The sequence below is a fragment of the Elgaria multicarinata genome, chromosome 11, assembly GCF_023053635.1.
Source record: "Elgaria multicarinata webbii isolate HBS135686 ecotype San Diego chromosome 11, rElgMul1.1.pri, whole genome shotgun sequence".
NCBI lineage: Eukaryota > Metazoa > Chordata > Lepidosauria > Squamata > Anguidae > Elgaria > Elgaria multicarinata.
The window spans coordinates 29715847-29777283 of NC_086181.1; the positions used below are offsets into that span (position 1 = coordinate 29715847).

At 45.5% G+C, this 61437-nt stretch overlaps 2 protein-coding genes across 2 annotated transcripts; both read right to left on the reverse strand.

Moving 5' to 3' along the window:
* Positions 1-1752: 1752 nt before the first annotated feature.
* Positions 1753-15656, reverse strand: DNAAF3 (dynein axonemal assembly factor 3). Its single transcript, XM_063138732.1, is given in 11 exon segments — positions 1753-1990; positions 3107-3181; positions 3764-3863; positions 5279-5456; positions 6710-6832; positions 8349-8471; positions 8610-8786; positions 9041-9198; positions 9338-9431; positions 13306-13448; positions 15575-15656. Coding segments are annotated over 11 exon segments (1449 nt in total). The 3' UTR covers positions 1753-1794.
* A 12188-nt stretch (positions 15657-27844) lies between these two features.
* SYT5 (synaptotagmin 5) lies at positions 27845-51396 on the reverse strand (the record flags this gene model as incomplete). The annotated part of the gene is made up of 9 exons (XM_063137286.1): positions 27845-28153; positions 30215-30348; positions 31676-31793; positions 32971-33138; positions 34943-35110; positions 36393-36512; positions 43156-43337; positions 49634-49792; positions 51372-51396. Coding segments are annotated over 9 exons (1284 nt in total), but the record flags the coding sequence as incomplete, so codon positions are not given.
* Positions 51397-61437: the final 10041 nt, after the last annotated feature.

Genomic DNA, 61437 nt, shown 5'->3' on the forward strand with positions numbered 1-61437 from the left:
AAAGGCTGGACATTTTGGGAGTCTGCCGAGTATTTCTGCCGAGTATTTCCTGTTCAGCGTGAGAGTCTGCATTACAGTATTGCTACTGGGCAGTTGTTCTTAAGATTGCTACCCACCCTGCATATTTTGGATAAGGTGGGATAAAGATCTAAATAAACAAAATTCCAACAAGACACTGATAGCAGTGTTTTCCCAACGCTTTCTACATTCAAGGAATCCTTCCTAAATTGCTTTACTTGCCCGAACGATGCCCACATGTTGCAAAGTATTTTGGAGAGTGTTTTATACAGGCTCATGCTTCGTTCACAAAGGCCCGTTGAGCCTCATTGTTACTCCATGGGAAGGCACTCTCGAACACATCCAACACCACCCTGTAGCAGTGCACTGCAATGGAAGACCGGAAGGGGCAGCAGGCAAGCGATCTTCTAGGGAAGCAAATCCATTATCGTCACTACTGCTCTTCTCTGTGAGGAACACTTAAGAGGCTTCCGTGTTAAAAACCTCTGCTTTGGAGGAATCCGAGTGAGCTGGTGATCCAGGAAGACATCACCCTCTTCCTGGATTGCCAGCTGGCTGCGTTTCCTCTCTAGGTACTGAGAAACAGGAGTCTTTTCTTCAATGCACAGAGAGGGATCCCCATGGAACAGGCTTCCCATCCCCCTCACCCTTTCCCAAGGTGAGGGAAGCCTTTGGGAACCGCTGCTTCAAAGTGCTCCAGGTGCCTTCAGCCAGTGGCTCACAACTGAACTAGCTTCCCTCTCCCGTTGCTGTTCTCTGAAGGGGCACTTCAGGGAGGCTGGGTGGGCCACATTTATCCCTTGGACCAGAGGTTCCTTGCTGTTGATATACCGTATTTCTTCGATTCTAAGACACACTTTTTTCCCTAAATAAACAGCTCTAAAAATGGAGTGCGTCTTAGAATCGATGGTGTCTTAGAATCGAAGCAATATGGTAAGAGAAAAAGAGGAAGCTCCTGCAGCAGCCTCGAGCCATGCGAGGGAGGAGGAGCTGGGAGGGTAAGCGCCTGGTTTTTTGTTAGTCAAATTTATTCGTAAGTCCCATCGATTTCCATAGGACTTACTCGCGTGTCGTCGTCCCCTGGTGCACAGACAAGTAAAGACCGGGACTGGAGAGTTAAGCGTTTTAGCTCCTTAATTGTGTCTTCTCCTCTCTCTCCCCACCCGAAAATATTGTTTACTCTTTGTTTCAATGCCCCCCCTTCTTCCCGCGCAAACAGCGGTTTCTTCTCTCACAGAGGGAAAAAAGAAAAGGACACAACCATTAGAAGAAAGCGCGGGGGGGGGGGAGGAGGTTGGCTGGGCGGTGAGGGAAGTATTTCTTCAATTCTAAGATGTCCTTTTCCCCCAAATAAACATCTCTAAAAATGGGGTGCGTCTTAGAGTCGATGGCGTCTTAGAATTGAAGAAATACGGTAATATGTAAGCAGAAAGAGAAAGCAAAGGCATTGTTGCCCTCCCCTGGATACCGACAAGAGTATCACTTCTCTGCAGGTACATGGGAACGGTCCAACACACACACCCCAACCTTAGCTTTACCCATAGGCATAGAGGGTGCTGGACTGTCCCATGTAACAGACAGACACTCTGGTTCTGTGGCAGTTAAAATAATCCCCAGAAGCACGGGGTTCCCTTCCGCCATGTTTTGATGGCTGCTGCACAGACTGACAAGCATCTTGGGTTGTTTGGATTTTTTTTTTTAACAGCAAAAGCATTTTTTTTTAATTAAACAACAATGGTTAAAAAACACACGGGACCAGTGTATAAAGGAATAACTTCAGGGGCCAGGTGCTGTCATCTCAGGTGGAGGTATCTTGCTGCAAATCTCTCCAGCCTCCTGGTTCCCAAGCTGGAACAAGGAAAAGTTTTTTTTGTCTGAGGTTTGGACCGGCACAAATCCCGCCTCTGCTGCCAGGTTCTTTACTTGGGAGGAGAACTCAGACACTTGTTCCTCGCGGAGATCAGGCAGGAAGCTGTGAGAAGAGCAGGTGGACAGATGGGTAAGGAGAGGTGGTGGTGGGAAATCCAGGAGTTCTGGTTCTCACTAAGTGCCCTGGCTAACTTTGCAAAAATGCAGGTCAAGTTGATCTGCCAGACAACCAAAGTGGTGTGTGTGTGTGTCTGTATCTAACCTGCACAAAAGGTCTAATGCACTGAAACAGTTTTAGGGTGACCATATGAAAAGGAGGACAGGGCTCCTGTATCCTTTTAAAAGTTGCATAAAAAAGGGAATTACAGCAGGTGTCATTTGTATGCATGTTGCACCTGGTGAAATTCCCTCTTCATCACAGCAGTTAAAGCTGCAGGAGCTATACTAGAGTGACCAGATTTAAAAGAGGGCAGGGCACCTGCAGCTTTAACTGCTGTGATGAAGAGGGCATTTCACCAGGTTCCCCCTATATACAAATGACACCTGCTGAAATTCCCTTTTCAATCCAACTGTTAAAGATACAGGAGCCCTGTCCTCCTTTTCATATGGTCACCCTATTGAAACAGCCATTCTAACAATTTTAATACATTCAGTTGTTCTCATCAGCTAGCCACACCCAACTTCTTTCCATCTTCCCAAGAACAGATTTGATTTCTGATTTCTGATTTCTCCAACTGCTAAATCCACCGGATTCCAATTGCCAGTACTGCTTGCCTGCTCTTTTCTTAAAAGCACACAAAACAGCCTTATGCTGAGTCAGACCATTATTCCACTCAGCTCCATATGTCTGTTCCGACAAGCTATAGCTCTCTGCTGTCTCAGGGCAGAGAAAGGTCTTTCCCAGTCTGCATCTTTTTTGCTCTGGAGGCAAGGTGCATGCAGTTCTCTTGGGTATTATTTAGCAAAAAAGCAGGACATGCAACTTCCTTAGATTCTTTTGTTAACTGAACTAATGTTTCTGTTCCAGATACACCATTAAAATCGGAGCCGCCTAAATGTGAACCTAGCCAGGTGACAAGAGAAGCCTGAATAAAATCAATCAGGCAAATGAGCAATACAACCCCAGCAAGGAAGGCTAGGCCATAACCCAGGTCTGGAGGTGAATGAGAGGGGTTGACCTCTCTATGCCGAGAGAGAGAGGAAAGAAAGTAATACTTACTTTGTCAGCTCAACAATAAGAGTGGCTTTCGAGGCAGACACCAGATTCAAATTGGGTTTCAGGAAGTGCACCATGCTGTAAAAAGCAAGCAAGCAAGGAGGAGGAGGTAAGCAGAGATAAGAGCACCTCATAATTCTACTATGATGGTGCTGCCCACATGCACAATATTGAGTTTCCCCCACCCCAGGGAATTGAAGTTCCCAGCACCACACGTGATGGAGTCTGGTATTTGTTTATTTTCCTCTGCTCTCTCTGTCCTTTGTCCTCCTTTCCCCTTTCGTTCATTAGATTGCAAGACATTAAACCACAAAATCGCCCTGAGCATTGGCAGAAAATGGCATAGGTGGTAAAAGAGCAAACATACAGTATGCACCTGGGGAAAAGGCAGGGTTTTAAAGGTGGACAGGGGGTGGTGGTGCAGAAACATTTGAGAGAGAGAGAGTTCTTCTCAGTAGAGAAGAAACTCACCCAACACAAGGCTGCTTCAATCGGGTGGTCTAGTCACTTCAGTTCTCAAAAGCCAACATTACTAGCCTAGGCAGGTCCATCTCCTCAATTTCTAGAGACCTAGCCCAATCAGCTGCTTCCCATTTTCTCAACAGGAAGTCCGAGAAGCCTAGCTCATGCATCTTCCCCACAGCTCCAGCCCATTCCTACCTGCAAGAGAAGAAGCTGAGGTTGAAGAGGTGTTGATATTTGCCTTTGTGATGGAGCTCAGAGAGGCAGTTGAGAGGCAAGAAATAGACACGGACGTCTTCTGCGGAGGCATCGGAAAGACACAAAAAGCCCAAAGGAGGAGAGCATCCATGTCAGGACAGAAAAAAGGGGAGAAAGAGGTTCTCAGGATGCAAAAAAATTCTTTATTTCAAAGCCCGACGCATTTCAGCCTGCGTTCACCATCAATTATCCTAGGAGACGATCACCTTGCTAGGAGTATCTCTCTCTGCAAACATCTCTTATCAACCCCTTGAAGAAGGCCTCGGAAAGAATGCAGGCTGAAATGCGTCGGGCTTTGAAATAAAAAAAGAAAAGAAAATTGAGACCAACTTTCCCTAACCTGGTGCCCTTCAGATGTGTGGGGAATGATGGGAGTTGCAGTCCAACATATCCAGAAGGCACCAAGTTGGGTAAAGTTGACATGGCCACATAGTTAGCTGCTGTTTGCTATTTTGTTATTGGTCCACCCAGCTCAGTACTGTCTATTCAGATTGGCAGTGGTTCTCCAAGGACTCAGGTGTACAGGCCTTTCCCAGCTCTGCTATTGGAGATCCTTTCCATTGGAGGTTTATTTATTTAAAACATTTGTACCCTGCCCTATATCATTAAGATCTCAGGGTGGCGTACAGATAAAAGCATACAGTATAAAACAATAAATATACACAGCTAAAAACAAATTCAACCATGAACCAAGTTAAAACAATATATAATTTAAAAGCAGTAAAAACAATTAAAACAGTTAAAACAATGTGCCATCTTAGTGAATTTCCAATTTCTACAAAGCAAAGCGCATGCTCAGCCACTGAAACCTGTCCACCTCATCACAAAACACAAGGAGTTTTGGAGGTCAGTGGTTTAAGGCGAAATCCTATGCATGTTTAGACAGAAACAAGGCCTACAGCTCCCAACATGGCTGCCTGGGGCATGCTGGGAGTTGTAGGTCTTTTTTCTGTATAAACGTGCATAGGATTCTGCCCTTGGAGCAATGCATTATGAATCGGAAGAGATAAGTTCTAAGCCAACGGTAGGTAGACGTTGGGTCTCCAACCCCAGCAGGCAGGAAGACTGGTACAGAAGAGGCCAGGAAAGAATCCCTTTCAATCACCTATATTATTTAAACATGTTTTCTTTCATTTGCTCACTATCTTTTGTCCAATGTGTCCATTTACCTGAAGGCGTTTGACCGTAAGGCTTTTACCGGGCAGGGGATCATATAAACATTTTGGAACCAGTTCTGAATTCTTGGGGCAGACTTTGCCAAGCTGCTGTCCTCCGGATGTACTGGACTGCAATTCCCAGCGACGCCCACGCCAGCTGGGAATGATGGGATTTGCAAGCCAACACACCTGGAGTACGATCTAGTCAAACCAGCAAGCAAAGACTCATTGGCTTATTGGGGAAGCTTCTACCCCGGGAGAGTAATGAAAAAGACCTTTGGGAATCCTCTTAAACCACGAGTGCTCACCCACTACTCACCCTTAGTAGCATCCAGCTTGGCACAGTCCCGACCACCACCCTGTAGGTTGTCACCACTGCCCCCCTCATTAGAGGATGCCAATGGGTCATAGCGGGTGCGATGAATGAGTTCAAAGAGCAGGGCAGTGACATTGTGCAAGGAGATTTCCTGGGCGCTCTGTGACGGGAAAGAAGATCAACGTCTCTATTTTATTTAAAACGTTTATATCCCGCTCTATATCACAAGGATCTCATGGCAGCGTACAGATAAAATCATACATATAAAATAGAACAATAAATATACAATTCTAAAACAAATGAAACCACAAATACATTAAAAACCAATATGACATTTTAAAATAGTAAAATCCAATTAAAACAAGATGGTGTACAGGCTGGTGGATTTAGCCATCAAAAGCTTTGTTAAAAAGCCATGTCTTAACCTGGTGCTGAAATGAAGCCAGTGCCGGCGCCAGTCGGGCCTCCAGGGGGAAGGCATTCCACAGCTGGGGTGCCACAACAGAGAAAGCCCTCTCCCATGTCCCACCGTAGTGTATATATCGCATTGGTGGGGCACAGAGAAGGGCTCCTCCGACAGATCTCAGGTCTCAGGCAGGCAGATATAGGGAGAGGGGCTCCCTCAAGTATCGAGGTCCCAAGCTCCTGCCCTCTCCAGGACCCTAGACTTTCATTCCATTTGGCAACTCAGTTGCTTTGCAGCTTCCTTCTGCCATACATGTCAAGGGCCCTGCATTCTTCAGGCACGGAGGGCAAACTGAAGCGGCATAAGTTGAACAGTGAGCCAACGGAGGAAGAGCACGCACTGCATGTTGGGCAGAGCTACGACAACCTTCTCTCCTCAACTGAGCTCAGGGGAAACTGGGTTTTCAACAGAAGCTGGATCAGCCCAGTGCCGTTTGGCCAGCTTTTGTGTCAATCACAAGGCTACCGCCTCCATCTTCTTGGGACAGTTTAAAATACAACAACAACATAATAAAAACAAAACAAATCAGTAAAGCACTAAACAAACATTTCAGCAGATAAACACACAAGATGCCTGTTTACAAAAGTGGGCGGGGTGGGGGGAGGGGGACAAAAATGGACAGCGTCCTTATTCCCTTGCGGGGCAATGGACAACGAAAGAAGAGCTCTACCTGCAGCCGAAAGACCTGCACCTGCTCCCTTTTCAGGTATGTCCGAACGCAGCCACAGTCTTCTCAAGTAAAGAATCAACCCTAACCCTATCCATAAAACCAAAACTGAATTTCCTGATGCCAGGGGAAATTTTAAATTTTGTATATTTGTTTTTATCTCATTTTAGAATTTCTGTAAACCTCCCAGAGAGCTCTAGCTATGGGGCAGTATATAAACGCAATAAATAAATAAATAAACAAACAAACAAATAAATAAAATAAAGGCAATCACGCTCACCTTCCTCGGGAGACCATTGGTCGTCTTCAGGAGACTGGGATCTTCAGCCTCAATTCCAAAGGTCATGTAGGGGCCCGTGGCTATGTCTCCCCAGTAGCCCCGGGCTGACACTGGCTCCCCTTTCTGGGAGGTGAGAAGCCTGGGTTAGTTCATTTGGTTTGTCATGCCCTTGTTTTTATCCCCACCCGAGTGCCTGCTAGTCTCAGAACCCAGCTGGGGGGAAAAGTGATTGCAAAGATGCCTGGGGTTCAAGGTGATTTACAGGGAAGAACTCACAGGCAGCCAGAAGAGCTCAGCTCCCTTTTCCCATCTACAGTTCTCTCCTGAAAATGTACCCTCCCTTCCCGTTGCATTAGCATTACAGAGCAAACATGGAACTGGGGGTGTTGGTATTCCTGTGGAATGTGCAGTGCTGCCCTCAGTGGCGTAAGGACTGGCGACCGCCAACTAGATGCAGGAGACTGTCTGAGATCCCCAAAACAAGCCATTGCACCTCATCGTGAGAAGGACTTCTGCCAATACCAAGGGCGGCTTTCCATCATGCATGGTAATTAGCAATGACAAATTGGGAGGGAGAGGGGAGAAATAGAGGCAGGGAGGATTTGAGACAGATATTTTATGGCACTGCTGGAAAGAGAGAGTACTCTGAAATCAGGCCCACTGCTTTAGCTGGACTCAGAACCGCATCTGTAACCCCTTCTCCAGATAACTACTCAGAACAGCAGTAAAATAACCAAATTGTGGCAGAATTCCAAGGACTGCTGAAGGGGCAGTTGAGAATGAGACCCCTTCTCCCATCATTTCAGAAACACGGTAGGGGCTGCAGTGTGCTGCTCCCACCCCCACTCCCCTGCACTGCAGTAACATGAGGCAGTATGGTGCAGTGGTTAGAGTTTTAAAGAAGAGCACGGGTGGGCAACCTCTGGAGGCCATTTTCATCCCTGGGAGCCCCACCAAGGGGTTGGACTTGATGGCCTTATAGGCCCCTTCCAACTCTACTATTCTGTGATTCTATGACCTCCAGACACAGCCTGTGGGGTGCCCACCCAAAAAAGAGGAAAAGTGCAGAAAACACCTGCTTGCTGCTGAAATCCAGTGGCAAACTACTCCGTCGTGCTACTGAGTGAGCACTACAATGGTTACATTTAGCTTGGTTCCAAGCGAAATTTAACAGTTTTGGTACACTGTAGCGGCGACAGAGCACTAGAAGGGCCACAGTTAGCTTAGAAACAAGCTACATTTCCCTGTTTGGGCACTCCACTGCTGCTATGGATGCAGTTTTTTTTGCGGGGAGGGGGAAGGGAGGCAGAAGGGACACATTTGGCATATGGGCCAGACGTTTCCCACCCCTGGTCTAGAGAGACTTGGGTTCAAATCCATGCTTAGCCATGAAACTCACTTCATAATCTTGGGCCAGACATTCTTTCTCATGCGTACTGCCTTTGAGCTTCTTGGAGGGGAAGGTTGGATACAAACAAATAAATGAGAAGTGGGGCTGGCACATTGGAAGGGATGGTAACGTGCCCAAACAGACTATGCTCCTTATACCCCCTCCCTGCATTTGAAGCCAACTTCATACTCTGCCGGTGGTCTAGCACAACCAGGCTGTGCAGGGTCTCAAGGAAGGGAGGCGGCTCACGTGTCTAAGGAGGCGCCCAGACGCCAACGTCTTGTTGGGGACATCATAGGAGGCTTCCCGCATTTCAAAGGCCACGCCTGTATCGCGCCACTGGAAAAACTCCCGGAAGTTTATGACTTTGGCCTAGAAAGAGGAAAGAATATCGCAAACATAGAAAGGCAGTGAATTCCCAGCCCCCTGCCTCCACAGCGCAGAGCAGCCCCAAAATGAGCCGCGGGGACTCGCTCGGCCAATGTCACCACCCCCGGTTCAGTTACGCACCCCATGTTCGTGCAGCTTCATGGTGAGATCCCAGTCGCACACCCCGCGGCGGGAGTCGTAGCGGGTGCCCAGGTATTGCCGGAGTCGCAGGTCCCAGAGCTGCTTGATCTGGAAAGACCGCGGGTCGGGGTTGCGCCAGAAGTGGAAGATGGCCTCCATGTGGTCCCGCTCCCTGAACTGCCCATGAAAGAGCAAATGTGAGTCAGTGGGTGGAGCCAAAATTCCTGAGTTCCCTGGGAGGGGAGGACAGTCTAGTGGGTGGAACTGGAAAGGGATGCAAGGCAAGACCCCTGGATCTTCCGGAAGGGGAGTAGTGGATACACCGTGTGGAGTCCCGAGCCCAGAATGGCAAAGACGGCTCACCAAGCAAGCCTCCCACACTCATTGCCCACCCCTCACCTCCCAGGTACAACCTCTCACTGCTGAATTACCTTGAGGCCAGACAAGTCCAAGGTGGGTAGGTGAGCCTGCTGGAAATCGGGGTCCGTGACGTAACGGACAAAGAGGCCCGCCTTCTCCTGCAAGTAGGCAGCTGTCTGGCTTCGGAGTAGAGTGTTTCCCATCAGCTCCAGGAATGTCTCACTCTTCTCTTTAGTGGGAGTGGGGAGAAGAAACATAGCTGGTTATCATTCTCCTGGAGCCCCCTTCGGACAATGGGCCCAAAGCCCAGGATCCCCAGAATAGGGACTGAGGGTGTGCAGGGGCGGGGAGCCAGCATTTGCCCTCACCTTGCAGGCTCATCTTTTCTGAAGGCTCCAGAGCTAGACTCAGGAACAGCAGCTGCCGGCCCAGGGCCTCCAAATTGTTCTCAAGCACGTAGAACTGGGCAAAGGAGAGAAACAGTTAGCAAAGCAAGCTTTTACAGCTCCCGATTGCAGACAGTGCTCAAGAACCTCAGTACCAAGGGAGTGTTGTGACCATGAAAATGGGCGGCATCCACCTTAAACCAAGTGGGACCCTTGGAAGTGGCCTTACAGGGATGCCAGGCCCATTTAGCCCAATATTGCCAGCACTGACTGGCAGCAACTCTCCAGGATTTCAGGCAAGATTCCTTCCGAAGCCCTACCTGGAGATACGCAAGAGCCGGGGAAATAACAACAACTTTTTGTCTGTCTTAAAACAAAAAAGAAAAGAAAATCTTCTGGGCACATTTTAAATGCTCTTCAATCGTAACACCCTCATGACTACAGGAATGAAATAGAGCTTGCTCCATGTGCTCCGATGCTAAACAACACATTTACTCGGGAATAAGCACCACTTTGTAGTAGAGGAGGCTAATATAATTTTAAAGTAAGAATAAAATTTTATTACCCTGTACATGCCTTGCCAGCCGCCCCCAACTATAAAATGTGCTTTAAAATAAGGTAAAATAAATAGTAATAGCGTGCTGGGTGAGTAACATCAACCCTGGTGAGCCCTGGCGTGCCCATGCCAGCCCAGGTCCTGACTGCTGTTGCCCCATCAACTGCCACTCTCTGGGTGGTCATTTTGGGGGCTGGGGGCAGTCCCCTGGGTTGCCAGGCCCTGGACTTTGGCTCCAAGGTCTGGCCCTAGATGTACCACTGCTGCCCCCTGAGATGGTTTTAACTGGAAAATGCTAGAAGCTGAGCCTCTGCGTGCAAAGCAAGTCCTCTTTCTTTGGGGGCTAGGAATACTCCGATAAACAATCCATTCCCCAACAGGGAGGGAATATGCTCGTAGGGAAGAATAAAAGAAGGCAAGGAAGAGTCCTGTCCTTAAATGGCCTTTCTTCATTCGAGTTCTACCTTTTCCTCCATTTTCTTTCTACCGTCAAGGTTTTGTGTAATGTTCCAATTACAAATGAGAAAAGCCTGGGTCAGGAAAGCCTACCCAGATGAACTCCAAAAGCCACAGTAGGATTATCCATTTATTAAGGTCACAAAGAAGTGAGTCAGCTTTCAAATTCATTGAGACTCTTCATCAGGCTGTGTGTTAACTGGAACACTCCTAAGAAACAAAAAAACATCTCACCCTCTCTCTTTCTGCCCCCACCCCACAGTCATTTATGCTGGGGAATGTGGGCAGCAGGGTTGGGGGCACTCATGTCCTGCTTGTGGGTTTGCTGTGGGCAGCTGGTTGACCACTGTTTGAACAGAATGCTGGACCAGATGGACCGTTGGTCTGATCCAGCAAGGCTCCTCTTATGTAAATTGCCCCTCTCCCAGCTGTTATTTTCCCCATTAGTGAAAACATAAGAGCACTCTTTCCCTAATGGAGTAAACACACTATCTTGTGGGGGAGAACTTACATAATTCGGCATAAAGTGACACTGGGGGAAACGGGTGAAGCCCACTTATAGAATCACAGAATAGTAGAGCTGGAAGGGGCCATCGAGTCCAACCCCCTGCTCAATGCAGGAATCCATCTCAAAGCATCCCTGACAGATGGTTGTCCAGCTGCCTCTTGAAGGCCTCTAGGGTGGGAGAGCCCACCACCTTCCTAGGTCATTGGTTCCATTGTCGTACTGCTCTAGCAGTCAGGAAGTTTTTCCTGATGTCCAGCTGGAACCTGGCTTCCTGTAACTTGAACCCATTATTCCGTGTCCTGCACTCTGGGAGGATCGAGAAGAGATCCTGGCCCTCCTCTGTGTGACCTTTCAAGTGCTTGAAGAGTGCAATCACGTCTCCCCTCAGTCTTCTCCTCTCAAGGCTAAACATGCCCAGTTCTTTCAGGCTCTCCTCCTAGGGCTTTGTTTCCTCTATGTTTGTCCCCCACTAATCGTGGATCTTTAACATCTAATCTACTTTGGCTCTTAATTAGGTAAGACATGATAAGAGCAAAACAAAATCTCAGACTGCACCAAAGCCAACACTCAGAAGTGCTGGCTGCAAGAAGCAGTGCCGTTGAGTCATTGCCTTGTGAGAACGGAAGGTCGCCAGGGGATGTGCTAGGGAACAGTCCTGGAGGAGTTGCCAGGGGGGAAGGGGGCTGCATCCATACTGCATCAGTGACCTCCACGCCTTTGCTCTTCTCGAGCTTCACGCCCTCCCTCACACGTGTCAGCCCAAGGCCTTTCTGGGACATCAGCCCTGGCCATGCTGAGCTGAGGGGCTCTCGTTGACGGACAGCTGTCAAAGAACCTCTGCCAAACTCCTCACGTTGAAAGGAATTAATTAATGTCACCACACATTTCGGGAAAGGGGACAGAGCATCAGCGTCACCTCGTCACACGGTCGGCATGAGTCACCGTTGGAAAGGGAGCCCAAGAGTGCTGGCTCCTCCAATTCGGCTCGATAGGGAAAGCTCTCCTCTCCCTGCAAACAAGGGAGCCCTTCTGCCTGATCCCCTTGCTCTATTTTAACTCCTGAGAAGGGGCTCTTTATGGAGGTGCAGACAGGTGCCAGAAGGAACACAACCCCTTTCCCAACTGAGGGTACTCTGGGAGTCTCCCTAAGGCCGTCATCAAACATTTACGTATCACTTTTTAAAACCTGCAAAGTGCTTTACAATCTTCATTATCTCCTCCTTTCAACCTTGAGCTCAAGTCATGTAATCAGTCTGTAAGGCAGTTCACCATTCTGAGGGCTGGGCATGAGCAACTGGCTGCCCCCAGGGTGAATCTAGCCTTCAAAGCAGTTTTATCTGGCTCTCAATGGCCTTATCAATGTTAGAAAGTATTGACTTAGAATATTTATTCATGATACTTGAAAACCTGCCCTTCTTCCATCATGGAAACTTTAGCCTGGGTTCAAACAACACAATAATTCATGGTGGGTTGACTGTTGGTTATTTAACCCACCACGGCTTATCGTATTGTGTGGAGAGAGGTTTTTTTAACCAACAGTTGATAATTTGGCTGAAATCAATGCAAATAACCAATGCTGTGCAGAGTTGGCTATTTGAACTACCCCTGGTCATCATGGTGTGTGGAGGGCACCGTTGGTTAAATAGTCAACCACAGAGTAGCAAGGCAAGACCAGTCAAAGCAGTGGCTGCCACTCTAGTTCAGCCGGCAGGATAGATTTTCAGTAGCAATGGTTGATGGGATACTAGCGGGAGGACTGAGGGGGGAGGATGATTGAGTCAACTCAGTGTGGACTAATAGTCAGCTCAACACTGATCCTAATCCACACCATGGTTGATTGTTATCATGTTGTGCGGGGCGTACCCCCTAGATAAACAACTGTTGAGTTGATTATTACCCCACCGTTGACTATTGGGTTGTCTGAATGCAGCCCAAGGCTCCATATATAAGGCTCCCACATGGTCTCCTGTACAGACCTAGCCCTTCTTAGTTTCAGCGAGTTTGCCACTACATTTTTCTGTATTCTGTCCATGGTGAGCAATTGGGCAGAAAGACAGCCTATATATGTAGTTAAATAAAATGTATAGATATCAGATTCACCAAAAAGGCAGACGAGTCTGTTTTCCACCTACTTCATAGACTTTTGAAATTTGCTCCTTTCTGCTGTCCTGGTATCAAATGAACGTGTGACACCACAAATCCAACTTTAAGATTTAATCTAAAATTTATCTAGGAAAGCGGCAGATATGCAAAGCACGGTTCAACATGCCCAAAGGGCCATCCAGTTACTGCAAAACAACGCAGGCAGTGTCCCAGAATATGATGCAAATGTACTTGTGAGCAATGATCAGAAAAACTGAAATACATAATGAGAGCAGTCACCGTTCAAAATGCTCTGGACATTTGGTGTGGGAGGAGAAAGTTACGCACATTGATTTTCCTCCGTGGCCACAGGTGCGCCCGACTCATGGTCTTGAGGATGTGACGGCCATCTATCGATCCCACGAGCAGAATGTTCAGTTCAGGGACACCGTCCTGGGACAGCGACAGGCATTCCACCGAGGCCTCCAAACCTGGAGGGAAAGCAGAACGGCTCAATCTAGGACTGCTCATGCTCCACGTGAATCCTATTTTCCTACCAGGAAAGTCGGCAGGCTGAAAAAATGGCAAAAGATTCAGCAGAAGCCAGAAAAAGTGCTGTTGCTGTAGTAGCACCTAAACACGCCTAATAGGCAAGCTTTGCCCCCCCAGAACCTATTGGATGCTTTCAGATGGAAGGCTGCTAAAGCTACCAATCAGAAGGCATCGGGTCTTTTATCTTTTTTTGTTGCTGTTTAGTGGATTTTCTATGGTAAGGAAAAAAGATAGAAGCAGTGGGAAAACACTGGAGGTTTGCAAGCATAAGACAATGACGTCTAGACTCCACCCCCCTGTAAAAAAACTTTGAATGAGGCCGGGCGATGGTGCTACAAAAGCCTTGACTAGAAGCACCCGGTGTTATATGATTCTGAATAATTTGGAATTTGTTGCCAGGAACATAGCACCAGGGATGACTGATGGGAATGAAAACTGTAGTTCAGTGGGAGGGCGATTTCTCTGGCTTGGCATCTTTACAATCCATCAACCCCGAGTCCTTCTCCTTCTGCCCTTTCTTTGGGAAGGCTGCCAGGGTTCAAAACATCTTTAATTATATTATACCTATGCAAGGAAAGCCATATTGAAAGCCACTTTGGGAGCCAATGTTGCCTGAAAAACAGGGTATACTTATTATTATTATTATTATTATTATTATTATTATTATTATTATTTAATTGGCATCTCTTTGGTTGTGGGGCAAGCCCTGCTTCCCTCCACAGGTGTTACTTCTCAAAGGGCACATGTACCTTGCTCTCACCCAGATGCAGATTCCTGCCCCTCAGCCATGCTTCAGGAAGGCTGTGTGTTTTGTTTCTTACGTCCCTGCATGGTCAGCTCAAAACTTTATTTCCAGGGCTTTATTTATGTGTTTTTAAAGGGCTGTTTACACTTAAAAACTCTACTCTGAGGAGAGGGAGGGTAGCTGTGGCTTCATGATAGGCAAAATGACCAGCCCAATCAGTGCTGGGCCAATTCAGTTTCAGCTGCAAACTTTTTTTTAAAAGAGGTTTCCCACTGAACTCAATCCAGGAAATAATAATAATAATAATAATAATAATAATAATAATAATAATAATAATTTATTTATTACCTGCCTCTCCCTCTGGGGAACAACATGGAATACAAAATATTATAAAATACATAAAATGGATGAAAACATATAAAAACTAATACATTATTAAAATAACAGCCAGCCAGACATCTTAAAATTCGACTGGGGAGGCCTGCCGGAAGAGATCAGTCTTTATTGTTTTTTTATATTCAGAAAGAACATATGTTTGTCTGAAATTCCAGCAAGTGAGCTTCCAAAGCAAGTTCACTGCTGGAGCTAGACATGTCTGGATGCACACCCTAAGGAGAAGAAGAAGCCTGGAAGCCACGAGGATAGACTTTCGAAAGATCACAGAAGTTCCACTGGAGCTTTTTTGGCAACCTGGACATTTTCAAAAGTAGCTCTACAAACCAAAGATCTAGAAACCCCCACTTTTAAAATTCCAAATGGAAGCTGACCTTCTGAAGAACTCAAATTCTGCACCAGAGTTCAATGGAATCATGGAGGGAACACCCTAGATTGGTGGTGGTGGGGGGGGAATGTGTGGGCCTCCAGACATTGCTGGGCTGCAACACCCATCAGACCTAGCCAGCATGGCTAATGGTAAAAGCCTACAGGAGTTGCAATTTAACAAGATCTGAAGGGCCACATCTTCCATAGCCCTGCCCTTGATCTGTTTTAGCACTGGCTGAAAGTCTGCTGTTTAAATCAACTACCCCTAATAGGGGAGCAGTGACCTTTTGTTTCCCAGTGAAAGATGATGTATGCCCAGAGGTTCTGCTTCAATGGCACTCCAGCAGCTGGGGAGGGATCCCTGGATGGACAGATGCACCTTATCCCCAAAGGCAGCTGCATCTCAATGCCAGGTCCACAACGGAACCAGGATCCATTAGGCCAGCTGAAGCAGTTTCAAATTCCCTGCACAACCTGTGAGACATGAAGGTGCAGTTTCATAATAAAGCAGGCAAGCAAAGAGGAAAATAAAATATTGGCGGAAGAAGCGATACCTACATGCGGCTTGCAGGTCAAGTGCTGGAGAAAAGCCCCACCAGGCTGTCGTGCCAAAACCATTGCCGCTCCCTGCTGCTGTCATGGCTGCACAGAAAGCAAAAGACAGACATAGTGAGGGACACACACAAAGTGAGTTAGATCTTCCACACTCTCTCTCTGCCTTAACCTCACCTACATTTTCAAATCCTGGTATGTACCTTGCCTCCCATATTCCTTTTCCCACATTTAGTTTCAGGTATAAAGTGTTGGTTATTACCTTTAAAGCCCTACATGGTTTGGGTCCAGGATCTATGGGACCGCCTTCTCCCGTACAAACCGCCCCTCACACTCAGGTCCTCTGGGAAGAATCTACTTGTCTGCCAAAATTAGGCTGACAAGTATTACCCAGAGGACCTTCTCTTCTGCTGCTCCCAGACTGTGGAATGGCCTGCCGGAGGAGATTCGTCAACTTAATAGTCTTTTAGCATTTAAGAAAGCTATAAAGACTGATCTATTCTGGCAGGCCTATCCAGTGGAATTTTAGGATGTTTTAATAATGTATACTATGTTTTTAATTCAGTTTTATGTATTTTATCCTTATTGTTGTTCCTCGCCTCGATCCAAATGGAGAGGTGGGTAAGAATATTATTATTATATCAGTGTCACAATTCAATTCAGGGATATTTGGAGAAGGTGAAGTGGCTCAGAGGCTGATCCATCAGGAAATCCATTTCAGGTCTCACCTTTGCCATGGCTTCACCAGGTAGCCTTAGGCAAGCCACTCCTATCAGCCTCAGCAACTGACCTACCTTACAAGCTTGCTTTAAGGGTTACAGCTGGGGTCTCCAATGTACCACAGACACCTCTCTTGTAGCTGGCCAGCCTCCCCTGCCTTTTATTTTATTTCTTGAGAGTTTTTAAAATTCTTTTCGTAACGGGGAGGCTGGAATGCTACAAAGCGAAGTGCTGTCCTCCTGCGTCATCTTTATTTGACTTCAAAAGAATGGCTTTGTATTTTGGAGCTCAGTCCCCACCTCTGCCTTGTAATTAGGTTCTTTGGACAAGTTTCTTTTCTTTTACTCTCACCAGTTTGCCTTGTGGGAAATGATAGTTTTGTGACCAGCCATGCCCCTCATGGAGGTCCATATTGACAGCCATTTTGAGAGCGCCTATGATACTCTCTCAAAATTCCAAATGTGCTGACCGACCCCAAAAGGTTGTGGATACCTGGGCTACAAGAGAATGAATGTGAAGCACTTTGAACCAAAAGCATAGTATTACTATCAGACTGGCAAGAAAGCTAATGTTATCCAAGAACCCTAAAGCAGACACCTAATAATATTCCCGAAAAGCAGCCTAACCCACCCAAGAGGCTCAGACCCTACATTTGGAATTTGAACTTGGTCTCTGGGGCATAGCAAAAGTTCCAAAACTGCAGTGGCAAAACTACTTTCAAAAGGCACCCCAACTTTTTTCAGCTTGCCCCAGCCCAACTATGTGCTCTTTCATTCCCAAATCCAAGCAATTCAGACAACGTAAGATTGGCACAACACGACATACGAGAAGAGGATAGACAAATCCCTCCTTATGGTTTCCAGGAAGCAGGGAAACGACGGGACAGTATCTGCATCAAACGGAGGAAACGCATGAGAAGAATTGAGAAGGAAACAGAAGAGAGCATGTGATGCTGTAGAGGCATTTTCCATTCATACAGGGCTAGGCCGATGGATCCAGAAGTAGATGGCAACCCCATATACCAGGTCCAATCATGACATCCAGTAGACACTGGAAGAGACCATCCTTTCACTTTCTAACCAACTCTTTACTTGAGGTTTGATTTGGCAAATAAGAGGGATTTAGTTGACTGAACAAGTGTGATTGCTCTCCAAATTCCAGCCCGGCTTCCATACAGACATCTCTTACAACCCGTTCGTAACAATATCTACTTTTGTGTTTTAAAAAATGCAAGCTTCTAGTCCTCGAGGGCTAAGCTTAAAACGGCAAAGAAAGCTGTAAGCCCAGGAAACACAAAATTAGCTTGACTTGTCTGATGGGATTCTTAATTCACCCCCCCCGCCCCGCCCAGCAACTTTCCATTCTGCACTTCAAGGTGCTCTCGAAATTCAAAAGAAGGTAAGTCATGCACAATGGGAGAGATGCTGTTCAAAGACTGAGGTGGGGAGGAAGCACATGCATGACTTGTGGTCCATTCTGCTAGAAATATTTCTTTAAACCTCCTGAAAGGCTCTCACTGGCCAATGAAGGTATATTTTAATATGCCAATTCCACCTCTGTTCCTTCTGACTGGTCACCCATATAGTCTACAAGCTCTATTTCTGCTCCCAATATATTATTGCACTAATTTGGACTTGGAGCAAGAATATTTAACACAGCATGAATGTCAGCAGCTCCAGACAAGCTGGCCTTGAATTTATTAGGCCCAAATAAGGTTTGTGCCAAACAACCTCAATAAGCTAAATGATTTATTCAGTCAAATAATTGAATAAGGTTTGCATGGTTTATCCTGCTCGTGGCGATCTTGCAGAATTTAGCTTTCTCTCGTTGGCAGAATTTTGATTTGGAGTTTGCAACTTAAAAAGAAAAATATCTTAGCGAACCCTGAAGAGCCTCTGCCAAACAATATAAACACTACTGAGCTAGATACACCAATAGTCAAACTGGGTATAAGGCTTCCTAGGTGCTTGGACAGCCCCGTCAGGTGTGCTTTAAAGTGGTTTCCTGCATTGAGCCGGGTGTTGAACTCGATGGCCTTGTAGGCCCCTTCCAACTCTACTATTCTATGATTCTTTCACATGTGGTGGGTTAAAACAGACATGAGATCTGTAGTTGGATCCCATGATTCGTTGTTGTTTTTAGAGCAGATGCAAAGGGTGGGATGGCTCTAATTTTATCAGAGCTGCAGCGCTAAAAAAGTTTTGTTCGTTAACCCTTTTTCCCATTATAAATTGTCACACACACGCACACCACTGCTCAGTGGCAGAACACCTGCTTTGCATGAGAAGGTCCCAGCTTCAGTCTTTGGCCTCTCCAGTTGTATCCGGTAGCTATAAGCAATGTTAAAGAGCTGAGACCCCCTGAGAACTGTTTCCAAGTCAGCACAATCCTGGACTAGATGGCCAAATAGTCCATCTGCAATCCTATACCTCACATGCTTGGGAGAAAGCTCTAACTCAATGGGACTTATTTCTGAGTAGACATATATAGAATGATTGTGCTGTTAGTGCAATGCAGCCTCCTGTTTTTCTGTTCGCCAAACAGGGACAGGTACAGGTTTAACCCCCTACTAGCAATACTCACCACAGTTGACCCTACTCCCTTTTTCCTTCAGCGTCATCTCCTGCCTCCATTACTGAACTTACTTCGGTTCAAATCCTCCTCTACCACCATTATCACCACCGAGTTTACAGTTATTCTGCTCACAGAAAATTCGCAACCCCGCTTTCTGTTAATCTAACACACTCACACTATCACTGCTCAATTCCCTCGCTTCACCCCAGAGGAGATTTACCCCACTTCACTTCTACCCCACCTAACACTACAATGCTGAGTTCACCCCTCTTCCACTGAACCTGCCTCCCACTCATTTTGTAATGCCCATACTTCCTCCCCGCTCAATGTCTTTCCCAAAACGGAGGCGCTGTAATTTCTGCGCTGCAGCCCCCGCCCCCCCCCCCACAACACCCCCTCTGGAAAAAATCTCTTTGCTGCGCCCCTAACATCAGGGTTTACGCACCCGCCTCGTTGTCGCCGTGACAGACAGGCTCCCCGTTCAATCGGTCGCGCGGCGGGAGGGTCGGCAGCCAATAAGCGTGCGTGAAAAGGAAAATGGGCGAGGAGCTCCGGACAGTCGGAGACGCTGTTTCCATGGCAAAGGGGCCTGGGTTGAGGCGGGCGACGTGCCAGGCCTGGATTTTCCTGTTTCTACGCCCCGTCCCGGACGCTCCCCTTTAAACAAAGCATTACCTTGTCCCCCTCTCCACTTCGCTAAATGCTGCTATTACTTATACTGTTAACTTTGGGCAAGTCTCCCTATCTAACATACAAACCTTATACCAGCCTCCCCCACCAACATATTGGACTACAACTCCCTTAATGCCCCAAGCCAACTAACGGGGGGATTGTGGGAGTTGTAGTCCATCACAGACCCCTGTATCTTTTGACTAATGTTACCAACCGACCGGCAAAAAACCTGGCCTGATTTGCTCCTGTGCCTTTTTGCCTGCCATGCACATGGTATCAGAAAGGTAAAAATCCTCTTGTAAGCAATGTGGGCCTTTTGGTTTATGGAATTTATTTTGGAATGGGATAATGGAGAATGAGTGAGCAAAATGAGGAGTGGTTTGCTTTGCTCCTGTGCCTTTAACGGCAGCTTGATCTGCAGAAATCAACATGGTAAGCCTTCTGCAACATTACCACCTGCTGATTTTATTAATTTAGTATATTTATAGGCCGTTCTTCCCTACAAAACTGTCAGGGTGGCTCACATACTAAAATAGCAAATGCCTGCAGATCAGTGCAGGAGCAGGGTAGGGCACTTTTTTCTGGTTAATTGGCAAACCGCATTCTGGCAGATCGGGTATCCCTTACTACTGCCACTAAAAAGAGATTAGAATGTTCATTTTTGAAGTTGCCGGTCATAACAATGTTTGTCATTAAGAAACAAATACAATTTAAATGCAAAACAGCAACAATTAATATACAACCTTGAAGTGTAACATATGCAGCATATAAACAATAATATATGGATGGCCATATGGACATCAAACCACTGCTGATAATTAGACCATTTCAGTGTCCCTATGGCAACAAATTAGAAATTCTTTTCAAGTATTATGAGCCACAGAAGCACCCGGACCATTAAAATGCTACTGTCTTTCCCCAAGTACCTCCTAACCCCTGTTATCCAACCACTCTTCCACTACTGGGCCCAGGGACCATGCCCCATTTTGCTCACTTATCCTCCATTATCCCATTCCAGTACAAGTCCCATAAAATATGGGATCCACATTGCTTAAAATAGGATTCTAACCTTTCTGGCAACACATGCATGACAGACAAAAATCCAGAAGGTGATGCCTCTCTCCTTCAGGCCAGGAAGAGCTTCACCTGTTGGACTTCTGTCTGTCACACTGGAGATAACGTTGCAAGGATCAAATATATGATCATGGGAATAATTGCTTTTGAAACAAGATGGATTAACTAGGGTGACCATATGAAAAGGAGGACAGGGCTCCTGTATCTTTAACAGTTGCATAGAAAAGGGAATTTCAGCAGGTGTCATTTGTATGTATGCAGAAACTGGTGAAATTCCCTCTTCATCACAACAGTTAAAGCTGCAGGAGCTATACTAGAGTGACCAGATTTAAAAGAGGGCAGGGCACCTTGCCCTCTTTTAAATCTGCAATCTGGCCTTTACCTTTTCAGAAATAGAATGGAAATCAACCATTATTTCTGTGTCCCAGAATGCATTGCTAGATGTGATCCAATGCCTGCAACACATACCAGTGATCCATTGTGACGCTAATCAACTGGGGGGAGGGTAATAGGAACGGAATGGGAAACAGACGTTAATTAGCATGTCATCCGAACTCAGCCATTGTGTCTGCAAATCTCCATTTTGAGACATTCTAAACTGAAGATTTCATGGCCACATATGATCACATTTTTGGACTTTTCTGTTTCTTCTTCCATCCCTTGCTTTTACTACCAGTGAGCCACTTTTAGAGTTTTGGAGAACGTGAAAGCTTGCACACTCTTGTGGCATTTTGATTGATGCTAATAAAGGTATTGCCCAACTGTGATCTCTAAGGTTTTGTAGCGGAGTAGAAATCTGAACCCATGCCTCCCCAGTCTAAACCACTACATCACACTGGCTCTAACCATTACCTTTGTACATTTGTTTCCTTTCATGTTTTATCTGTCTTCATTGTGTCTCTATATCTCTTCTCCATCACTTCTTCACCCCTATCCATCCACCCCCTACCATTACCACGTACATTCCCCCCCTTTTCTCATTCTGATTCTCTTCCCCTCTCTAATTGTTTCAAACACATCAAATCCCCAAAAATGTGACAGGTCTATCCTTGTTATAAAACCCCTTTTCACTCTGGGATTGGGACGGATTTGCCGAGGCCAAAAGATATTTAATGCAGCAGCCTGTGCAGTACAGGGTTGGCAGGTCTCTCCCCTGGGTTCTACACAGGCTGTTCTGACAGGTGGACATGTGCTCCTGCCCCAGGCTGGGATTATTACAAGTGTGTAATAAATAACTGCCGGAAGGAGTCTCCGGCAGCCTATTTGGAAACAAACTGCATTTCTTCCCTGTTCATTGTTGCAAAAGGTCACCACTAAATACACAGGACTTTGGGTCAAGTCTTAGGCTTCTCATTTTAGCTCAGAGTGAGGCAGGAAAAACTCTAATGAGAGCAACGTGGTTAGCTATTTCCCTTCTGATGTAAATCAAGAGTGACTCATTCCATCATGACGAAAGGGATGGATTATTTTTCTCCACTCACCTTGGAATGAATTCATGGAAACTAATGCATGAGATGATTCCTTAATCCCTCATCAGTGTGACAACACAGGCAAGATTTCTTTTTTAATGGCCACTCTTGGCTGGGCAAAAAAAAAAAAAAAAAAATCACTTGAATTTTGCATACCCACTCAAATCAGCAGCGCCCAGCAACTGCAAATCTATGGCTCTCAGCTTAAATAGAAAATAATAATTACCAACTGGAGTTAGTGAAATGGAATCACCACTCACTCACCTTTGAGGATACGAGCAGTAATGTACTGGAGTCCATGAGAAGTAACTCTCCTTCACAAATTTCTCCATAGCAAGATTTTTACGTTTTTCAGCCAAGCCGTCTAGTACCCCCAACCCCATTACAACCTTAAGCAAAGACAATGAGAAGCAACACATTTGAAATATAGACATCTCTTATTTATTAACAGACAAGAGTACTGTTTGGTCAAATACATCAATATTAAAACGTGTTTCAAAAGGGGAGCGGAAGCGGCTTTCAAAGGACGGCACCGCTAAAAGGGGTGGTTCGGAGGATTGAAGGAGGTTAGAAACAACACACACCAATGTTACAAAGCCTTCTGCACTTTACACAAGCCCTTCAATCGTTACACTTACACGACTCCTCGAAACTTGAAGGTGGCCTATTTTTTTGATGCTGGATATGTTGTCCTAGGCACCTACATGCTTGCTGATGCCAAAATGTAGAGGATAGATGTTAGGTTAAAGGGTAATTTGTAAACAGGGTACAGTGGATGAAATTACAGCAGCACAGCACTGACCAATAATTCAATGCCATTCATATTAAAGAGTCACCTCGGTCTACTCATCAGTTATCAAGGGGTGCTTCCAGATGAGGCTTTTGTTGGGCAATTGCCCTGCCTTACAGAATTTTAAGGGGGGGTGTTTCCAGATGACATTGTCTTCAATCTGAACCCCCCAGAGTTTTCCCACCGCTTGTCTGTTGTTTGTATTGGGGGGGGGGAGTTAAGAAGGAAATGACACAAAGCTGTACAATGCCTTTTGATTGGTAGTGCTAGAAGCCTCCATCTGGAAGCACCCTAGGACTGGGGAGTGAGGGAGGTGGAGGAAAATGGGAGCTAGTGTTAGCATTTCAGCTACCCGAAATGAACAACTATTAGTGTGACATATTAAACAGTATCTCCTTGCGGCTCAACGACCACCACCTCGAATGGTTCTCTTCGCTCCGACACTAACAATTGAAAATAAAAGAGATGTGGGGTTTAGTTGGAAGTAAGATTAATCTGAGGAGGTGACCGGAGCAGGGGATGCTCTAAACTGAAGTTGGATGGGGGTGAATGTGCAATTCTACCAACACTGCGACCACAAAGACACACTAGCCACAAAACAAAATGGCCACCGTGCCCCTCAGATGGGCAACCAATCTTGGCCTAGTCTTTTTACTGGTCTGTTTTCTTTTGGTTCCATTTTTGAATCCCTCTCCAGAGCATGGTAGGAGATTGATTTCTGCATCTCCATAGGAAGCTAATAATAATAATAATAATAATAATAATAATAATAATAATATTCCACTGCTTAAAAAACTGACATTGGATGAACAGTTCAGTTAGGAGGTGAAATTACTCCAGTTTGTACAAATAAGGTGTTGATATGTGTTATTGTTATGCATTTCCATTCATGGATAAAATTAATGTGATCCATTTAAAATCATGGTCTGAGATGATTGATAATACTTTATGAGAACGTGGTTTTTTAAATTATTTTTTAGATCCTCAATATGTTTGCGTGAGAGCATTATCTCCTATTTTGGAGGAAAATCAGTTCCAGATTTTTCATTCAGCTCTGTATAGTTAGCCTCACCCATATGACTCTCAACATTACTAGTTCCACTCAAGGCCGAAAGAGATGTTGAAAAGCCTTGTTCCAAGTTGCCTTTGCTCCCACCTGCTAAACCCAGCTGTCCTCCAGGAATATTGCTAGGAGTCACGCTCCCATTTTAAATCCAATATTCCTTAAACCTTGAATTTGGAATAAACCACACATCTTCTCCATAATCAGACCTGAAGAAAGCAGAGGCGTCTGCCTGGTTGTGGGTGGCATTCATCGTTTACCATCGCACAGTTTTCCTCCCCTGAATTGCAAACACACAACTTTCACCTCTATAAAAACTGAGGGGAAAATCATGTGAAAATTGGCTTGGAGAGTTACAAAGGATTGATCTGGAAGTTACCAACTTCCCAAGGAATTGCGTGGACATTTTGCAGATTGCAGACAACGGTGGGTAGGCCTTCTGCTGTCTCTGTCAAACTTCCAGACTATTTTTTTTTTAAAAAAACATAGCTTTACATGCTTCTCTGGAATACCCTGTTACTCAGGAGTAATTAACTTTTGTGGACTATGACCTATATTGCAAGAGTTGTGTGGTTTTTTTAAGTCGTTCCTGTAGCTTCTCTCAACCCAATGCGGCTACAGTTTATATATCTCCGTTCAGATATGGAGACTGGTATCACACTGCAGCGTGTGAGAGAAGATACTGGATCTTCATAGCCAGAGCCCTTAATATATTAGAACAGGAAGTGATTAACACTGCAACCCTATACCCACTTACCTGGGAGTAAGCCCCATTGAAATCAATGCGACTTCCTTCTGAGTAGGCATGTATACGATTGCAATATAAGATCCTTTCCCCTCAGTTGTCCTTATTTTAAAATATATTTCAAAAACATAATACTGATTTGCCTCCCCAAGGAGATTAACAATTTGAGATGCATTCATTCTGACTAAGAAGGGCAGATTCTTTTCCAGTTAAAACCAGGAAGTTTGAAGCTGGCCATCTTGCATCAATAAAATTAAAAAAAAGGCAGACAGGGACTCTAGAGCTGTAGGTAGCAAATAGTATAGTTCAGAACTAGGTAAATTGACTGAGAAATCAAGAATGTTCTATGTTTAGTCTTTTTGCTAATGAGCAAAAGGTATGTCTGTAGATGAGACTGTATTACAATAATTGCTATCTTGGCCCAAATATGGGTGGTGCTTTTCTTTGAAAACTGGACCTCATCTGCAAATCACAAGATTTAGAATGATATCTACAAGCCTAGTGCTCATTTGTTTCTGAGTTCAGTGGACGAAGTCCAATAATATTCAATACTTAGGTGAATCTCAAGTTTATATTAGTTACAAAACCTATGGTAAAATGTATTGTAAACGAAATTATGTGTTGTCAAACGTTACAAAAATCAGGAAAAATTCTTAGTATTAGTATCAAAAGTTCTAATCAGAATCCCCCTCTCCCCATTGAAATATGGCATACATTTTAAGGATTGTCTTTCTTACAGTCTAAATTGGACTTTGGTAACAGAAAACGGAATTCTGGCATAAAAATTGAGTATTGTCCTCAACACACACTCATAGTCAATGCAAAAGTAGGCATATACATGAAAAAATGCCACAGGTTTATGCCTAGAATTCAGATTTCAAATTTGAGTTTTGAGATTTGAACACAAATATTTGAATTCAGGATTACAAGCCCAAATTGTTGATGTCTGAAATTAATTCTTCACCTTAATTTCAGCTCTGCTGAAAATGGCTCGCAATCCTATAAAATAAATTCTAGCTATAAATTTACTTGCTAAACAAATTACCAAGCGTATAATTGTGTTTTAGACAATCTTGTAAAATTACAGAATATTTGTTGTAAAACCGGTTGATCTTGTAACATTGCCATAGCAAAGATGTTGTACATGTGTTTCAGCCTATGTAAAACCATTGTAAACTAGCTGTAAACCCTAAACATCTTAATAAATGTTTTTTCATTTATAAAATGTGTCAAACTGCTTGCTAACAAATTGTAAACCTGTTGCAGTTGTATAATAAACCAGTCTTAAGCTTGTAGCAAAAATGTAAACATGTTTTAACATAGCAAAATTATTACAAGTTGGGTGGTAGATCACTAGGAAATATGTATTTAACTTGTCTACATAAAGCTTATAGCAAAATTTCGATAATACCCATATCAAACATTTCATAAATATGTTGTAAAGCATTTGTTGTAAAACTGATCAATGGTTATGCCAAAACTGTTATAAAACTCCAAATTAAGTCAATAAAAAGTAGGATAAACTACATACGAATAGCTTAAAACATTGGCTGATGCTTAACACTCTACTAGGTGTTAAGATCAAAATCCGGACAACTGTGGTAATCTATGGGGTGGGGTGGGGGGTAGGGTGACCATATGAAAAGGAGAACAGGGCTCCTGCAGCTTTAACCGTTGTGATGAAGAGGGCATTTCACCAGATGCGTACAAATGACACCTGCTGAAATTCCCTTTTCAATACATCTGTTAAAGATACAGGAGCCCTGTCCTCCTTTCCATACGGTCACCCTAGGTGGGAGGGGAACTCATGTTCCAAACATATGCTAAACGCTCCTACAGTAGTTCAGCAGAAAATGGCTATTTTTCATGTCATATGAATTTGTGGAAATTTTGTAATAAAATCATTAGGCTATATTACAACACATTTACTAGAGTTTCATATATAAAGCCTACATACAACATGTTTTGCAATCCTGTTTTAGGCAGTTTCAGCTGCTAAGGAGAGTGAACTATTTTAAGTACTTCATGACACAGTGACCCTAAACTGTAAAGCTATTTTAGTAGGGTAACCATATGAAAAGGAGGACAGGGCTCCTGTATCTTTAACAGTTGTATTGAAAAGGGAATTTCAGCAGGTGTCATTTGTATATATGGAGAACCTGGTGAAATTTCCTCTTCATCGCAATAGTTAAAGCTGCAGGAGCCCTGCCCTCTTTTAAATCTGGTCACTAGTATAGCTCCTGCAGCTTTAACTGTGGTGATGAAGAGGAAATTTCACTAGGTTCTCCATATATACAAATGACGTCTGCTGAAATTCCCTTTTCTATGCAACTGTTAAAGATACAGGAGCCCTGTCCTCTTTTTCATATGGTCACCCTAATTTTACAGTGCAATCCTGTACGTGTCCACTCAGAAATAAGTGCCATTGGGACTTACTCCAAGGTAAATGAGCAGAGATCGCAGTCTTTGTCATAATGTAAAGCTATTATCAAGTTGTGGAAAACCTATTTTCCAACTAGGTTTTAAAAGGGTTCTGGTACGTTTTCACCTAAGATCTTGTTTAAAGTAGTACAATACAGTCTCCAAAGCGGTATAGTCAACGGAATCAGAGAACAGAGTTTGTTACAACTCTTTAGTAAACCTATTTTAAACACATTTATAGATAATGTTTACAATAGATTTCCATATGAGGTTTAGTTTTCAAACATGGCATCATAGTATGGTATCCAAAATGTATATGAAGTAGTGTCCTTTCAGGAAACTTGTAGTGAACCTATGCTATAAGCAAAGGTTTTAAAAAAGGATAAACAGTAGGTTTATTTGAGGCCTGTTTCCCAAATGTGGTGTGGTAATATAATATCCAATACTTTAAAGACTGCTTTTGTCAAAAAGCCAGTCTGTCTGCCCATAAGGCTTAGGTTTCAAATGCACAATTCAAATCAAAAACCTAAATATATAAACCTGCACAAGTTGTCTTGTAAGCCTCATAGTAAACCTATAGTAAATCTCTCACTTAACTCCAACTATTATGTAAGCTTCCTTCCTTTTTCACACAGTGGATAAAAAAAACAGAGGATTTTTTTTCTCTTGGAGATTTTTTTTTTTTTTTTTTGCAATAGGAAATGGCTCTGAGGGAAGATACAGGCTCACAGGCCATCTCCACCACCACACACACGCATTTTCAGGGGCGCCTCACCCACACACTCCCACTCGCTCCAGACGGGAGGTGAAACTGCTGCCGGGTAATTCGGCCAACAGGAAAAGGCCATCAAGAGGTCTTTATGCCGACAGCTGCGTCCACCTCTTCTTCGGGTTGCAGGGTGTGCCACTGAGCAATTGGTCTCCGGGGATTGGCCAGCATGTCGGACCAATGGCGGAGCTCCGCGCCCGTGGCATTGCAGCCCACAAAGATCTTCCCGATGGCTTCGTTTTTGCCCAGTTTGTCATAATCCAGGACCGTCAGGACAACCTGGACTTTCTGATAAGGGAAAAGAGGCGTGATCACCGTCAGCAGAATAGCAATAGCTGGGTATGGACTTAACCCGTCTCCCACCCGCCATTTCCCAAATACAGTCTCTCCCTTTCCCTTTCTTTCTCTTTCCAGCTGGGGTTCCAAATGCATCACTGGAGGCCACCAGTGAGGGAGGAAGCAGCAGCCAGGCACCTCTCCACCGTGCCTGGGTCCAGCTCCAGCTGAGAGCCCCCTCCCTCCTGCTACCAACTGTCTCTGCAGAGGCCACCAGTGAGGGAGGAAGCAGCAGCCAGGCACCTCTCCACCGTGCCTGGGTCCAGCTCCAGCTGAGAGCCCCCTCCCTCCTGCTACCAACTGTAACTGCAGAGGCCACCAGTGAGGGAGGAAACAGCAGCCAGGCACCTCTCCATCGTGCCTAGGTCCAGCTCCAGCTGAGAGCCCCCTCCCTCCTGCTACCAACTGTAACTGCAGAGGCCACCAGTGAGGGAGGAAGCAGCAGCCAGGCACCTCTCCATCGTGCCTAGGTCCAGCTCCAGCTGAGAGCCCCCTCCCTCCTGCTACCAACTGTAACTGCAGAGGCCACCAGTGAGGGAGGAAGCAGCAGCCAGGCACCTCTCCATCGTGCCTAGGTCCAGCTCCAGCTGAGAGCCCCCTCCCTCCTGCTACCAACTGTAACTGCAGAGGCCACCAGTGAGGGAGGAAGCAGCAGCCAGGCACCTCTCCATCGTGCCTAGGTCCAGCTGTAGCTGAGAGCCCCCTCCCTCCTGCTACCAACTGTAACTGCAGAGGCCACCAGAGAGGGAGGAAGCAGCAGCCAGGCACCTCTCCACCGTGCCTGGATCCAGCTCCAGCTGAGAGCCCCCTCCCTCCTGCTGTCACCTGTAACTGCTGAACTTTCCAACTAAGATTGTAGTGACTGAGTTTGCTTTCCTTTCCCCCCTCCTCCTCCTCCCTCCCAATCCCTTCCTTTTGTGTCATGTCTTTTAGATTGTAAGCCTGAGGGCAGGGACTGTCAAGAAATACTTTTGTAAGCCGCCATGAGAGCCTTTTTTGGCTGAATGGCGGCATAAAAATCTTTAAATAAATAAATCAAGGCGGCATTACAATTTTTTTAAAAAAAACCTTTAAAACTTATAAACAGAAATATACAAAGTTTATATATATATATATATATATATATATATATATATATATATTAAATATATTCCAATATTAAAACATTTAAACATTTAAAATGACAGTTTTAAAAGCCCTTGGCACAGACAGAAGTCCTGATTATTCGCCAAAGGCCTGCGGGAACAATAAAGTCTTTGCGTGCCTTCTGAAGCACATCAAGGAGGAAGCCGGTCTAGCTTCCCTGGGAAGAGAGTTCCACTTTGCTGGGGAAAAGTACATTCAGGGAGCAGGTTGCAGGGGAACAGGGGCAGATGGGGAGAGGATGAAACACATGTTTCCTGCCCATCACTTCTCCACCGACATCCTCACTCTCTCCCTGCAATGACTGGTGTTCCCAGGTCCAAGCCTGCCACCAAAGAATTTGGTGTTTATTATCAGATGGAAGCTAAGCAAGGTTGAAGAAATGATGACCTTTGGGGGCAAATGGGACGCACCTGGCATTCATGAAGCTCTGTATTCCCAGTCCTTCAAAGCCTGGAGCTTTTCAAAGGGTTGCAACTAAAGGGGATCTTGATCCTCTAGGAAAGTCTAGCCCACAATCCAGAACTAGCACACCGTATGGGGAGGTGAAAGGATGAGCAAAGCTTACTCCTCTGCCGCTTGCAGAACCAACCAGAATTCTAAAGGAGCTATCCAAGGCGCTGAACCCCAAACCCCAAATAGGTTCAGCACCTTGGATAGCTCCTTTGGAGTTCTGGCTGGTTCTGACTAAAACCCAGAATGGATTCATAGCCCCACCAAAAACAGAGCCGCCATCCTCCACTGGTTCTGAGTGTGCAATGCCACCTTTGGGCGGAAGGAAAATATTTGTGGAAATAATGGGGGCGGTGAATCTCACACCTCTGGCTCAGAATTGGCTACTTTGAGAAGTGGGAGGGTGGATCAGCTTACCTGGATTTGTTCAAAAGGCACCTCAAAACTGAAGGACTCGTTGTAATAGGGATTTAGTGTATTTTTCTTGATAGTCGTTTTCTTCTTCTTGATACGTTTCCCGCCTTGCATGAGATGGATTTTAACATATGGATCTGAAATGGGAGGAGAGAGAGAGAGAGAGAGAGAAATTAGAATCATGGGGGTTACATTATATTAGAGAATACATTATTCTTACTCCCCCCACTAATGAACTATACTTTTAAAGGCATTTTAAATGAGAAAATAGATGTGAATGTGTTTCCTCTGCCAACCAAGGCATGTGCTCATGGCCTACTTCAGCTTTTAAGCCTTTCTTAAACCGCTGGCCTGAGAAAGAATTCTGTGTAACCAGAATTTTTTGTGGGTGGTTCATTTGTCCGGCGAGGTGATGTTTGCCCTGTCCTGGACGGGGTTGCACTCTCCCTAAAAGATCGGGTCCATAGTTTGGGGTTGCTCTTGGATCCAGAACTGTCACTTGAGGCACAGGTGAACTCAGTGGCAAAGAGCACCTTTTATCAGCTTAGGCTGATATACCAACTACGCCCTTATCTGGACAGTGATAGCCTAGCTACAGTTATCCATGCTCTGATAACCTCTCGTTTGGATTACTGCAATGCGTTATACGTGGGTCTGCCTTTGAAAATGGTCCGGAAGCTTCAGCTGGTACAAAACAGGGCAGCCCGTTTACTAACAGGGACTGGCTGGCGAGATCACATTACGCCAGTCCTTTTACAACTTCATTGGCTGCCAGTCCAGGTCCGGACCCAATTCAAAGTGCTGGTATTGACATTTAAAGCCCTAAACGGTTTGGGGCCAGGTTATTTGAAGGAACGCCTCCTCCCATATGTACCTACCCGGACTTTAAGATCATCTACAGGGGCCCTTCTCCGTGAGCCCCTGCCAAAGGAAGTGAGGCAGGTGGCTACTAGGAGATGGGCTTTCTCCGCTGTGGCACCCCGGTTGTGGAATGAACTCCCCAGAGAGGTCCGCCTGGCGCCTACACTGTACTCCTTTCATCGCCAGCTGAAGACCTTTTTATTCACTCAGTATTTTAACACTTAATTTTAACTTAAATTTAAATTACACTGTTTTAACTCTGTATTTTAACCTTATATCAATTTTGCTGCGTGGTTTTATCCTGGTTGTGCTTTTTATATTGTATTTTGTATTTGTGTTTTTAACTTGTTGGTTGTTTTATGATGGTTTTAATTTTTGTGAACAGCCCAGAGAGCTTCGGCTATTGGGCGGTATAAAAATGTAATAAATAAATAAATAAATAAATAAACAAACAAACTTCAATCCTGCATTTTGCAAACCAAACCCGCATCAGGCCCGCGTGCTTACTTGAGAGTAAAAAAATCAATAGAAAGTCAGTTGAACATTACATATTTAACATATCAAGTAGCTTGACACCGTGATGCCGTGATGGCAAGTTCTTACCTGAAAGGCCCCCCACATCCATCTTTTTCAGGTTTTTGGCTTCTAGCACGATAACCGTCAGCTTCCCAGCTGTAGGGACATACCGGAGCGAAAAGCAAACGTCTCCCAGCTTCTCATGCTGCAGGAAGAAAAGCAGGGCTCATTCAGAGCTGGGATGGAAGCTTCTAGAACCGATCCCCATTTTCAGAAAAAAAGAAAGAGTATGAGGTAGAGAAGGGGTGCAGAACTTCAGGGTCCAATCTGGACCACTGGGGTTCCCTGCAAGGCTATGCTCCCTTCTGCTGGTCCTGCTCCCTTTCCTCTAGGGTGACCCTATGGAAAGGAGGACAGGGCCCCTGTATCTTTAACCGTTGCATAGAAAGGGGAATTTCAGCAGGTGCCCTTTGTATGCATGCAGCACCGGGTGAAATCCCCTCTTCACTGACACAGTTAAAGGTGCAGGAGCCCTGCCTAGCATGACCAGATACAAAATTTATTTATTTATTTATTTATTTATTTATTTATTGCACTTATATGCCGCTCCCATAGCCAGGGCTCTCTGGGTGGTTTACAGAAATTCTAAAATTAAGATAAAAACGAGTATACAAAATTTAAAATTCTAAAATACAGAATATACACACATAAAGCATTAAAAACCGTTAAAAAAACTAAACATGTGGGTGATTAAGATGTGCCGCCATATGCCTGGGCAAAGAGGGCAGAGCTCCTGCAGCTTTAACTGTTGTGATGAAGAGGGGATTTCAGCAGGTGTGCATATGAATGACACCTGCTGATATTCCCTTTTCTATACACATGTTAAAGATACAGGAGCCCTGTTCTCCTTTCCATATGGTCACCCCACTTGCCCGATTACCCATTCTGTGGTGGCTTCTGTTCAGTTTTCTCCCCATTCTAAAAGGCTGAACTGCCTCTCCCAAGACTTAGCTAAAATGTACTAGTAGTTTTTGGGCCCGCCTCTTTGGTCCCGCCCACCACTGAGATGCGGCCCCCGAGAATGGAATTCGGACCTCCAGATGGAACAGGTTCAACACTCCTGTGGTAGATTCCTCTTTTGCCAAGAGTTCATATATAATTAGCACCCTTTACCCCCATGGGATGCAGTTTCTGTGGTCAGGACCCCACATGAAGGTCTCCCGCTCTTGCGGTTGGACCATTCAGATGTGGCCCTGGCCATGTGGCAGCTCCTCATGGAAAATCGGCTCCTCCACATCGCTGCGGTCATATTTCGAGGTCCCCAGCATGGCGTTCAACCCGGGTTTCCATTAGATGCCGTGGCCTTGAAATATGGTCCCTACCTCTTCCTTCTCGGCCGACTGCAGGTCCCGCCACTCCTCGATCACGTGCGCCAGATCCACCGTGTTCATGGGGATACGGATCTCACCAATGGCGTCGTGCTTGGAAAAGCGGTCAAAGTCATAGACGGCCATGACGAGGGTCTTGCCCCCCAGTTCCGAGTAGGGAATCTAAGTGTCAAACACAACGGTGATGGATGAAACTCTGGACACGATGGATAAGAAGGGACTAGGGACATCGGAAACTGAGTCAGACCATCTAGCTCAGCCTTCCTCAACCTGGGGTGCTCCAGATGTGTTGGACTACAACTCCCAGAATGCCCTAGCCAGCTGGGAGATGCAGTCCAACACATCTGGAACGCCCCAGGTTGAGGAAGGCTGATAGCTTAGTATTGTCGAAAGTGACTGGATGTGGCTTTGCAGGGTTTCAGGTAGGAATTTTTCCATCCCTATCTGGAGATGACGAGGATCAAACCTAGGACCTTCTACATGCTTTGCAGAGGACTTATGTCACGACACAAGCCTCACACATCAGGCCTTGCTGCACACAAATCCTCCTCAAGCCAAGCACCGCCACTGGAACAACCTGAGGGTAGGGTAAAACGCAACCTTTCCCTCATATGAGAGGGTAAAGGCTAGAATCTGAAAAGGTTTTACTGTGTATGTAATAAGCTGAAGGTTACATGTAAGGTGTTTACGACAGTAACTGTAGAGCAGGTGATAAAGCCAAGCAGACATGTGGTTTGAAGTAACAAAACAAAATAAAATGTTCATTTTTGTTTAACAGATCTTAGTTACTTCAAATTCAAGGTAACCTGCTTAATCTACTAGTTTTTATAATGACAGTAATCTTAAGTCTCTTAAAATCTTATCTAGGGTGACCATATGAAAAGGAGGACAGGGCTCCTGTATCTTTAACAGTTGTATTGAAAAGGGAATTTCAGCAGGTGTCTTTTGTATATATGGAGAACCTGGTGAAATTTCCTCTTTATCACCACAGTTAAAGCTGCAGGTGCCCTGCCCTCTTTTAAATCTGGTCACAGTATAGCTCCTGCAGCTTTAACTGTTGTGATGAAGAGGAAATTTCACCAGGTGTGACGTGCATACAAATGACCCCTGCTGAAATTCCCTTTTCTATGCAACTGTTAAAGATACAGGAGCCCTGTCCTCCTTTCCATATGGTCACCCTATCTTATCTCCTTTCACTCTCCACACCGCTGACAATCCTAACTGACACTCCCAACTCCCAACCAACTAACTCCCCCCATTTATACTCCTCCCTCCTTTCACAGCATCATCAGCCACACCCACTCAATCCAACATTCTGCACTCAGTAGACATACAAAGACAGACATACCTAAGGGCAGAACTGTGGGGTAATGCCACAACTTGCTTTGCTAGAGGTGTGAAACTGAGGGAAGCAGATCCATAAAAGTATGGAGAGAAAGCAGAGCTAAACAGGAAGGTGGTTCTATTATTATCATCATCATCATCATCATCATCATCATCATCATCATCATCTATATACTGCTCCATAGCCAAAGCTCTATGTAATATGGTGGATGGGGAAGAAATGCAAGGTCAGGGCTGCAGCCCAAGACATTTTGCTGCCTGAGGCAAAGTAGATGGTGCCCTCCCCCTTAACTCTGCATACAGAAGCAAACTGGACTGGGAGTTTTATTTTTACTTCAGCACAGGTGATGGGATAGTATCCCACACTGCACCAGAGGGCAGCAGGTTAGTTTAGGAGGTGCAAGACAACCCATGTGGGACACTCAGCTCTGTCCTGCCACTAAGGGTAATGGCCTGGGAGGGACGCTCAGCAGAAATAGCCAGGAGACTGCCACTGCTGCCCCCCATCTTCTGCCACCTGAGGCAGTTGCCTCACTCTGCCTTATGACAGGGCTGGCCCTGTGCATGGTGCATTGCTGGACCTTTCACTAAAATGAAAGAGGGGGACGGACAGGTAACTTACCTTAAAGGTGAATGACTCATTGAAGGTGGGGTTGAGGGTTTTGCGATGGACTTTGGTCTCATATTTCTTCTTCTTCTCTGGGAGGAGGAAGACTTTGACATAAGGGTCAGAGGTGCCCCCGATGTCCAATGCTGGGAGGTCAGCGGCTTGTATAATGCCCACCACCAGCTGGGGAAAAGGGTTTAAAATGAAAACACGTGGAATACAGGAGTCTGCCTTCCACAGAGTCAGACCCTTGGCCCTGCCAGCCAGGTAAGTATTATTTTCTCTGCATCAGATTGACAGCAGTCTCCCCAGGGGTGCTTTCAGAGGAGGATTTAATGCTGCAATCACCCTACCTCATTCAAGGGGGTGGGGGAAAGCAGCAAGTCACTACCGTCTTCCACTTGTTAGCCTCCTATATTTTCCCACTGTTTCCCCATCTTGTTTGTTTGTTTTTACCACAGGAAATCTATCAGGGAGGAAAAGGTGGAACAAACCCTTTTGGCTGGTCATGCTAGGAGCCCTCCGTCTGAAAGCCCCAGTGGTTTCAGGCTAAGTTACCCAGGATCCTTTGCGCTGGAGATGGAATCCAGGACCTTTCATAGCCAAAGCATGCGCTCTACTGCTACTGAGCTATGGCTCCTCCCCTCTGCACACCCACAGAATTATTTTCAACCCCCACCACCTGTGGAGAGAGCGCAGAATGGGAGGACTCTTAACTTCTCCAGGACAGGAGCACAGGGTAATGGAGGTTGGGTGGCCGTATGTCCTATGCTATAGAGGACAGACCTCTATTTGAAGGGCCACTTAGCACCTGGACAACAGACTGAACAGGCACATAGGTCACCTGGTCACAGTCTTCTCAATTATGTTGAGATGGATTGTAATTCTATTTAAAATAGAGTAATGGTTCCTATATTTGCATCTCTACATATCAATGAAAAAATGCACATTTTATGTAAATCAGCATCTTTTTCTTTTCTTTTTTTCTTTTTTGTGTGTTTTGTTTTGTTGTTTTCTTTTGGAGGATGCATTTCTGATATTTTGCCAAGACATGAGCTAAATTAGGATCCTAAATTAGGGTTACCATATGGAAAGGAGGACAGGGCTGCTGTATCTTTAACAGTCGTGTAGAAAAGGGAATTTCAGCAGGTGTCATTTGTATGCATGCAGCACCTGGTGAAATTCCTTTTTCATCACAACAGTTAGAGCTGCAGGAGCCCTGCCCCCTTTTGTATCTGGTGAAGAGGACAGGGCTCCTGCATCTTTAACTGTTGTGATGAAGAGGGAATTTCACCAGGTGCTGCATGCACAAAATAACACCTGTTGAAATTCCCTTTTCTACACAATTGTTAAAGATGCAGGAGTCCTGTCTGCCTTTCCACATGGTCACCCTGTCCCAAATGGATAAGAGCAGGGAGGCCAGGCTGCCGCAGGGTGAGATAGGGCAAGCATTCACCAAGCCCACCTGCATGCTCTGGAAGTCGTAGTCAAGTGAGTACTGGAGTTTCCCCAACTTCTCTTGAGGCTTCTCCTCTTTGGGCTCTTGTAGCAGCGATGGGTCCAAATCTTCTACCTCAGGCTGAACCTGGAAGGAAGGAAAGAAGAAAAGGCCATAAACCCAATGAGGATGCCATTAGGATCAAGGGCAGAAAAGTAATATATTCAACACAACATAATCTGCTCCTGGTTTCTCATTCTTGTGTAAAGGTTGATCAGGTTTTTAACATACAGGTTGACGCAGGCAGCAACGCCACTCTAGTTCCCTACTCCAGGAACTCCCAAATGGAAAGCTCCTTGCCCTCTGCTCATGAGCTGGCTGCATCAAAGCCTAATGAAAGAGATGCTTAGCATAACAGAATACCCAAGATGCTGAAAACTCTAGCTCTTGTAGGCAGCCAGTGAAAGAGCTCTCCCAGGTGGCTCCCCTGAGGAACCTCCCCCTCTCCTGTCTCCTCTAAGATCCTCCCCATCCTGTACCCAAGCTCAGCATCTCAAGGTCACCGGCCGGCTGCCTCAGGAGTGAAGGGAGATTAGACACTTAGCTGCTTCAGCTAAGCGCAGCTCAAGACAGCTCATCCCATCCAGCCCCGTAAGTTAGAGCTACCCAATATGCTAGAGCAGCCTTCCTCAACCTGGGGCGCTCCAGATGTGTTGGACTACAACTCCCAGAATGCCCCTGCCTGGGGCATTCTGGGAGATGCAGTCCAACACATCTGGAGCGCCCCAGGTTGAGGAAGGCTGTGCTAGAGCAATACAGCGGTGGCACCGTGGTCCATTTTCAAGTGCAGGCGCTCATCACAGGAGAGTCCCAAAATACAGGAAGCTGTGTTGATCGATTTCAAACAAACAGGTTCTAGCAGTTTTCATCTCCATGAGGAGCAGGCCCTTTTGTAAAGCTCATGGGCCTTCATGGCCCGTTCAAGACCAAGCTATCCCCAGTACTTGGCGTTACAACAGGGGACAATGCGGTGTAGCGGTTAGTGTGTTGGACTGGAAGTCGGGAGATCTGGGTTCTAGTCCCCACTCGGCCATGGAAGCTCAGTAGGTGACTATGGGCCCGTCACAGACACTCAGCCCAACCTACCTCGTAGGGTTGTGGTTGTGAGGATAAAAATGCAGAGGAGGGGGATTATGTACACCACCTTCAGTTCCTTGGAGGAAAAAAGGTGGGATATAAATGCAATAAATAAATAAATGTGTTATTGCTGAGGAAATTCATCTTTCTGCAGCAATCAAAAAGTGCTGGCCAGCACTGCGTCCCTGAAAACCTTAGCTCCACTACACAGGTGGAGAAGTGTCAGAATTATAGTATCATCCTAGAAACTCTTAGACATTCTGTTCTTCACTGTGACTTGGTCTTCCACAGGTCATGGCCAGTGGCCCAAGGAGCCAAAAACACAGATCCTTTGATCCTTTGCTTTGCTGGGTCAATACCGATCTGTGATATGAGGCAAAAGCTATCAATGACTATGAGCCAGGATGGCTAGATATGAACTCTAGTATCAAAGGCAGCGTACCTCCGCATGCCAGTTGCTAGGAAACCTGAGCAGGAGGGTGCTGTTGCACTCACGTCCTTCTCGTGGTCTTCCCAGAGGTAGCTGGTTGGCCAATCTGAAAATCAGACTGCTGGATGAGATAGGCTTTGGGTCTGATCCAGCTGGGTTCTTGTATTGTTGGGATCTCGTGATTTCCCCACCCACCCCTTTAAAGTAGCTGCAGAGAAGTTCTCTGATTTTGATAGGAGAACCAGCATCCAGAGAAGAGAAGATTGACCTTTTATCCTTGCTATTTCTTGTTGTAATTCACACACCCAAATGGTTGTAAGCCCTGCTTTGGAGATGGGGGGTGGGGAGGTAACCAGAGTCCCTGGAAATGTTTTTGAGGTGGGGGTGGTGGGGACTCAAGGCTGTCCAATATTAAATTTAAAAAGCCTCCCAACTGAAAAAGATGGTTCATGAAGATTGCAGAAGGGTAGAAGAACCAAGAGCTCACTGTCCAGGGCTCGGCCTCTACAGCAGAGCCAGGCCAAGACACTTTGCTGCCTGAGGCAAAAACAAGATGGCACCTCCTCCCATTCTAGGTCCAAAAACTGACCGGACTGAGAGATGAATCTTCCTTCAACACTGAGAATGGGAGAGCATCCGCCACACACCAGAAGGCAGCAAACGAGCTGAGAGGAGACAGCACAGAATGCACGGTCCACAACTCTGTCACCTCCAAGCTCCAACACTTTAATGCCGCCTCCCATTATCTGCCGCCTGAGGTGACTGCTTCACTCTGCCTAATAGGAGGGCTGGCCCTACTTTTCAATCTCTCTCTCTCTCTCTCTGCCCACACATTATCGCTCAGCTCCTCTCTCCACAGCAAAGCTCTGCTTCCAAGGGAAACAAGCGAGGCAGTGCAGTCGGTTGCTGCACCCGAGAAGACGTGCTGCAGTTCTTCCTCAGCTTGATTATTACAACAATAGTCTCCCCCGCCACCAACCCACCTTCTTTTGCCTTTTTATCCAAGGATGAGTCTCACTCATTTCCATCAGGTCCCTAGCCCTCTCTGCCTCCCTCTTTGGGGATTCCTGGAGATATCCCTGCTGTAGTTTTTCTGCATCATAGATAATCACACTTCAGCGATGGAGAGGGTGGGTTTAAGAAAGGGAAAGCAGCGCGGGATAAACATCTCCAAAGCACCAGTGCTTTTTGATCACAGCTTTGGCAGGGGGTGGGGCAAATATGTCCGGAAATCTGATTATGGAGCTCCATGTCTGTTTTGGGCCTTCTGGTTTCTTTTGCCAGGAGCCAAAGCTGGTTCCTTCACAATTCCCACCTGGTTCATCTCAAGGCCTCCAATCTGGGGTATATCCTTTCTTAAATATAGGACATTTATAATATTGCATCTATGAAGCTGCTTAGGGTGACCATATTTTGGAAACCAAAAAGAAGGACAACATGGTCGCCCCCAAGGGGGCGTGTCCAGCACCAAGGGGGCGTGCCCACCCGAACATAGCCTTGGTCACATGTCTGATTTTACAACACACATTGAAGACAAATCTGTTCTACATAACATCTTAATGTTAAAATCACTGAAAGAACAAGTGAGAGATTCAATGCATCTGAAATTAACTTCACTCACTCCTACTTTTGTAGGTTTTGCTGTACTTTGAAGCTTTTGCTATACTCTCTGTGTTACATTCTCTCCTTCCCTCAAATATCTTTTCTGACTGTATCTTCACTCATTGCAAGCTGCTGTTGTTGTTAACAGGGTTTGCTACTGGCCCCAGATCTGTTTCAGATTTGGTACGGCTAAAGCTCTACCTAAAAGCTATCATGGTGCCAACTTTCAGCTTTTTATCTTTAAAAATGACAGTTTAAAAAATAATAATGTTAAAACCTCATTTTTTAAAAAATTCCTAAAAAATCAATGGATGAACGGATATGTTTCAAATTTGGTGTGGCTAAAGCTCTACCTAAATCCTATCATGGTACAAAGTTTCATCTCTTTATCTTTAAAAATGACGATTTTAAAAATAATATTTTTAAAACCTCAATTTTAAAAAAATTCCTAAAAAATCAATGAATGAACGGATCTGTTTCAAATTTGGTGTAGCTAAAGTTCTACCTAAATCCTATCATGGTACAAAGTTTCATCTCTTTATCTTTAAAAATGATGATTTAAAAAATAATAATTTTAAAACCTTAATTTTTTAAAAAAATCCTAAAAAATCAATGGATGAACGGATCTGTTTCAAATTTGGTATGACTAAAGCCCTTCCTAATAGCTACCATTGTGCCAAGTTTCATGTCTTTATCTTAAAAAATGACAGAGTAATAAGCACTTTTGTTAATTCCCATTAGAGCTGCTCTTTGGGGGGGGGGAATCCGGATTTCCCCTCCCCCTCCCGGATTTGCCATCAAAAACCTGGACAAATCCAGGCAAATCTGGTCATATGGTCACCCTAAAGCTGCTTTATGCCGACCAATGACGGTTCCAGGTTTTAGGCTTGGGCAAGAGGACTTCAGCGGACCCCTCTCCTCCACCTTGCGATGGCCCAGTTTCTCTCCCTCTGCTTCCGGTCCCGATCCCCACTGATGCAATAGAAAGAAAGGGCAGCTGAGTGAGATGGCAATGTTAGCTGCTCCTCCTTCTGCCCAGGACCATGGCGTGTCATCTGGGCCAAAGGGACAGGATGGGAGAGCAGGTGGCAGTAGCAGGAAGAGCAGCAACAGGACCAGGGGGCTCTGGCAGTCAACAACAGTGCCCTTGTTGAAGCCTTGGCAGGTGCCCCGTGACGCCAACCTCTGACACCAGCCTTCAGTCAAACCATTGTTGACCTTCAAAGCTTTTCACGGTCTAGCTCCTTCCTATCTCTCCTCTCTCATCTCACACTATTGCCCCGCTCGTGCTCTTCGCTCCTCTGACGCCATGCTTCTCGCCTGCCCAGCGGTCTCTACTTCCCTTGCTCGACTTCGCCCATTTTCTTCTGCTGTCCCGCAGCTTTTAAAGCTTAGCTAAAAACTTTTCTCTTTCCTAAAGCTTTTAAAACTTGATGCTGTTTGGACTTTATACTGTTATACTGTTAGTTTTACCCTACCCTGCGCCTGTTTACCCTACCCAGTGCCTGTTTGCATTCTCTTCCCCTCCTTATCGCTCTACTATGATTTTAATAGAATGTAAGCCTATGCGGCAGGGTCTTGCTATTTACTGTTTTACGCTGTACAGCACCATGTACATAGATGGTGCTATATAAATAAATAATCATAATAATAATCTAGTCAACTATTGTCCACTCTAACTGGGAGCACTTCTCTGGAGACCTAAACAGAAGTCCTCTTCATAGAATCATAGAATAGTAGAGTTGGAAGGGGCCTATAAGGCCATCGAGTCCAACCCCCTGCTCAATGCAGGAATCCACATTAAACCATCCCTGACAGAGGGCTGTCCAGCTGCCCCTTGAATGCCTATCGTGCGGGAGAGTCCATGACTTCCTTAGGTGATTGGTTTCATTGTCGTACTGCTCTAACAGTCAGGACGTTTTTCTTGATGTCCAGCCGGAATCTGTCTTCCTGTAACTTGAGCCCATTATTCCGTGTCCTGCACTCTGGGAGGATCGAGAAGAGATCCTGGCCCTCCTCTGTGTGGCAACCTGTCAAGTATTTGAAGAGTGCTGTCATGTCTCCCCTCAATCTTCTCTTCTCCAGGCTAAACATGCCCAGTTCTTTCAGTCTCTCCTCATAGGGCTTTGTATCGAGACCCTTGATCATCCTTGTTGCCCTCCTATGAACCGCCTCCAGCTTATCTGCATCCTTCTTGAAGTGTGGTGCCCAGAACTGGATGCAGTACTCAAGATGAGGTCTAACCAGTGCTGAATAGAGGGAAACCCGTGCCTCAAGTGATTTGGAATCTATACTTCTATTAATGCAGCCCAAAATAGCATTTGCGCTTTTTGCAGCCTCATTTAATCTTATTTATTTATTTATTTATTTCATTTTTAGACTGCCCATCAACTGAAGCTCTCTGGGCAGTGCACAATTAAAAAACATAAAATATTACAAATATAGATAAATTGGGAACAATAAAAGTTAAAAAGGCAATATAAAACCAGCTAAGTTAAAATCCAGGGAAAGCCTTGTGAATAGGCATGTTTTCAGGAGGCGTTTGAAAGATGTGGGGGCCACTACGGAGAAGGCCTCACGGAGAAGGCCATGAAGAACCTTCCACCATGAGGTTCTTCATGGTGGCATTCTATTCGTCTTGGAATGGCCAGTAGGGCCTCCACTGAGGATCGTAGTTGTCATCCAGGTGCATATAAGGGAAGGCGATCTGCTATGTATGCTGGTCCCAAGTTGTTTAGGGCTTTCTAGGATAACAGCATAACCTTGTCTGTGGCTCGGTAGCTAACAGGCAGCCAGTGCAGTTCCTTTAACACAGGTTTTATATGAGCAGAGCTAGGTGTCCCTGTGAGCACCTTAACTGCTGTGGTCTGCACTAGCTGCAGCTTCCAAACCACACACATGGGCAGCCCCACATAGAGTGCATTACAGTGGTCTAATCGTGAGGTTACCTGTGCATGAATGACCATGGCTAGATCACCCCTATCCAGGAATTGGTGTAGCAACCGAATACTAAGTAAATATGAGCCAACATCATGCTGTTGGCTCATATTCAGCTTGTGATCTACAGCAATTCCAAGACCTTCCTCACTTATAGTATTGCTGAGCCAAGGATCCCCCATCTTGTAACTACGCATTCGATTTCGTCACTCGCTCGTCAATCCTTCTGACTTGGTCAGAAACTGAACGTGGGCTCTGGGTACACAAAACATGCGCTCTTCCACTCAGCGATGGCCCTTCTCCTTTCCTGTATAATATCAGCCTTCCCCACAGCTGGTCCCCTGCAGATGTGCTGGACTACAATTCCCATCATCAAACAAGGGGAGGTGCGGTCCAACACATCTGGAGGGCACCAGCGTGGGGAAGCCTGTTGTGAATCATATGCGAAGGGTCCACAATTGCCCTCGCCAGATCGCCATTGGCGAGTGCATCCTTTGATCTGGCGAGGGCAGCATCAGGGAGGATTCTCAAGCCTGGAGAAGGACAGAAAACACGTGGACCCCTGATCATAAGCAAACTGATGCATGTACATAGGCTTTTGCTTGTAATCAGGCGATTTAGGGATTCTTTTAGGGAGGAAACCGCCTTGTGCGATGCCGTTCGGGGAAGCTGCCAGCCACTCACCTTATCAATGTAGCTCTTGCCTAGTTCCTTCACCTCCTTCATGTTGATCTGTGCCTTCACCTTGTCTTTGCCTTTCTTCCCTTTCTTCTTCCTGCCACAGCATTTTTTACAGGCACAGAAGCAGCAGCAGAGAAGCAGGAGGCCAGCGACAATGAGGATGGTGGCCAAAGCCCAGGGCGGTACTGGAGTGGAGCAGAATAGAGAGCAGCGGCTGATTCTGGGGCAGAGCAACGGTCTATGGTCTCAAGATTTAGTATTTATGCAATGATTCCCCCCTCCCCAACCTCTTCAAATCACATTGGCTCAGGAATCTCAACAACAGCCCTGTAAAGTAGACCGGTAGTATTATCATCCTCTTATTGATGAGTGGGAGATGAGGATGAGATAGGAGTTCACCTAAGAGCACCCAGCAAGCTGTTGTCTGAGTGGAGGTTTGAACCAGGAATTGGCAGACACCTCCAGAGCATATGCAGAATTCCTTTCCTTACATTTTAAATGTAGGTATTTGTACAGTTGGGTGGTTATGGTGCAATGCAGATGCTTCAGCTGGAGGGGAGATTTAGGCCTCATCTACACCAAGCAGGATATTGCACTATGAAAGTCGTATATAAAAGGCAGGAGCCACGCTACTGCTTTATAGCGGTATTGAAGTGCACTGACAACTGTTGGGGCCCATTGACACATATCATGTACTGCTTTTATACCGCTATATCCTGCTTGGTGTGGCTCCTGCCTTTTATATACCGCTTTTGTACTGCTTTCATAGTGCAATATCCTGCTTGGTGTAGATGAGGCCTTAGAGATTATTGTAAGGTCTGGGAGATAAAATGTCAATGGGTTCTCCACGTGAACCTTCAGGTAGGTGATGCTTGGCACCGGGAAAAATTGTCTCTGTCACTTTCTGTGATGTTTGTATTTTATCAAGTGCCCAAGTTCATCCCATCCAGGTTCTGCATCAGTTTGCATTTTTTTTAAAAAATTCTATACAAAAAAATGATACACATTTTCACGTGCACAAAAAATTGGCGCTATCCGTCGCTTGGAACTCCACCTTGCTTTTGGCTCAACGGAGTTCTGTGGGCTGCTTGGCTCGGTTTGCATTAGCGGGCCGAGCCATGGTTTCCCCCCCAAACTCTGCTGAGCCGGCTGTAATTTGCAAAACAGACATCTGTGACCTCAATTAGCGCAAATTTGCACAAATTCTGGCTGCAATTTGTGTAATTTGCACACATTATACAAACTAGCACAAACTGTGAGTATATTTTATTAAAGACTGATCTCTTTTGGCAGCCCTATCCAATGGAATTTTAGGATACTTTTAGGAAGTTTTTTAGGATGTTTTAACAATGTATACTATGTTTTTAATCAGTATTTTATGTATTTTATACTTACTGTTGTTCCCCACCTCGATCAAAATGGAGAGGTGGGTAAGAAATATTATTATTATTATTATTATTATTATTATTATTATTATTATTATTATTAAAATTTTAAAAATATAGGAAAAGGTGAACTTTCCCAACTTGCTGCAGAACATGTTGGGCTCCCCCAGATAAAAATGGTCCAAAGCCCAGGGAACCAAATTAATGGAAATTCCTTGAGCTCCACCCACCCACCCCCATCCCCTGGCAGATTTTTCCAACATCCCTAATGAAAATTCGTATGCATATTTTTGTATACAATCTCTCTTAACTAGGGTGACCAAATGAAAAGCTGGACAGGGCTCCTGTATCTTTAACAGTTGTACAGAGAAAGGGATTTTAGCAGCTGTCATTTGTATCATGCATGCAGCACCTGGGAAAATTCCCTCTTCATCACAACAGTTAAAGCTGCAGGAGACCTGCCCTCTTGACCAGGTATAAAACAGTTTTAACTGTTGTGGTGAAGAGGGAATTCCATCAGGTGCTGCATGCATACAAATGACACCTGCTGAAATCCCTAATTCTATGCAACTGTTAAAGATACAGGGGCCCTGTCTTCCTTTCCATATGGTCACCCTAAAGTCTTAACATACCAATGTTTTGCAGGTATTTCCCCCAAATACAGATGTAGAAAACCTCATACCCAGGGGCCAAATCCAGTCCTGCTGGGGTTCCAATTTGGCACTTTTGGGTTCCAAAGATGGCTGTGCCATCTTTGTGATTTCTCAGCTTTTGAAATTTCTTCCCCATTCTAAAAAGGTGAAATGCTGCTCCTCAGCCAGGCAGTGGCTAACAGTAAGAGTTTTAAGCTAAAAATTTCCTTTGATGTTGCAGTTCTGTCCTCCCGTCTGTTCCCTTCGGTCCTGCCCCTTTCATGTTGGTCCCTCCCACCACGGAAATGCACCCCCAAGAGCGTCGCCAAACATAAATCCAGCTCTTGGGCCTAGTTTTATTTATGCCTAGTTGTGTGCTATTTCCCCTAACGCGTGCATTTACGAATGCCTTTTTGCCCAACGGACACATTTAAGAGTCGCGTAAAGTTCGAAGAAATGTGAAAAACGAAAGGTAGTTGTGCTCCTGTTTGTATATTGGCTTGTGAAGTTGAAATTAGGTCGTGTTATATTAGATTGAGAACCAAGTGCATCCTCCGCCCCACATCCCTAGTTTACATGGATCATGACCACATCATCGGCGCTTCCTGTGTGAGCTACAAGGTTCACCAGAGAGGTAACCATGGGGACATGGTACAAAACCACGCTGTTCCTTTAAAAACACGAACTCCCCCTGGGTGATATACATACCTCTGGACTTCTCATCCTGTGATACCATTAGGACTTTACTATGCAGGAGTGGGGTGGAAGTGGCTTCCAGCTACTACGTAACATTAGCAAATTTGGCTTCTGTTGACTCTGCACTTAGTGCACCATCTAAAATTAACCTTCATCTTTGCCAGCTTAAAACTCCCATGTTTTTCTTTACTCCTGTTCTCTCCCTTACGAGGGAACCATGTGTGCTTGAGACAGATCCAAATAATTGCTGGCTTTTAGCTTTTCACAGGAGGTGGGGGAATTCGCCGTTGTTTTTTGTCCCAACGTTTATTTTTATTTGTTTTTGCATTAGGCTCTGCCTTACTTAAACCCCGGTCTTTAAGCAGTCCATTCCATCTTAAAAGTGTTGAAATTTCTAGGCTTGGCTTCTTTAGAAAGGATAGTAACATCCTTTCTATCCCCCACGCCCTGTTTTTCGTTTTTATATTTTCGTTTAACATCCAGCCGTAAGAAGAGTTTTGGTGAACTTGGAAGCTTGCTCACTACTTTGTGATATTTTAGTTGGTCCTAATTGTGCTACTGATCCTTTTGCTCTTCTAATTGCACTGTCGGACTGCACAGTTCTAAATTCAAGGCGAGTTCAAGGGGACGCAGCCACTACTAAGAGTGACTGAGAGTGAAGTGTAAGCTCAGCAGTGAAGATGGGTGAAATGCTTTGCTAAGACTCCATCACTGTACTTCCGTGCCTGTTTCACACTTTCCCCTAAGTCCATCTAAGAGCTCCTCATCCATATGATGTGATTCTTACAAGCCTTTGCAATCCTTCCCACTTTTGTGTCACTGACACACACGGGGGTGAAAATCCACTCCATTTCCAATTTCCTCCTTCATGCCTAAACTCCAGCTTCTTTCACCAGAGCCACCTAATCCCATCGAAGTCTGCCTGAAAAATCTCTCTGTGGATTACACATTTTAACACTCCATTGATTAGTCTAAAGAAGGAAAACAGTTATCTGGCCTGTTACTCAGGCAGGGCCAGGAAGAAGAGGCGAGGCTCTGGTGTCAACAGTAAAACTGGCTTTAATGTAGTTTAAAAAACAATATCTCAGATATCTCAGCCTGGCTGCTTCATCGTCGTTTGAAACTTAATATGGCAAAAACTGAACTGCTTGTTTTTCCTCCTAAACCTTCTCCTCACCTCTCATTCTCTCTTACTGTCAACGATGTCACGCTTACTCCAGTCAAGGAAGCTCGTAGTCTTGGCTTTATATTTGATTCCTCGCTCTCCTTTATTCCTCATATTGAGGCAGTAGCTAAATCCTGTCGTTTCTTCCTGTATAATATTGCCAGGATTCGACCATTTTTGTCTGTCTCTTCTGCCAAGACTCTCGTTCACGCACTGGTTATCTCTCGGTTGGACTACTGCAACCTTCTTCTCTCTGGCCTTCCTTCATCTCACACCAGTCCGCTGGTCTCTGTCCACCACTCTGCCGCTAAGATCATCTTCTTGGCCCGCCGCTCTGACCATGTCACTCCACTTCTGAAATCTCTTCATTGGCTTCCAATTCACTCCAGAATCCAATATAAACTTCTCCTGTTGACCTTCAAAGCTTTTCACGGTCTAGCTCCTGCCTATCTCTCCTCTCTCATCTCACACTATTGCCCTGCTCATGCTCTCCGCTCCTCTGATGCCATGCTTCTCGCCTGCCCAAGGGTCTCTACTTCCCTTACTCGGCTTCGTCCTTTTTCTTCTGCTGCCCCTTACGCCTGGAACGCTCTTCCAGAACACTTGAGAACTACAAACTCAATCACAGCTTTTAAAACTCAGCTAAAAACTTTTCTGTTCCCTATAGCTTTTAAATATTGATTTTGTTCTGACTCTATACTGTTTAGCTTCACCCTACCCGGTGCCTGTTTACACTTCCCTGCGCCTGTTTGCATTCTCTTTCCCTCCTTATTGTTTACTACAACTTTATTAGACTGTAAGCCTATGCGGCAGGGTCTCGCTATTTACTGTGTAATCTGTACAGCACCATGTACATTGATGGTGCTATATAAATAAATAATAATAATAATAACACGTTTTTCTTGACAATGTATCATAGATGCACTCAACGTTTCAGATTACTGAGAATCCTTCTTCAGGAGCTAAAATAAATTGAATTAATATACTGTTATTAAAAGTGTACCTTAAATTTTACAACATAGCATATATCAAACGACATGGACATGGACATTTAGAACATCTTGATAGCATTTCTATTGTCTCTTAACACGACCATTGGAACTCTAGTTTTTATAACATAGCTTTTTTTTTTACCTGCATTATGCTCACATCCATACCTGCACATCTTCACGCCGCACATTCACTTTTTAAGAGAAAAAACTCGATGTGAAGTCACTTTTACAATCCAGTCCACTTGAGACCAAATGACATAATCCCAGTTCCAGAGTGAGTCTCAGAATAATCCACTGAAGCAACACTACTCATTTTGTGTTACAGGTTGGTCTTTTCTCTTGCATACTATATAAGATTGATAATGAGTTTAAGGCACACTTTTAATAACAGTATATTAATTTAAGGCGCACTTTTAATAAGTATATTACTTATACTTATTACTTTTAACAGTATATTAATTTAAGGTACTACTTTTAACAGTAGCCTCGTGTGGCGCAGAGTGGTAAGCGGCAGTTACTGCAGCCGAAACTCTCCCCACAACGTGAGTTCGATCCCAGTGGAAGCTGGTTCTCAGGCAGCCGGCTCAGGTCGACTCAGCCTTCCATCCTTCCGAGGTCAGTAAAATGAGTACCCAGCTAGCTGGGGGAAAGGGAACTGCGACTGGGGAAGGCAATGGCGAACCACCCCGCGACAAAGTCTGCCAGGAAAACGTCAGCGAAAGCAGGCGTCCCTCTAGGAGTCAGCAATGACTCAAGTGCTTGCACAAGGGTTCCTTTCCTTTCCCTTTTAATAACAGTATATTAATTCAATTTATTTTAGCTCCTGAAGGATTCTCAGTAATCCGAAACGTTGAGCACATCTATGATACATCGTCAAGAAAAACTTTTTTAAAAACAACAACTACAAAGCCAGTTTTACTGTTGACACTAGCACCAGAGCCTCGCCTCTTCTTCCTCGCCCAGCTTCAGTGGTGCTTCTCCCTTCCGCCTCTCCTTGTTACTAAGGGATCCATAGGCGTAACAAGGAAGGGGACAATGGAGCACATGGGAGATAATTAGGTTTATGTATACTTTACACTAAGCCCCATCCAAGCTGTGTGCCAATAAGTGGAATTCTGTGCCAAAAAAACCCTGAGTTCTGCAGCTTGTATAGACTTTATAATATGAATTTGTATAACTTTGCACAATTTATTCTAGACCTTCTAGTCATGGCTGTCAGGGGCAAAGATCTACACAGCCCTCAAGCCCTCCCCTCTGGAACACTTATTCAGTCTCCACACACACACCCCCATTGGCTTTAGGGATCGGACCAGACCAAGCCCACGTGCTCTTCAAGCAGAGCTTCATGAGAACACGAAACATGCTTCTTCTTTTTCTTTTTAATAAGAAGGAAAGATGGTATTTCAGTAGCTTGCGTAGAACTGCGGAAGTCAGCCCTGTGTATTCGCTGTGCTAAATTTGAAAACGAACCTAATTCAATGCCAATTTGACTCCACAAAATTAGGCATCATTTGGATACCATCTGAGACCCTCTCAACCTGTTTCAATCCGACCCGCACTCCAATCTGAAATCTTGGGATCAGAGGCAGCCAGAAGCTCGGCTTGACTTACTTGGCAGTTTTCCTAGTTTGTTCATGAATTTGTCTTTCATGTCAGAAAAGACGTTCTCCTTGGTGGGCATCTCGGTGGCATTGACGGACGGCTCCATCTGGGACTCCGTCACCTCCGAATCCACCCGGGCTGACCTCCGGGCTGCGTTCATCGTGGAACCTGGAAGTCGAGAGAGAAAGCTTAATTTATGAACTTCTTTTAATGGTTGCCGCAAGCTGAACCCATTTCAGACAACGCATTTATTTATTTATTTATTACATTTATATAGCTGAAGCTCTCTGGGCGGTTTACAAAAGTTAAAAGCAGTAAACATTAAAAACAAATATACAAAATTTAAGACCATCAAAAGCATAAAAACAATATCCTTTTAAAACAACTATTCTGGGGTCAGTTAAAAACAAACTCAGCACATGTTGTTAACTGTCTGGGAGAAGAGAAAAGTCTTAACCTGGCACTGAAAAGATAACAATATTGGTGCCAGGCAAGCCTTGTCGGGAAGATCATTCCATAATTGGGGGAAAGGCCCTCTCCCTTGTTGTGATCCTCCTAGCTTCCTTTGGAGTAGGCACTCAGAGGAGGACCTTAGATGCTGGGCATAGTGTACAGGTGGGTTCATGTTTTAAATGCCAACTCTTTACACAAATCAAACCAACCAAGCATAATCCCTCAAATTTTGATAACCAAGAATGGTAGACTGCAATCACTCCAGAGACAAAGAGACAAACCACAATATTAACTTAAGTTTTGGATTTTCAATAAGTCGCAATATTAACAAATGGGACTATATCAGGGGTGTTAAACCTTTTTCCTACCTGAGGGCTGGATTTCATTTTGGAGAAGCTCTCGGGGGGTCCCCTCGGGGGGACAAAGGGTGGGCGGGGACAAAGGCAAAGGGGCGGGGCCAAAAGTACCAGCACATTTGAGCTGAAACCTCTTACTGCCAGCAACTGAATCTTAGAGGCATTTTAACCTTTTAGAGTGGAGGGAAAAAATTGCAACAAGGCTGGAAATCACTTGATTGGTTGTTGTGGTGAAGGGGGTGGGGCCAGGTAGAAGAGGCTTGGCCACATGGGGAAACCAAGAGGGCCACATTGGGGCACCTATTAAGGGAAATGCTAGCAATCCTAACCCTAAACCACAGTAAATGACAAATATAGTGCTACTGTTGATGGGATAATGGCAGTCGCTTCCACAGTGTCTTGGACTCAGGTTGCTGGCCTCTCCTCCTCCTCACTGGCTCGAAGGATGCAATCCTATGCATGTTTAAGAAAAAAAGTCCTACAACTCCCAGCATTCCTGAGCCAGGAATGCTGGGAGTTGGAGGACTTTTTTTCCTGTCTAAACTTCCACAGGATTGCACCCCAAGTCACTCTGCTACTGCTGTGTTCATAGAATAGTAGAGTTGGAAGGGGCCTAAAAAGCCATCAACCCCCTGCTCAATGTAGGAATCCACCTTAAAGCATCCCTGGCAGATGCCTCTTGAAGGCCTCTAGTGTGGGAGAGACCACAACCTCCCAAGACAATTGGTTCCATTGTCATACTGCTCGAACAGTCAGGAAGTTTTTCCTGATGCCCAGCCGGAATCTGGCTTCCTGTAACTTGAGCCCATTATTCCGTATCTTGCACTCTGGGATGATTGAGAAGAGATCCTCGCCCTCCTCTGTGTGACAACCTTTCAAGTATTTGAAGAGTGCTCTCATGTCTCCCCTCAATCTTCTCTTCTCCAGGCTAAACATGCCCCGTTCTTTCAGTCTCTCCTCATTTGTTTCCAGACCCCTGATCATCCTCGTTGCACTCTTCTGAACCCCCTCCAACTTATCTGCATCATGTTTTCCTCCTTAGTTGCTCCTTCTCCAACTGTATTATTCTCAATCTAAAACGTGGTTCACCTTGAACTTTGAGAATGTCTCCAGACTTAACTTCACCCTGAACATTGAGATTATTTGTGTGTGTGTTGGGGGTGAGGTGGGGTGGGTTAAATTTGTTAAATTTGTGAGCCTTCTCATGCACGTTTCTCTTAACACATGTCTTTTTGGTTTGCATGTCTCCCCCTTTTGTACACATTATTTTTGTAAGCAATTTTCCTAATAGAACGGAGAATTTTCTTAATATAATTGAAGAACTCCACTGCAAAATTCAGAGAAATGCAAATTTTGGGGGGTACGGGGATAATTGAGTTTTGGTTAGCATACTGCAGGCGTGGGCAACTTGTGGCCACCCAGACCGCTGCTGCTTATGAGAACTGGGCTTCCGACACAGCTGTGCCTCCAGATTGCTAGCCGTGCCGCACCCTAAATCAATGTTATGGCGCCACGGTGTCTTTTCATCTGCTCCGTGGAAGAACATCGAGCATCCAATCACATTCCAATCAAGCACAGATGCTTTCTCCCTCCCCGCCCACCTCCGACTATGATTTGGCTACATGATTTAATGCATCCAAACTCTCTCCATAGTTACTGAGCTTCTCCTTAGGCTGTTTCACTCAGATTATCCCTTAGGCAAACTGAGGCAGATGCCTCAGGCAGCAGATGCTGGGGGTGGGCAGCTGCCCCAGCCCTCATAACATGGATAGGATCAGGCTGTACAAGTAATTCCTCATGGGTAAATGCAGGAAAGTGCGGTAGGTGGGGAGGGGAAACACACCTTGCCCCATAGGATCATTGGGTTATAATTCTGCTTGTTTTAGCATATATTTATCACATTTTGGGGAACCTATATCTTTGGGCTTATGGGAAGAGGAAGCAGGTGGCAGAGTAGTGTGGATTTTGTTTGCTCTTTCTACTGATCTAAACTAGGGGCATTTGCTCCTCTGTCTCAGACGGAAATGTCTTTAGCAGGCCAGAGAATCAGTGAGCTTCCTTCCCCCCACTCCCTTGATTAGCAATCTTGTTGTCTTGTTATGTGATGTCCTGTTTCTCAGAAAGCGCCTGCTTTTGATGGGAGACAAATGATGAGGCCTGCTAGGTAATCCACAAAGCTTTGATTAAGCAGCAAACATCTCTTCTTCCTGAAGAGAGTCTAATCTCTTGGAAACTTCCCCCTAGGCAAAACTGTGCAAACTAAGCGAGACAATTGTCCGACCAAGGAAAACAGGAAGCCTTTTCCTAAATGCCCGTAACTTCAGAGAGCCTGGTGCGGAGGCAGGTTCTGGTGCAATTCTAGTCGGACCGACTTTCTCATGCCTTCCTTCCGCTCCATGCATTTTAGCTTCCTGCAGACCCTAGCATCAGCTAGCTTGTCAGGACACTCTCCTCCAGAAGAAAGCTCATTTCCCACTGTGTAGGATTTGGCCTTGAGGAGATAAGCTCTGGAGAGGGCTGTCTCCCAGCAGGTGAATCGCCCGTGAGAGCTTCCTCCAACACTGGCTGGTGTCTGGTGCTGCCTCCTCTATTTCCGAATCTAATTCTGATTGATTACCTGAAACACCTTCTCCTAAAACAGGGGGAGTAGGGTTAGACATGACATGTGAGTTCTTTCTTTCTATTGCCAGTATCTTTAAACTCGATTTCAAAATAAAATTGTGCATGTGTTTAGGTGTGTGTTTAAAGCAACATTCCTCATAAAGTTGTACTCGTGTTCATTTTTCGGCCATGCAGTGAGTAGAAGGCAGATTGGGATCCACTGGTAGATCTCTGGGTGATCTGAAGTAGATTAGTAATGATTTCTAACTCTGAATTATTTAAGAGAGGCAAACACAAAATAACTTTGCCCCTGCCTGCAGTTATACTGCTGAAATAAAGAAAGCTGTGGTGGTGTGTGTGTGAGAGAGAAAGAGAGAGAAAGAGAAAGAGAAAGAGAGAGAGAGAGATCAGGAAAGGACTTTTGCATGGAAGGACTCAAAACAAATTCCTGGGCTCAGAATTCTGTAATCCAACATGTATATCTTTTGCTCCTGGCTGTCTAGTTCATGGATCTTGCCAGGATTCTAGGTTTTTTTTTTTTTAAGTGGATTCCAGAAATGTGGGGTCTGCCTGGCCCAGCCCTGGCTTAGGCCTAATACTCACTGGATCTGAGTTTCAGACTGCAGGCTGGAGATGATCCCATGATCGAATGTGTCTCTGCTCACAGAGGCGAATGCACCTGCTTGAGGCAGCCGTTGGCCCTTCTGCCTGTGGGGTGGGCCTGCTGCCTGCTGCAGGCACCTCACCCTGCCTCATGTATGGGCCAGCCTGGATGACCTCCAAAGTCCCATCCATTATCCTGGCATGTTAGTTTTTGACATGCAGGAATTTTGGGGTGGGGAATAGGGGAGCTTTCCACCATGTGAACCCCAGAAGCATTTAGAAGTGTTTACCACCTCAATGAAACCCTAACCCAAACCTCTGCTTTACTATGAGATCTCACGACACAAAGATGAACTACTGGGCCTGTTTATCAGTACAAAGAGGAAGCTGAGAGAGGAATTGCAGGGACTGTGTTTTTACAAATACATCTAGGGGATTAAAACAATGGCAGGGAGGGAGTTGGTTAGGTAAAAGTAATGAGTAGATGGATAAAACATCAAATGGATAAAGCGTGTTCATTGGCTGCCTGATCTTCTGGATTGGTTGTCCCAGGTTTACCTGCAGAATTATCTTTTCATGTGAGATTTTCATGTGGTTGGGGGGCGGGGAGGAGAGAGACAGGTGCAGTAGGATCCTCTTTGCTGTCGACTGCAGAAAAGGACAGGCTTTGCTGGAAAGCAGAAGCCAGGATTTAGGGGCGTATAAGAAATTCATTTCAGTTTGTTGTGGAATCAGAATTTGTACATTTCTGAGCTTGCAACACGCTTGTGGAACGTTTTTAAAAACTGCATACATTTCAAAAATGCATGTGAAAAAACAATGTGTTTCTGAGAAAGGTGCACTTTAAGTAATAGGAGAAAAATGCCTACCTTTCAAAAACGTGCACAGTTGATGCACACGTTTGGGGGAAATGTGCAGGAAAAATACAGACAGATTTCATGCCGAAAAGGGGGGGGGGAATCTTGCAAAATGAGACAGATACAAGTCGGAATGAGCAATCAGAGAAGCGCTGTTAGTTTGGGGTTTTACTGATTCTCACATCCAATGTAGCATGGCTATATTACAGAGTGTGTGTGGTGGGGGTGTCTCTGTGTTGCAGTGCGTGCAGTCTCTCTCTCTCTCTCTCTTTCACAGACACACATGCACAGACACACACACACACCCCTCCCACAAAAACAAAGACTTCCGCTTTGCATAGATCCTCCCTTCTGCTCCCTGGCCAAGGGTTTGGAGGAGAAAGGAGACACAGCTGCCGGAGGGGGGGGGGGCTCTCTGGCTCACAATACTGAGCAGCCACTGGATTGGACGAACATCTCCCCTGACGCTTGATGGACGGAACAGCAACAGCTTGGCTAGGGCGGAGGGAGGGGGCAGCAGTCCCTGGTGGGAAGCTCCCTATAATCGCGAAGGCAGGCAGGCAGGCAAGGCACGTAACGCAGGGACGCCGTTCTAGATTTCAGGACCTCGGAGAGCGCCGGGGCCTGGTTGGGTGGCAGCAACCGCCTTCCCAAAGCTTCAGCCCACCAAATCCCCTTCCCTTCCAGAGGGCCTGGATACACCCCGCCGCCCACCCCTGGCTTTAACCCTTTAGCCTCCCTTGCCTCCCTGGGAGCTGCAGAGGCTGTCTGCCTCCCGGCCCCTCCCTCCTTTAACTCACCAGCCCACCCCGCCATCTCCACAAACCACTCAAAACGGCCTCCGCTCTCGATCCCGGCGGACTTTTAGAGTGGTAATGATTTCCACTCTAAATAATTAACAAGGTACCAAAGAGCTGGGTGCAAAGGACGCAGAAGCCCAAGGGAAGACCCGTTTTGGATTATCCACAGCGCTTGGCCACCATCTCTGCAAATCAGACTGACAGTGTGTTTCTCCCGCTAAGACAGCTGCATTTATCTCCTGACAAATAGGCTAGAACCGCCTCAGGATCCAGAAGCAGACACCACACACACACACACACACGCACACACACACGTACGTGCATCAAGGGTGCAATTCTATGTCTGTTTAGACCAGAAAAAACTCCAACATTCCTCACTCAAACATGCCTAGGATTGCACTCTAAATCATATAGTGCAGCCTCCCTCAACTTGGTACTCTTATGGAAGTGTTAGACTGGAATTCCCATGCTGACTGGGAATGATGGGAGTTGGAGTTCAAGACATCCAGAAGGAACCAGGTTGGGAAAAACTGATACAGTACAAGCCATCATGCCTCGGTCGCTGTTTCCTACAGCTAGAAATGGGACACAGGATTTGAACACACCCACCCCTTCCATCTAAACACTCCCCCCCCCACTACGGTATAGGGTTGAAAGAAAAACATTAAAGAAGCCACCAGGATTTGACTCCTTGATCTCTTGGTATAGCAGCTTTAACTACAGATTAATGCACACAGTATAAAACTCTCAAAAGGATGGATGACGTGTCCACGGGGAAATAGATAGACAGATTTTATTAAAAAGAAAATGGGGATTGTAATTTAACTCGAAATTGTTTTTTTTTTTAAAAAAATAGTTCTGGTTTGAAAGTGTCCTACTACAGAAATGCCTTGATTTATTTTATCAAAATATTAAAGGTAAGGTGGGTACAATTATTTAAAATACACTGAATTGTGTGGGCTTGTTCTGACTCTTGCGCTTGGTGTTGTTCACAGTCAATGCATCAGAACAGGTATAATTTGACTTTAAATATTACTTTGGCTTGACAGAGAAGTGGCAAGGAAGAGAAACAGTGTGGAGAAACAATGTGAACACAAAACACTATTGTAAGATGCTTCCCCCATTCAATCTGCACCCTTGTTTTCAACCCCCCCTCCCATATTCGACTCTCCCGAAATAGGCCCATAAGTCTATCGCCCACCTGCCACACCTATTCTCCCATGGCTCTTGACAGCTCCCAGATGGGATTTGCAGAGCTTAGATGCTTCCTGGAGACATTGTTTCAGAAGCAGGATTTAATACCCCTCAGCTGCAGGGCAGGGAAAGGGATGCCTCTATGGGGTGCATGTGCCAGTCAAGACGCGACTCACGTCTCAACCAGGGAGTGGTCTGAAGGCACATGAGACGGCCAACTTGTTGTAGCTAAGCAGCCTGGCTAGTGCCTGGACTGGAGACTACTTGGGACCTCCGTGGATGTCACCTTCAACATTACGCAACAAAGACAAAAAGGAGGAGCAGGCAGCCTGGAGTAACTAAGCCAGGGGTGCAGAACATAACAATGTGAGAAGAGCCACGCTGGAGTCCATCTGGTCCAGAGCTCTGACCCCACAAGCAGGATACAAGTTGCAACAGCACCATCCCACCCATGTTCTCCAGCAACTGGTGCACACAGGCTTACTGGCTCTGAAACTGGAGGTAGCACATAGCCATCAGGGCTAGTATCCATTGATAGTCTTCTCCCTCGGGAATTTATCCAACCCCCATTTAAAGCCATCCAAATTGGTGGCCAGCACTACATCTCGTGGTTGCAAATTCCATAATTTGACTATGCTCTGTGTGAAGAAGCCCTTCCTTTTATCTGTCATGAATTATTATTATTATTATTATTATTATTATTATTATTATTATTATTATTTACCTGCCTCTCCATTTTGATCGAGGCGGGAACAGCAAATATAAAATACATAAAACTGAATTAAGAACATAATATATATTGTTAAAACACCCTAAAATTCCACTGGATAGGCCTGCCAGAAGAGATCAGACTTTATAGCTTTCTTAAATGCTAAAAGACTGTTAAGTTGATGAATCTCCTCCGGCAGGCCATTCCACAGTCTGGGAGCAGCAGGAGAGAAAGTCCTCTGGGTAATACCCCTCAGCCTAACTCTGACTGACTGAAGTAGATTCTTCCCAGAGGACCTGAGTGTGTGGGGCGGATTGTACGGGAGAAGGCAATCCCTCAGGTAACCTGGACCCAAATCATGTAGGGCTTTAAAGGTGATAACCAGCACTTTATACTTTGCCCAGAATCTCCCACCAATCCGTTTCATGGGATGATCCAGGCCCTAGCATTTTGAGAGAGGGAGGAAAATGTCTCCCTATCCACAGTCTCCACACCAGACCCTCAGGTTTGGGGGAGTCAAATGGCCCCTCCTGGACTCCTCTGTTGACCCCGCCCCTTCTCCTGTCCCCACCCATTTCCACAACCACCGTTCATTTCGTGGTTTCCCAGCTTTTACACAGTTTTGTCCTCCATCCTGAATAGTTGAAATGCCCCTCAGAAGGCTCAGTGACTAGTTGGCTGGTGTTTTTGGCCCCGCCCCATTAGCCTTTGCCCTGCCCACCACTGGAATGTGCCCCTCCCTAAGAGCTTCTCTGAAATGTTATTTGGCCCTCAGTCTAAAAGAAGATGGACACCCCTAAACTAAGCAGCCTTTCTGTTGCCCGAGAATGTTGTAGACCTGGAGGAAAAGGGCTATCAGGAGGGGTTCTCTTACCAGGTAGCACTTCAAAGAAAGGAAAGGAAAGCCAGTGGCTTCCTCAGAACCAGTGGAGACTGGTGGTTTCGATTTCAGTTGCACAGTGGATCTCCTCCAAGTTTTAGGCAGAGACAATCAGAACTCTAAAGGAGCTGTCCAAGATGATGAACATATTTGGGGGTGGGTTTCAGCACCTTGGATAGCTCCTTTATTTATTTATTGCATTTATAGCCTGCCTTTTTTCCTCCAAAGAAACCAAGGTGGTATACATAATCCTCCTCCTCCTCTCCATTTTTATCCTCACAACAACAACCCTGTGAAGTAGGCTGGGCTGTGAATCTAAGACTGGCCCAAAGTCACCCAGTGAGCTTCCATGGCTGAGTGGGGACTAGAACCCGGATCTCCCAACTCCCAGTTGAACACTCTAACCACTACACCACACTGGCTCTCTGACTGAAACCTGGAGCAGATCTACCGCCACCCCACTGACATCGGAGCCACTGGCCTCCACTGCTCAGAACAATAAAACCAACCTTAACTCTCTTTTATTTATGTATTTATTTATTACATTTTTATCCCACCTTTTTTCCTCCAAGGAACCCAAGGCAGTGTACATAATCCTCCTCCTCATCTTCATTTTTATCCTCACAACAACAACCCTGTGAGGTAGGTTGGGCTGAGAGTCTGTGACCGGCCCAAAGTTGCAAAGTAAGCTTCCATGGCCGAGTGGGGACTAGAACCCAGACCTCCCAAATCCTGGTCCAACACTCTAACCACTACACTACACTGGCTCTATTGCCAAGACCAAGTGCCTCTTTCTGTTTTAATGACTATGAATGGTCAGTGTCAGAAATGTATCAGGAGAAAAACAGGGATACCCAAGCCCGGAAGCTTCTGCCTGACGATAATATGCATGTTAAATAAATAATCACTTCCTTAAGTTACCACTTAGCCCCTTCATTATTTAGGTATCATGTTAATATCTCACCTTTCATCCATGGTAAAAGGAAAGGAAGCATCCCAAGGATTCACAGACAATCTCCCATCCAGGCCCAGGCCTAAACCTGCTTAGCTTCAGAAAGGTTGCCACACCATGTGTCTTCTGACTATGCCCCAAGACTATCTAAATCAGCGGTTCTCAACCTGTGGGTCGGGACCCCTTTGGGGGTCGAATGACCCTTTCACAGGGGTCGCCTAAGACCATCGGAAAACACATATTTCCGATGGTCTTAGGAAACTGTATTGACTGAACTATGTCATGTATCATCTTTTGTATTATTAAAGCTATTGTTATGTATTATTTTCATTAGCAAACCATCCCATGACAATGGATCATATAGAGAAGAACGAAAATAATTTTATGGTTGGGGGTCACCACAACATGAGGAACTGTATTAAAGGGTCGCGGCATTAGGAAGGTTGAGAACCACTGATCTAAATGAATGGAGAACTTCAGGCCTTCTGGCCTACCTGAGGTTCCCCAGATGGCCACGCCCATTTCCCCATGCTCCACCCCTTTTCCCCCAAGTGCAGCAGAATGAGGTGGTAGAGTCCTGAGATGGTAGAGTGGACTCTATACTTCAGGCTGCAGATGAAAATGCCATATTAAAAAGTAATGCGCCCAGATTTAAAAACCAAAAATCTCCCTGCAAGTAGAGAACTAGTGCATCAGAGGGAAACATTGTAGCCCAGCCTGCTCCCTGATGTGCTCATTTTCTTTTTGCAAGGAGGTTTTTTTTTTTAAAAAAAAAAACAACCATAGAAAAATATCCAGCAATTACACTTCTCTCACCCTGCAGCCTGAAGTAGCATGGTCTGGTCTACCATTGCAGGACTCTGAGATCTCATTCTGGTGCATGGGAAGGCCATGCTGAAGTAGTGGTAAATTTTGAAATGCAGGCACATTTCAGTCACTAAGAATTAGCCTTAAAAAAGTCACACATTCTGGGAGAATCCAAAAATGCGGACAGCTGTCTTGAACCTTCTCTCTGTGTGTGTGTGTGTGTGTGCGTGTGTGCTCTGTGTGCATACACACTTGCGTTTACACACCTCAAACAGCAGCAGCACGAACCATAATACCCAATTTATTCTTTGAGAAAGAGCATGTTGGATGTGGGCTGGATTGACCCGAGGCTGCCTCAGGACGGGAAAGAGAACAGCACAACATTCTCCAAACAGCGTAAAATCACCAGCTCTGGATTTTCCAGGAGTTTCTTTTCCCAGCACCAGGGAGAAAACAATTGAACTCAAAGTCACCAAGGAGTCCTAGCCATTCTCCACTCCCATCAGGAGCGGGGCCTTTTATACAGCTAATGGGTCTTAATTGCACCATTCAAGACCAAGCTACCTGAAAATACTTTGCCTTTCAGCAGGGAAAGCTCACCACAAAACATACGGTTGCAGAGGGAAAACCCATTTCCTTCCAGCTGCTGTGAGGATTACAGCCGAGTTCAGCGGGAAGAGAGAATTCTGGGTGGGGGTGGGGTGGCAGGTAATGTCAGCCTCTCTGCTAGTCAAAATACCCAGCATTTGGACCCTGCAGGGCCCGGCTCCTTTACACCTCTGTCTTTAGGCAGCTCCTTCTATTCCCTCCCCCCTCAGTTTCACCATTCCAATCCCTGCTCTTCAACATGTTAGTCTTGGATTTCATGCTGCGCTGATGGACAGAGGATGGAACAAATAGACAAATTGAACAAAAATGAATGCCATTGGCTTAATCCTCCTAATTTATTCCTTAAGCTGCCTAATTATTTCTCCTCCTCCTCCTTCTCTTTCTTCGCCTGCCTTTAAAATAGATTACTGGATTCCCTATTTATGCATCAGTGTGTCCCAGAATTACCTCCCCCCCCCCCCCCGCCCGTTCCTCCTTTCAATTTCCTGGATGAATGCACAGTGACACCCCTCTCCTCAGAGGTTCTGGCGATGCCTTCCCAACCCTGGGGCCTAGTTCCAACTTAGCCTCAGATTTGCTGCCAGCCGAACCTCCGCTCCTGTCATCCGATTTGTTCAACCGTTCTTTGCAGCATGATCAGTTTGTGAGCCGAGCTGCGAGGTTTCCCCCTGAACTCCAGGCACTTTTTGTGCATCTCTTCCCCGCCTGTCCATGGGTTCCGCAGTGTGTGCAAATGTCTGAGCAATTTGCAGACCTTTGCCCCCAATGTGTGCAGATTGAGCATAAGAACATAAGAAGAGCCCTGCTGGATCAGACCAAGGGTCCATCTAGTCCAGCACTCTGTTCACAAGGCGGCCAACCAGCCATCGGCCAGGGACCAACAAGCAGGACATGGGGCAACAGTACCCTCCCACCCATGTTCCCCAGCAACTGGTGCACACAGGCTTACTGCCTCGAATACTGGAGACAGCGCACAGCCATCAGGACTAGCA